Raw genomic sequence first — 72,089 nt, 5'->3', positions numbered from 1 at the left:
ACTCAAAAAATATCAAATAAGGATGCAAATGACAACAGTTCTAGAATGATTAAAAAGCAATGTAGTAATTTAATGCCAAGGGAGTGGAATGGGCTATGTCACAAAAAACCTGAGTTTAGGGAAGGGAGAGATCATTTTAGGTTGGAGTGATTAGGGAAGTCTTTATGGAGGGATCTTAGAGGAAATAATAAAGAAAAAAGCAAAGAGCCTGGCAAAAATTGCATGTTTAAAGGAAAATAGTAAGACTTAAAACTCAAAAGAGAGGTTGGAATGAAATTGGGGTTTGTGTTGAATTGGATAAACTCCATCATGAGACAATGTATGTAAAATATTTAACAAATCTTAAAGCACTATGGAAATCTTTATTATTATTATTATGAAATAATAGGGAGTAAATGAAGGTCATTGAGAAGTTTTAGGAAGATCAGTATCATACCATAGTGGATTAATAAGAGGATGGGAAAGAGAAACTACATATAGAAATATTTTCTTGTGATTAGTTGGAATAACTTAGGTGAAAGCAAATGAGGATTTGAATGAGGTGGTAGCAATGGGACTAGAGAGAAGGATAAGGATATGAGATATTAAGGAGCTAAAAATCAATAGAACTGTGACTATTTTGATCTCGAGTGCAGTGGAGATAGAAAATCCAGGATCAACCAATTTGTTTAATAAAGAAAATACTGTAAGAAATAGAGAAATTAAGAATGAGGATCATTTTAGGAGAAAATTATTGATTTAGACCAGCACATAAGTGAAGAAGTAGAAAACCACACAGGATAGTTTTTGAGGTTTGGGAATAGTAGAGTGGATGGTCAAGGAGGATATGATTATGAACAATGCCAGGGCCTTAGGTAGAACATAAAGGATCTTGGGTTCAAGATTCTTAAGAGGACAAATGAAATCAAAAGGTGGCATCTTTTAGAGAACCCAATTCTGATTTCTCCTTTCCTCATGAATTTTTAGCTCACTTTCATTCATTCATTGACTAATATTCAAGTTTGTTGAAACTGGTTGTGTGATTTGACCCATAAAGGGGTTTTTATTAATGAATCTATATCAACTTGGAATGATGTTTCTAGTGTATCAACTCAGGAATCTCCCCTCAGTCCCTTTCCTATTCACTGTTTCAATTATTGAATTGACTAAAGGAAACACAGACTGGAAGGGACACATTTGATAATATAGGCTTGGTGCAAAAAATGGTTTACCCGGCTAGAATGATGAGATTAATTCAATAAGTGAAGGTCAATAATACTAAATGTAAAGTTCTGGATATCAATTAAACAATAACCTAAGATGCATAATAAATAGTCTGTGTGAAGCAGATTTTGGGTTTTAAGATCAAAATGAGTCAGCATAGTAGATTGGCAGCCAAAGAAATGCTCTCGTAGGTTACCTACAGTAGATATGATGAGTAAAATGAGAGTGATGATATTTCTAGTGTAGGATGAATAGAGAAAACCACATTTACAATATTTGTTCCTTTAAATTCATTTTAGTTCAGTTCAAAAAGGATATTGACAAACTGTAGAGCACTGATAGGAAACTAGAAATTAGGACATGTGAAGAATACTAACACTAATGTGAAGAATTTTAGTTATACAAAAGCGAAATGGGCCATTCAAGAAGATGATCAAATTCCCTTCAATTGGGAGTTTTCAGGAAGTGATACAAAGACTACTTGTGAGAAAATTGTACAACTCTCAAGTGAAATTCAGGTTGGAATAGATTTGTATGTAAGGTCCTTTGTAACTTTGAGATTCTGTGATTTTGTGATAGAAGGGCAAGAATGCTTGATATCATCATTTTCATTAGTTAGTGTAAATAAGAACTATATTTCTTTAAGAGATCTTTAAATTTTAATTCTATTTAAAATACCATTGTAAGATATATTAAAATATTAGTTTAAAATGTATTGTAAATACATTGAAATACAATTGTAATCTAGAATTAAATGTCCCCAAATGGTATTTCTGTATACACCAAACAGAAAAGAAAATTATATATGAAACTGTGAATTTCTATTTCACAACACTTGCTTCTTAATATGTGTATGTGTGTTCATACATGCACATAAACACATATACATACAATTACATGTAACATTTTCAAAATTGTTGTCTGTGATTCCTTTTGAACTTCATTGTATACATTTAAAATGTTTCAACCTTTTTCTTTTAAAAAATATTATTACCTTCTTTCCCTGATCATCCCTTTCTTCCTCCTTCCCAGTGCTAGATCCAATTAAAATCTGACAAAAAGAAAAAAAAAATGTGTCTTTTCTTGTACTTTGAATTCATTATCTTTCTGGCAGAATGTGGGTGACACATTCTCAGGAGACATGATCAGAGTTCTTAAATCTTTCAAAATTTTTAGTCTTTACAATGTTATCCTTGGTCATATTTTTTTCTTGGTTCTGCCCACTTCATACTTCATCAGTTCATATTATCCAGGATTCTTTGAAATAATTTGTTTTGTATTCTCTAATGGCACAATAACATTTTATTTCATTCATATAAAAATTTGTTCAGCTATTCCCTAAATGAGGGGAACATTGTTAAATTCTAATTTTTTCCTTTTTCATTTTCCCTTCTTAATTCTCTCTACAACATCATGAAGTTTATTTTGCATGTGATCAGTGTTTTTTAAGAATTACTCTTACTGTTGTCCTGCCTTCCTCACTATTGCTTCCCTGTTATTTGATGTGTCTCTATATCAATCTGTGAATGTTTGACCATTTTTTGTGCAGTTTATATATGAGTGAGGTTCAATTGATATTTATTTTCTCCTTTTTTCCTCCATGCTTGTATGCTATTTTCATGCATCACAATTTTGAAAAATATTAGGTTCCAGTCCTTTTTCCTCCTTCCATTATGATATCCTTTATTTTTTTAAAAAATCTTCCCCCATTTCCCCTCTTCAAACATTCAGAATTACTATAGCTAATACATTCTCAGACCCTTCATTTTCTTGGTTTAACTGCCTCAGTACTCTGAAGTCATTAAGATTCTGAAGAGAAACATATTTCTTTCCCCTCATGAGGATATGATTGCTATACCATTACATAGTACATTTCAACTCTTCAAATTTGTTTATCTTCCTGGATTTCTCTTGATTCTTGTGTTTATATTTCAAAGAAATATATCCTTCTTGTAGTGTTTTCATCAGGAATGCTTGAATGTTCCCTATTTCACTAAAAATTCAATTTTTCTGTGTGCTATTTAAACTAAGTTATTCTTGTTTGTAAATTTATATAATTTGTCTTATGGTAGAATGTATTCCAAGATCTCTTCTTTATAATATTGGCTTCCACTATGAGATCCTGATTGTGGTACCTTTTTACTGGAACCGCTTGTTTCTGGATGATTGTCTTTGTGTGAGCTTTGGAGTTTGATTATATTTTTCTGGGATTTTTCCTTTTGGGTTTTTTTTTCCCCAGAAGATTATCAATTATGATTTTTTATCTTCATTTTTCTTTTTGGTTCTAAAAGATCTGGACAATTTTCATTTATGATTTCTTAAAATGTAGAATCCAGGCTTTATTTTTTTAATTGTGGTTTTCAAAAAGTCCTAAGATTCTTAAAATTATCTTTCCTTGATCTGTTTTCTAGATAAGTTTCTTTTGATATTATATATCACACACACTCTTTATTTTTTTCAATATTTTTAGCTTATTCTAGAATAGTTATTTTCTCATGGAGGAATTGATATATTTGGTCTATTCTAATTTTGGAGAAGAATGTTAGTTGGATAAGTTTCACTGCTTTTTCTTTTAAGTTATTTATTCTCTTTCCAAATTTTGTCTTCAGGGTTTTTATTTAATTTCTTCTCTTGCTTAATTTCATGCAAATATTAATTTAATCTCAGAGGAAACTAAATTTTTTTTCTTTGAGACATTGTTTGCAGTTGTTACAGAGCTATTTGCTCATTTTCTTTTTCAGAGGTGAGAGAGTCTTTAGATCTAAGATAAATTTAAAAAACTCTCTGGAACTTTCTTTCATTGATTTTTTTTCAGTTATAGTTGGAGCTTTGTCTGAGAGTTATATCTTTGCGCTATGCTTGTGGGTCAAATGACTTAATATACTTTGTCTTATTCTAGATCCCCTGGTACTAACCATTCCCTCTCAAGATTAGCTCTCTCACCTCTTCATCTTTGAATTTTTAGATAGCCAAATCTTAAAGCTCCTCTATGGCAAAGCTTCTTCTTCTTTAAAATAGTATTTTATTTTTCCAAATACATGCAAAGATAGTTTTTAACATTCACCTTTGCAAAACATTGTATTCCTAATTTTTCTCCCTCTCCCCCTCATGCCTTTCCCCAAGACAGAAAACAATCTGATACAGGTAAACCATGTGGAATTCTTCTAAACATATTTCCATATTTCCATGCTATTCAAGAAATATCATATCAAAAAAGAGAAAAATACAAGAAAGAAAAAAAAACACCTAGCAAACAAACAACAGCAAGGTGAAAATAATAGGCTTTGATCTACATTCAATCTCTGTTGTTCTTTTTCTGGCTGTGGATGGCACTTTCCAGAACAAATCTGTTGGAATTATTAGAATTGCCTTGAATCAACTCATTGTTGAAAAAGAGCCAAATTATGGCAAAGCATCTTATACGATGGGTTGTGATCGCATATGAGGTTGTGTAACTGAATGTGGGAGCTGGGAAATTATGATTTATTATCATGTTTTATTTGTGTGTCTATTTTATATACCTATATACTCAAGATTGTATAAAAATTTCTTAGGCAAAAAAAGGGTCACAAGTGGAAAAAGTTTAAGAAGCCCTGCTTTATAGTATGACAGGACAAAATGCTAAGAACCTTGTCCTGGTATAAGCATTGCTGTACAACTCTGGTTACTGCTGATCCCTAGGGCTTCTAAAGTTCCCATTCTAGGACTTTCTGATCCTATTCTAGGACAGTTTTGCTAATCAGGGAAGAGAGGGAAGGGAAAAAGCATTTATGCAATACCTCCTTATGTGCTTGGTACTCGCCAAGTGCTTTTTATTTAATTTGATCCTGGTACCAATTCTGCAAGATACAAGTTATTCCTTCCTCTTTTTACAGTTGAGGAAACTGAGATAAAGATTAAATAACAAGTCTTTCAGACTGCAGGTCCAATACTCTATATAGCTGCCTTGAATCACTAACCATTGTAGGAATTAAACAAGGAACAGAAGAGATTGACTCCTTCTCTGAGAAAAACAGTAAGGCAGTGAAATATATTATTTGGTTGATATGAATGTTGTAATATTAACAAAGTCTCTTTCACTTGGAAGCATTTGCAATAGGAAGCAGTGTGGGGATGATCAGTTTGACTTTGTAAAATTATAAAATGTTTTGTTATACTAAAATTTTACTCAGATTCCTAATTATGGCTTTTTGAAAGTTGGGAGTGCATGACAAAAATTTTATGAGAAATTTGTTATCTAAAGACTAATTTAGTCAAGTACATGGAGGATTATAACATTTCTTTTTTAAATCCATCAATAATTTTGAATTTAATGAATTGAGATATAAGGGTTAAGTACTATTTATGATTGGTCTTATTCAAGGAACTAAACAAAGTATGTCTAAAATATTTTTTACTTTTAAGATAAAACTCATCTAGTACATTATCTATCAATTTAATTCGATTTAATACAATCTAATCTGATATAATTTAACAAGCATATTTTAGGCACTTGTTGCATGTTCTCTAAATAGAAATCCCGGAACCTGTCTTCTAGGGCTCCCATGAATAGAATGATTATTTTATGATTTAGTATAGTGCCTGACATATAGGAAGTACTTAATAATGTTTATTGATTGTTTGACTTCATTTTTAAAAATTCTTAGGCTAAAAAATAAAAGATAGAAGTTTGTACTTAGCTTAGAAGTCAAGATTTTGGAAACAATTTTTAATTTTCATTCAACAATTTGTGTGAAATAATATTCAGAAACTCCAATGATTTATACTGATAGCAAGAAGGTATACAACCATCTAGGTAGGTCTATAAATGTCCCTTATTTTTTTTAAAAAATAAAAAAATCTTTATTAACTACAATCATGGGATTTGTAATATCACCAAATATGAGTAGATGAGTTTACTTGTACAAGTTGTAAATTCTTCCTTGGTGGCACCACATCAAAGTATATATATATATATATATATATATATATATATATTAATATATTTATATATACATACAAATGTATACATAATATTATGTATGATTATATTACATATAATTGTACATGAAATAATTTGTGTCATGATTTGTTATATAAACATATGTATATATTATTCATACAAACATATACATGTATATATGAATATGTTAAAGAATCAAAAGGTCCTTTTCAGAGGAAGTTTGTATACTTCTTCCCTAAGCACTCTTTATTAACAGGATCTTCTTATAGTTATCATGGGAAAAACAACAGAATCCTAGGAGACAATTCTTTTGGCCAAATGATATCAGACTGGCAACCCCATTCTCTGTAGCATCACCTGGCTGCTACCTTAGTGTTGTTAGTAAAGTGCATTTCCACCTATAACAGTATTGTATGAGTTTCTTAGTGCTTTTAGACACAATAAGCAGAAAAGGGTGATATGATGGGAGACCATCCAATTTCTTAATAATTCTCCAAAGTCAGACTGAAGAAAAGAGTTCATGAAGAGATGAAAACTGGTGATATAGAATGAGGATTAATGTGACAGAAGAGGTACGTGAGAGAGATTGAAATATAATCTCCAGAAGGAAGTGTAGATAGTCCAAATGCTAATGTTCCATGAGAGATGATATTAGGGGCAGACTTACCCATTGCACAGAATAAATAAAGAGCTATTGTATATAATAGGGAAGGGAATGGCGTTAATATGATTATATAGAATTAGGAGGGACCTCAGGATTAGTTCAACCCTGTCATTTTACTCATGAGAACATGAAGTCTCAGAGACATTAAGTGCCCTCTCCAGCATCATCCAGAGAGGAGAAGATGAAGAATTTGATCCTAAGTTTTTTGACTCCTGAGGCAATACTCTTTTTGTTATTCTGCATGGAACAGGACAGTCAGGATGAATTCCCTATTATAGAGATTATCCATCAGGAAAATGACTTGATTTTATCTCCTGATTAATACCAGAGAATTGTCAGGGACCCAAGAGTAAGGATTAAAATCAAAAATCAAGGAAGAATTAAAATTATCTCCAATCTCCTAATTTAAGGAATTTTGGCTTTTTTGAAAGAAATCTTTATTATCCCCCATTCTGTCAGTATATTTCCTTTGTGAAGTTTAATTTTTTTTTTCCCTGTGGAGTCTGGTTCATGACTAATCATACCCATGGTAAGTTAAGTGGTCCTCAAAACTTCACTGTTCCCCCATCCCAGCTAGTAATTCCTTATTCTGGGGGCACTACATTATCTGTGTTCTTTTGTGCTTCTCTATTTAGCTTATTATTACTAGAGAAGTCCAAAAGGCCATACTGAATCTCTTGCTAATCTGTTTTCACAAAGTGGTAATTTGAAACCTCTTCCAGGTTCTTCAAGTGAACAACTTTCTTTATTCTTGGGACTGAGGGGAGTGATATTGTATACTATTTTAGTAGAAAATATTGAGATTATTTACTTAGAGCATCCTAATATTCCCTTTTTTCTTGTCTCCTTATTTCCTCACCAATTCAAAATATGCCCTATCTTCATTCATTCTTTTCCATATTAGGAGACCTTATCCATTATTAAGAGACCTTAGATATTAGGAAAGTAGGTAGGTGGTGTAGTGGTTAGAGCACTGGACTTGGAATCAGGAATACTTCTCTTTCTGAATTAAAATCTGAATTCAAAACTTACTAGCTATGTGACCTTGGGCAAGTCACTTAAACCTGTTTACCTCACTTTCCTCATTTGTAAAATGAATTTGAGAAGGAAATGTCCAACTACTCCAAGAAAACCCCAAATGGGGTCATGAAGAATTGAACATGATTGAAAAATGACTTAACAAGAACAAATTATTGCAGGCCCTATAAAGACACAGAGGATACAAATGCTCCCTGTTCTTAAAGAGTTTCCATTTTTATCTGGGGCTACAACATGTATATATATGTGTATATATGTGTGTGTGTATATATATATGTATATATATATACATATATATATGTGTGTGTGTGTATGCACATTTATACACATATATACACACACATACACATATATATATATATATATATACATTTATCTACTATATATGAACAGAACAAACAAAATAAATTTAAAGTAATGTATATGCACATATTTATACACATACACACACACACACATATATATATACACATTTATTTACTATATATGAACAGAACAAACAAAATAAATTTAAAGTAATTAGGGAAGGAGGACAGTAGCAGTTGTAAAGATTAGGAAGGACAGTTGAAAGCAAAGATTGAGTTGTATCTTGAAGGAAAAGGTGTGGTTTTTTTTTTTTTTTTTTGAGCAAGGAAGATGGCCAATGCCAAAGGACAGAGAGAGGTGGTAGAATGCCTTTTGTGAAGAATAGAAAGACCAGTTTGGCTGCATAGCAGGAGAGTAACATACAACAAGACTACAAATTAGATTGTAAATTCCTCAGTATAAATATTATTTTATTTTTATCTTTGTCCCCAGTTCCTAGTTTAGCTGCCATGTAGTAGGCACCCAATAAGTTCTTGTTGATGAATAAAAATTGAATTGATAAAGGTAAATAAATACAAGTAAAAATATCAGGCTATGTTTTAGAGTGTCATTATTTTCTTTTGGTGGCAAGGATTTGGAAAACTTCATGCAGGAACTTTCATTTCATTAGGAAGATATTGAGGATAGATGAAGAAGTAGGGAATAGAGTGTACCATATTATGAATGTTAAATAGTACAGAATATATTTAGGGAGGGTCAGAGGCTTAGTATTTTAGAAGGCATGGTATCAAGAAGCGAGTAGTATAAAATAAACTAGGAAATGTAGGGTAGCTTCAGATTGTAGATAATTTTGAATTTCAGACTAAGAATCCCAGTTGAAATCTTTTGAATAGTTGATTGACATGATTTAATCCATATGTTAAACTGGAAGAGATGTGAAGAAGGGATTGGTGAATTGAGAAAGTGGAGGAAGAAAGATAAATGTAATCAGAGGTTACTATCACAGTTTATATAGGTGAAAATTAAGGCCAATAATCGGAGAATAATGACACTGGAGAAAAAAGAAGAGGGGATATATTTAAGAGGTATTTTGGAAATAGATGTACCAAAGATTTTGATTAGAATGTGATTTACAGATTATTGTCAAGTAGGAGAGAGGTAAGAGACAGAGGGAAAAAAACTGGAGCTCAAAATTTTTCAAAAATGAATGTGGAATGTGGAGTAAGAGAAATTTAAAAAAAAACCCACCATTTTTGGAACGCATATATATGGCTCAATGATGTAAACAGCAGAATTTGTCACTGATGCAGGGCTTCTTCCTTATTTTGTATCCCCAGTGCTTAGAGCCAGACACACACATAATAAAAGTGCTTGTTGGCTGATTGAATGACCCAAGTTCAATGAATTCTTTGTAACCACAGGGAGAAAGAGAGTGTGAATCAGAGGCCCTTAATGTTTTTGACAAGATAGGAGGAGTCCATGATACAAAAAAGAAATAAAAGAGTATTAAATTTTCCATGGAAGTATTCATCAACAAAAATCACCAACCACAGAGGGTTATAGATGAATTTCTTAATTCTTTCTTTTTTCTTTTCAGATTCTGCAGTGCCTAGACCATTCTTCCCCTTATTTCTTCTCCCTCCACTCCTACCCATTTACTATGCAGCCATCACACCTTTCCTTTCAGGAAAGTCTTTCCAGGAAGTAGTTGGAGAAATGCCATTGAAGGTAATGGTGTTAACTTTGGGTAGTGCTCTAAATCAGTCACTTTCCAGTTAAATTTCAGTGATATGAATTGGTTAATTATGCTTTGCAAAATGTAGACCTTTGCCAACTATCTGTTGAGTTGACTTGGATTCTGGAATATTATTTAAATATCTAGTAATTTGATTCTTCCTTCTTTTCTTAATAATTTCAGAGGAGGCTCTGCTGACTGAATCAATGGATAGAGTAAATCGCACTGCAGTGTCTGAGTTTGTGTTCCTGGGACTCTCCAATTCTTGGGATATTCAGCTTCTACTCTTTGTATTTTCTTCTGTATTCTATTTGGCAAGCATGCTGGGAAACTCTCTCATTATGTTCACAGTGTCTTCTGATCCTCACTTACACTCTCCCATGTATTTCCTGCTTGCCAACCTCTCCTTCATTGACTTGGGGATTTCCTCTGCCATATCTCCTAAGATGATATGTGACCTTTTCAGAAAGCACAAAGTCATTTCATTCTCTGGCTGCATTACTCAGATATTCTTTATTCATTTGATTGGTGGTGTGGAGATGGTGCTGCTTATAGCTATGGCCTTTGATAGATATGTTGCTATATGTAAACCTCTCCATTATTTGATTATTATGTGTCCAAGAATGTGCACATTGCTTCTTGCTGCTGCCTGGATCATTGGTTTCATTCATTCAGGGGTCCAAATGGCTTTTATAATTAATCTGCCATTTTGTGGTCCCAATGAGGTGGACAGTTTTTATTGTGATCTCCCTCGGTTCATCCAACTTGCCTGTATTGATGCATATAGACTAAATCTCATGGTAACAGTCAATAGTGGCTTCATGTCCATAGGTGTCTTCCTCATTTTAATTATATCTTACATTTTCATCTTGGTCATTGTTCAAAAACATTCATCAGATGGTTCCTCTAAGGCTCTCTCCACTCTTTCAGCTCACATCATTGTGGTGATTTTGTTCTTTGTTCCATGCTTATCTTTCTATACATGGCCATTCAACCCATCACAACTAGACAAATACCTTGCTATCTTTGATGCAGTTCTGACTCCCTTTCTAAATCCACTCATTTACACACTCAGAAACAAAGAGATGAAGTTGGCAATGAGGAGAGTGTGCAATCAGCTTGTGGGTTTCAGTAATATCTCTTAAATGACTTGATGAGAACACAAAAACCTCTAATGATTAAAAGTGAATACTTAGAAAAGTTCATTTGAAGAAAAGAAGATGGTTTAGGACATAATATTTGAATTCCTGGAGGAACATTAAATGGAATTGTATACAGTTGGAAGCATGGATCTGGAATTGAGCTTGACGCTGTATATTTGGCAGCCATCTACATTAAAACCAATGAAAGCTCAAAAAGGATTAGCATGAGGTCACCAGAAGAAAGCATATAGAGAGCAGAAAAGAATTTAGATTGATTATAAAATTTGAAGAATGGCTCTATTTAAGTGATAGGAGGAAAAAATACTAAAGAAGGAAATATAGAAATAGTGGTCAGAAAGGCAAAAGGGAATACAAAGGATTTAATGCCCCCAGAAAACCAGTGTAAAAAGTTTCAAGAAAGAAGTGATGTTTCACATACTTGAAGGTGAGGAGAGGACTAAGGGTTAATTCCTTATTATTAGCTCCAGTACAACTCCTTTATTATGGGTTTTAAAATTATTTACTCTTGAGAAATAGCCATTTATCCAATGCAAAGCAAACAAACAAATCCCATGCTATCTATTCCTATAAAGAAACTTATTAATCTATTTTTGGGTAATTAAAATATTGCCATCATTCATGTTGTGATATTTTAAAAGATTTTATTATTGTTTGCTTTAAAGCTCATTTCTAAAGTTGTTTGATTTAGGTTGGATTTGCTTAACATTTATTTTGTACCTAACAAAGAATTTTGCTATGTAAGGCTTTCCTCTTTTTTTTATTTTTAAAGATAGCCTTTTTTTCTATGAGAATCAGCTTTTTAAGCAATCTGAAACATTGTGCTTTGTGTTAACTTGCTTTCCATTTAGTATTCCTTGTGACTACTACTTTTGTTCTTTTAACATATTATATATATATATATATGTGTATATATATATATATATACAGATATATGTATATATGTAATATGTACTACATATACACATGTACATACACCCTCTGGTTTTTCAATTTTGTAAATTGTATTTTATAAAAATAGTCTCCTGTCTTCCTGTGAATCTTTGAATTTTAATATTTTACTTTCACTGTTTCCTAAACTAAAATTTAAGTTTAGACATTTTTCCCCTTAAAGTTACATAGTTTCATGAGTTTCCTTTGGTTTTGCATTTCCCACTGAAATATTTATTTATTCATTCCTCCTCAGCCACCTTCCCCCAGTAGAATTTAAGCTCCTAGAGATGGTCAGTTTCATTATTGTGTTTGTAATCCCAGAAATAATAGTGTCTTTAACATAACAGGTGCTTAATAACTGCTTATTGGTCAATTGATTCACATGGAAATGATTTTGCCATGATTATTATTTTATTGGTACCCATCCATATTAGTCTCCTGCACTAATTCCTGTTAACTAATGAGGACCAAGGTAAAATGCTTTATCCTTTCCTGTTTATTGGAATGACAATTGGTATACAATGATCTATTTTGTACTTTGTTCCAGGTCCTAAATCTTTGATTTCTGTTTTCATGAGGAATTCTGTCAACCTATTTTTATATAATTAAAATATCTGATTATTAATAATTTAATATTTTAGTTTATTTATTCATTGTTTCTAAATCTATCTAATTATACCAATTTGGTAATACATAGTTTACTTCTATTACACTTAAAAGAGGATGGGGAAAGGAGGATGCCATGCATTTACTCAATGTTTACTACGTGTTGGTTACTGTGCTAAGCACTTTACAAATATCTCATTTGATCCTCATAATACCCCATAAAGTAGGTAATATTATCTTCATTTTGCAATTCAGGAAATTGAAGCAGATAGTGGTTAAATGACCTAGTGTCAGTCACATTGCTAGTAAGTTTCTGAGGCTGGATTTGAATTCAAGTCTTCCTGATTCTAGACTCAGCATTCTGTCCATTTTGTCACCTAACTAGAAATTCAATCGAACAAATGTTTATGAAATGCTTATTCTCTACAAAACATTAGTGTTACGTTCTAGGAACACAAATCCAAAATAAAACAGTCCCTGCCTTCAAGGAATTGTCATTCTTTTGGAATTATATTTAGTAGTTAGGAAGTGGGATAAATCATGGAAAGAGTAAATAAATATAAAATATATTAAAAATACAAATTAATTTTAAGAGTGAGAGAATGTTAGGACCTGGAGTTATCAGGATAGGCCATGCATAGCAACTGAATGAGTTGTGCTTTAAAAGAAGCCAGGAATCCTATTTCATCAGAGATGATGTAGTTTACTTATATTGGGAATGACACAGAACTCCTTCTTAGTCTTATGGTCTTCTTTGGTCTTATGGTTCATCATTTTAAGTCTTATGTTCTTTCCTCATTATTCCTGATTTCTCTCTACCCCAAACATGTAATTGTCACTTTTCTCTTTAGATTTTAACTCATCTACTTATCCATTCATTTGTTCATTCATGATGATATCAAATTTCATCACTTTATTTATTCCACAAAAACCTATTGGTTATAAACTATGTATGTGTGCATTAAAAGGAAATATGTTATATATATATATAGAAAAGGTTGATATTTTGTCAGACCCTCAAGGATTTTATAATTTAATTATAGAGGAAAAGCATGCAACCATAAAAAGTCAAATGATACTAGAAATGTTAAATGACAATTTGTGACAGCAGTACAAGAGCTAATAAAAGGCAGTATATTTATTAAATGCCTGCAGAGTAGAACAGGCCTTAGGACATGTGTCTAATGGTATCAGCACTGATAAGTGAATGTTATTAGTTTAGAGGATGGAGAGATCATTATGAGTTGGGGTGGTGAGGGAAAGCTTCATGTAAGAGGTGGTATCTAATATGGCAAGTATAGCATGGATAGGAAAAAATATGTATGAACAGAACTAAGATATAGGGTATTCTAGGTATGAGAAGTAATATGAGAAGAAGAAAAGGGTGGAAAAATATGAAGTAAGTTTTTGGAATGAGAAAATTAGTCTTGTGGCATGTGGTGTGTGTGTGTGTGTGTGTGTGTGTGTGTGTGTGTGTATGTAAGTAAAGGAATGGTAAGAGATAAAACTGGAAAGGTAAGTTGGAGTGAAATTATGGTGGTTTTGAATGTCATATAAAAGAATTTGGACTTCATTTGGTCAACGACAGGGAGTCACTGAAGTTTGTTGATAATGAGAAAGGTGACAACAGAATTGTGTTTGAGGAAGAGTAATTGGCTAGTAGGCTGATCCTGAGGATAAATAACCAAAAAATCAGAAATGGGAATGGTAGAATGAGATTCAAATTCTGAGGTGAGGGGGAAGATTTCATTGGAAGATAGATGAAGAAGTTGAGAATTATGTAGTGTAGTTTTCTAAGGTTGAAAAGGTCATGTTGAGTGATTTAAGGGATCTAGGGAGAATGTTGATGAAATGGCTTATTATGAAGTTCAATTGGTTAAGAGTTTATTTGTGATTGTTTTGGAATAATTCTTTCTTCTGGTATTTTATCTTGCTGTTATTCTGTTTTTTTAAATATGTAAATCCAATATAGACATACATATTTATACAATTATCTTGCTGCACAATAAGAATCAGATCAAAAAGGAAAAAAATGAGAAAGGAAATAAAATACAAGCAAACAACAACAAAAGAAGTGAAAATGCTATGTTGTGATCCACATTCAGTTCCCATAATCCTCTCTCTGAGTGTAGATGGTTCTCGTTATCACAAGATCATTGGGACTTGCCTGAATTGTCTCATTGTTGAGAAGGGCCACATCCATCAGAATTAATCATTATATAATTCTTGCCATTGCCATGTACAATGCAATTCTGGTTCTGCTAATTTTATTTAGCATCAGTTCATGTAACTCCCTCCAGGCCTGTCTAAAATCATGCTGCTGTTCATTTCTTATAGAACAATAATATTCCATACCATGCATATATCATACCTTATTCAGCCATTATCCAACTGATAGGTTTTCACTCAGTTTCCAGTTTCTTGCTGCTACAAAAAGGGCTGCCACAAACATTTTTGCACATTTAGGTCCCTTTCCCTCCTTTAAGATCTTGTTGGGATATAAGCCCAATACAAACACTGCTGGATCAAAGGGTATGCACAGTTTGACAACCTTTTGAGCATAGTTCCCGAATTGCTCTCCAGAATGGTTGGATTCATTCACAATTCCACCAACAATGTACCAGTGTCCCAGTTTTCCCACATCCCCTCCAACATTCATCATTATCTTTTCAAGCCATCTTAGCCAATTGGACAGGAATATATGGTATCTCAGAGTTGTCTTAATTTGCATTTCTCTGATCAATAGTGATTTATAGCACCTTTTCATATGACTAGAAATGGTTTCAATTTCATCTGAAAATTGTCTGTTCATATCCTTTGACCTTTTATCAACTGGGGCATGGCTTGAATTCTTATAAATTCTCTCTATATTTTAGAAATGAGGCCTTTATCAGAACGCTTAAATGTAAAAATATTTTCCCAATTTATTGCTTCCCTTCTAATATTGTCTGCATTAGTTTTGCTTGTACAAAAACTTTTTAACTTTATATAATCAAGATTATCTATTTGGTGTTCAATAATGAGTTCCAGTTCTTTGGTCACAAATTTTTTCCTTCTCCACACATCTGAGAGGTAAACTATCCTATGTTCTTCTAATTTGCTTATGTCATCTAAATCATGAGTCTATTTTGACCTTATCTTGGTATATACTGGTATATAGGTGTGGGTCAATGCCTAACTTCAGCCATACTAATTTCCAATTTTCCCTTGCTGTTAGATTGTTAAGAGAAAATCTGGGTTCAGTCTCACTTTGGCCAATAAGACAAAGGAGTTTATTAGCATATCAAGGCAGCAAGCAGTTGGATCAGACAGCTCTTTTTATTGATAGGAATAAATAAAGGTAAAATATATTGATTGGTGAATGCCATAAACATCAATGAACAAATGGGATTAGTGCCACCTCATTACAGTGCTGTAGAGAGATAAGATGTTTGTTTGCAGACCCCTGTGTTCTGCAGACTGGCTGAAGATGTATCTAAAGTCTAAACAAGGTTAAAAATGGAATCCCTGGGACTGACTGCAGAGGTAGCTGACTTTGCACAGTATTTATTTATTGTGCTAAGAGTTTTCCATTTGCTAATGTTCTTGGACTAAGAATTTGTGCCAGGACCAGGTTTTTTTTTTACCTGCTAAATTGCTATAAACTCTATTAAAATCTTAGAATAGGTAGGGATTATATCTAAACCAGGTCCTATACCCACTACAATTTGGAAGCCACTATTTTGCCTCATTCTTGATGAGGTGGCTGGGTTTTCATCTTGCCATCGCTTACTATGTAGTATATGGATAGGATAGTCCTTGGAAAGTTTATAATTTATTGATGTAACTAACACAAGAACATTTTCTGGAGCATGTTTTTATAGATATGATTTAGAATGGGTAGAGAGCATGATTACTTGTTGTATGACTGACTCTATGAGGGTTGAGGATAGCACAAACCTTTAGAAAGAAGAAAAATTCTTATTTATTATTTTGTAACTTTCTTTTAAGATTCTTTTTGAACTTTTCCAAGAGAGCCTTTTGAGCTTGAGACTAGTTCATGTCCCACTTTGAGGCTTTACCTGGGGGCTTTTTGTCTTTAGTGTTCTCATCTGGGTTTGGGTTCTGGTCTTACCTGTCTCCATAGTAACTCTCTATGGTTAGAGCTCTTTTTGCTTTTTTTTTTTTTTTTTTTTGCACAGGGGAGATTGTTCCCAGCTTCCTCTACAGGGTGACAGAGGCCAGCTGACTGCCCTGGAGCCAGTGATATTGCAGGCTTCCCCCCAGTGCCAGGAGTGGGCCTGACCAACTCCTACCTCTTATCCTGGGGTTCACAGGCTCACTGTTTGCCTTCTGTAGTTGCATTGTAGGTCTTATAGCTAGTCTGTGTATTCAATGGCTTTCTGAACCAGGACAGAGTAGCCAATGCTGCTGTATTTTGTAGTGAGAGAGTCTGCCACTAGATTCCTAGTTCTGGGATTCTCCTCCCTGGGTCTCCCAGTTCTGTGCCTGTGTTGGGCTACATTTTCCCCACCTTCCTCTCTCTTCCCCTCCCCCCCTGTCTATTTGAGACAGAATTTTCTTGAAATCTTTTCAGGATATCTTACGCTGGAAAATTATCACACTCCAAATATTTATGGGTTCTATCACTCCAATATCCATTTAAAGGCTTGATTTAGTATTGATTCCGAGGGAAGCCAAGAGAAGCTCAGGAAAAGTCCTGTGTACTATCTGCCATATTGGTTCTTCTCCCTTATTTATTGTTTGAAAGAGGATACACAACCTTCCAGACTCTCTTTAGAGCAATATCTGGGGAGAATTAATAGAATCTGGAAATCAGGAACATGATGAGGAACTGACTTTTCCCTATATACATCCTCCTGCAAAGTTTATTCAAATCTTGCAGTAGACCAGTCCAAGATTATTCTGGCTTTAGGCCAGTCTTCTAGGGTGTCCCTAAAATCTCCTATCAGTAAGGCATGCTGATCTTGTCCCAGTTTCCTTACATTTGGATGTCATTCCTTCAAACCTGATTCCTTATTCAATACTTCATAAGATGGGGATAATTCTACGGTTTTTTTCTTCTTTGATTTTGTTATATCTTCATATTTAGTAGTTGGTTCTTTGAGGAGCTGGACTTGTCTAAAAAAGTTTTAAATGTCCATAGAGAAATTCATTTTTGAAAGTCCAATTTAGTTTCTATACTCTTTTGCATTATACTGATGTTGTTTGCCTCAAAGAGGACCATTATGTCAGAGATGTGGGTCGTGAAAAGTTACAACCTTATTTTTAACTCCAGAACCATCCAGATCCAGTGAAAAGATATATAACAGGATGATTGGAGATGGCTTTGGATTCAGTGGGAGAACTTGACCTTACCAGATCTCAGGCAATGGCCAATCAATGACTAAGATGAGATAATAAATGAATCAGAGAAGGGCCTATTTTACCTAATCAAAAATAAAATATGAATCTGGGAGGGAAGAAATAAAAGATATAGAATCTAGCTGTTTTGACCTTTCTACTTGGAATATATTTTATTTTACTGAAATTGTGGTTCAAACATGTAGGAACAATGTAGTATAGAAGATAGATTGTGACTCAGAATCAGAAAGATGATGGGTCAAAAATCTTATTAGCTATGTAATGTTGAGCTAATCATATTATCCTTTTGGGCACTGGACAGCTATCTAGGAGGTAAGAGTTCCCCATGATGGAAAAAGTATGGATCCTTCACCTATTTGAATAGCTCATGCTGTAGACTCTACATTGCAGGATAATTTTTTTATTTTTAATTTCTATATACTTTCCCCTTTTATTTGCATAGTCATTGGTTGTAAGTAGTTTAGAATTTGGAAAAGTAAAGTAAATATTTTAATTTATGATTTTGTGAAATTACGTATTTTTAAAATATTGTGTGGATGCTTCTTAATTGCCCCTTCATAAAGCAATGGTTTGAAAGCTGGTCCAGGAAAGAGCCAAAAGGGACATTCATGCTTTGTTCTAACCATCTTTTATTAACTGCATTTCCTTTAGTTATCATGGGAAAACCAAAAGAGTCCTAGGAGACAATTGTTTTGGCCAAATGATATCAGACTAGCAACCACAGCTTTTGCAGTTTCACTTGGCTACTACCTTTTAATGTTCCTAATGAGTTGCTTTTTCATCTATGATAGCATTTTATAATGCTCTTAGTGCTTTTGGTTCTTATAAGCAGTAGCAGGCTAAGGTTTGAGAGCCCTTCAAACATTACATCAATTCTCCAATGTCAGGTCCTGTAAGAGAAGAGGTAGGTGACAGAAATAGGAATAAAACCTTCATCAGGAAGTGATGTCCTTGTTTTAGCAGACATCAGATGATGATAAGGAAGGAATAGCCATAACATAAGACAACAGAGAGTTGCCTCTTACTAGGATAGGATTCAAAAAAAGGGAAGGAAGAAGAAGCTAAACACAGGAAAGGAGAATCAATTCGAAGATTTCAGATTATGGAGATGGGCAAATACACCTGAAAAGTGCCCTTAATTTCATCTGGAAGTCAGAGACCTCATAGGAAGGATAAAAATTCAAGAGTAAAAGAAGAATCTAGCTTATCCCACTCTGCTCTGCTTACTGGACTTCTATTTTTTTTTTTTTTTTGATGAAAATCTCTCCCATCTCCAAATTGTTTGAATATCTCCTCTTTCCAGTTTTGTGTGGCTCCCTAAACTGCCTAGATCTTATGGTTGACCCTTTCCCTAATCAACTCTCTTCAATGCTAGATTCTCTTGCTTCCTAAACTTCTCTGCTTTCCTTGAATGTCTCTAGCACCAAGAATGTCCCATTTTCTATTTTCTTTCATGGCCATCCATGATGCCTAACATTTTTAGAGGGAATAACAAGCCACAACTGGTGGGGTTAACACAAATTTAAACTATTCATACTCACTTAGGTCCTTGTTGTATACATAGGTTTTTCTGTTTCTTTTTTTATTAATTTATTTTTTCTTCATTTCTTTTTAATCTTACCTATTTGACTAAGCACTGATTCTAAACCTTTTTCCACATTAGTCTTCTGTCCTACTCCCTTCATACTCTCATCAGGACACAAGGTCCTATTTTACTGAAAAAAGTTGATACTACCTACTGAAGGAGAGCTACCTAATCTTTCTTCCCCTTTATCTGTTACCACACTTCCTTATCACCTTTCTTATTTATTGTCTTCTATTGTTCTTTTCTTCTCTTTTGTTTTAGTGGAATAGATTTGGAGAAACTTTAATTTTCAATGTTAATTTTTCCATTTGTTCCTTTGAGACCGTGCTTCTCCTTTTGCCTTTATTGATTACTTAGTCTGCTCTCCTCTTGTATCTTCATTTTTTTCCTTCCCTCTGATTCCTTTACCCCCCAATTTTTCCTCATATTAAAAAAAAACACTCTCAATCCTCATGTACTTTTGACTTGATTCCTTTTCTTTTTTCTAATTACCAAGTCTCTTAAAATTTTTGTACTAATTTTCAGTTTCATCCAGCAAACATTTATTAAGCTTTTACTATAGGTATAAATCAAGATGGGTAATATGGGGGGGCTGAATCATGGAATTCTGAAGATTGCAGTTCAAGTCCTGTATCTGACTAGTCTACTTGCATTTCTGGGTATGGTTTTCAAACCAATTCTTGCATTGATTTAATTATTTTGTCCTTATAATCGCATAGTACAAAAATCATCTAGTCCAACTCCCTTATTTTATAGATAAGGATGTTTAACCCCAGAAAGGTTAAATAGATTCCTTGAGGTTTCATATTCAATAATTTGTAGATTCACAATTGGAAAATAGGTACACTTACTCTTTTCATTAAGCCAGGCATTGTTCTTCCTATTCCTTTCCCTATCTACCTTCCCTCCCACTGAACTCACAGTTGGCTTCATGTCCCCCTGATTTCTACTGAAACAATGTGGTACAGTAGCAAGTATATTATCCTTGAAATCAAATTACTAAGGTTCAGGCTCCAAATTTCTTACTTATCCCCTGTGAAATCTTTCCAGCTCTTAGCTGCTTAATCTATAAAAAAATAAAGATTTGGATTGGAAGGCTCCTATTTCTAACACTTTGGTATTCATTTATCATTTATCATTTATCACATGCTACCCTTATATTAGTTCATTCTTTTAAATCTAAGATAAGAATCTGATAATGTTATATTCCATCTCAAAAATCTTGTGTCTCCCTCTTGCCTCTAGGATTAAAATCATACTCCTCAGTCTGAAATTTTAAGATCTCTCTATTCTGAGCCAAACCCATGTTTCCATTTGTCATTAATTCAAATTATGCATTTCTCTCTTAAACAAACTAGCAGTTCTTGAACTTTAACATTCTACCATCCAAATCCATATCCACAGGCTGTTCCTGTGTTTCTGTCTCCTGTAATTAGTTTTTTTCAAGCCTCAAATGAAGTATTATTATCTACATGAAGCCTCTCCTGGACCTAGAAGATGCCAGTGCTTTCCCTATCTTCAAATTGCATTTTTTCACTTAATCTGTGTACATGTTCTATTGCCCAAGTAGAAATAAGTTCCTTGATCATCTGCATTTCTTAATTTTTCTCTTTAACTTAAATGTGTATATTAGAGCCTTTATGATAGTAGCTGAGTAAGTAAGGAGGATTGAACCAGAGAAATCCACAAACTCCTACCAAGTGAGTTTATTGAAAATTTATCTTATTCAAACTCAGCTGGGTCCTGATTGCTGTGTATTAAGGCTTTACTTTGCTGATCTTATCTATTAGGGGTAGTTAAGTGATTTAATGGATAGAGGGCTGGCCATGGGCTGAAGAAGGCCTGAATTTAAATTTGATCTCAGATACTTACTAAATGTGTGATCCTGGGCAAGTCACCTTACCTTCTTTGCCCCAGTTTCCTCATCTGTAAAATAAGCTGGAGAATGAAATGTCAAATCACCATAGTATCTTTGCCAAAAAAACAAAACAAAACAAAACAAAACCAACCCAAAACAAAATCCATATAGAGTCACAGAGTCCATTGCAGGTGAAATGACTCAATAACATTTTAAAACTATTTACACCCTGTTGTACTTCCAAACATTTTCTAATTAGCTTTTTAATCTTATCCACCTTCTTTCATGTTAAAATGATCTACTGAGAGCTCCCTAATCTTCCCCATACCTCTTTCCCATCTTCATTATTTAGTATCTTCTCTCATTTCCTTTTTCTTCCTTTTGTTTTTAGAGGAAGACAATTCCTTTTCAAGGTCAATCATTCCATCCCTTCCATCCCTATTTTCTTAAAGGGTTATTATCATTTTTCTAATAGGTGGTTGGGAAGGTATCATCAAGGAATCATTATTTAAGTAGATAAATATTTGGTGTGGCATTCAAGGAGCATGGGTCAGTTAGTATGGGCATGTATTGAGTTGGTATGCAAAGCATATGTACAGAGAAGGTGAAAGGTGTAATTTCATAATAAGGTAGTGAAGCTGTAAGCCAGAAGAGTGAAAATAAAGTTGGAATAACTTTAAATTATTAACTTTGGTAAATAACTTTGATTAAATTCCAGGCTAAGCATACTAAAATTGACCAGGGTTTATTTACAAGGGAGCTGTTTCAGGGTTTTGATTAAAGAATTAACATGATCAGATCTTTTTATTAGGAAGATTAGTCTGGAAAAGGTATGAAGGATGGATTGGAGGAGATGGACAGGAATATAGGTTGGGATTCTGCTCCGGCAGTTATGAAAGCCTCCATTAAGGCAGTGGCCATAAGGATAGAGAGAAAGAAATAGATTTAAGATATTTTAGAATTAGTTGGATAAAACCATGTATCTGGTATATGACGGTGGGAGAAGGGAGAGAGAAAAATCAAATTAACACCATGGTTTTGAAAACAAGTGACTCAGTGAAAAATGTTACTATTAATAGAAATGGGTCTGGGGACAGAGATAATTCATTTTGGTATTATTTATATATGAATTGCTTGTGGTAGACCTCTTCTTGGAGATATACCTAATGCATTTCCAGATATGGATATGAAACTCAGGGTAATCACCCACTGCCAAAGGCTTTGGATTTATCTGTAAAGGGATGACAGAAGAAACTATGCCAATAGATGAAATAGCTAGTAGCTAGTTAGTAGAGTTAGTAGTTAGTAGAGTTAGTAGAGAGAATGGATTTTATATGAAATTGAATCTCCATTAGATTACCTCCATTTTAGAGAAGCTAAAAATAAAGTTTTAGAAATATACTTCTGTAACATCATTCCAAATCATATGTTTTTTTAAAATATTTTTTATACTGATCTTAAACACCCAAAAGAACATTTATATAAACAACAGAATAGAAAGATGGATCAGGCTCAGGGGGAATTCTTGTCTTATTGAGTTTAGAAAAAAAGGGAACCATGGAAGGAAACTGAAAAAGAACTCCTACTAAGGTAGGAGGAGACAGTGAAGGATTGCTCACAATATCATTCAGTTCCACTTCATGCTCTGACTTGACTAATATCTACTAGAATGGGTTTCAAGTGCTAAATGCAACTAAGTATTGTTCCTGCCTTTTTTGTTGTTGTTGTTGCATGCATTGTGATGATGATAGTATATCAGCTAGAGTTTATATAGCCCTTTAAGATTTGCAAAGCACTTTTCAGGTCTTCCTGATTCCAAGTCCAATACTTTATCTACTTTATGACTTGATAATATAAAAGTATTATATAAGATAGTACTAATAATAGTAGCACATTTTATAAAACTCTGTCTAGATACCAAGCATCCATTCTATCATTCAATTAACACTAGAGTCCTGTGAAGTAGGTAGGGCAAGTAGTATTGTTTTTATTGTATTTTGGAGAAAACTAAGGCTCAGAGAAATAGGTGATGGCTAAAGTGTTGCAGAAAATAAACACCTGAATATGAACTTGATGTTGCTGAGAGAAAGTGTGTGTGTGAAAGAGAGAGAGAGACAGAGTGAGACAAAGAGAAAGAAAAATCTTATAAATCAATATCTATATATACCTATTTATTTATCTATCTATCTGTTTATCTCTCTCCTATCCCCAGATAAATCCTGGCACCAGTCATTTCAGGGGATGGGGAGGCAATCATCTCATCTAGACAAGAGTTGATTTTGATTTTCATCATTACTTCATTTCCAAAGAAGATTCTAACTCTCATTCTTATACTTTCCTAAAGGGGAAAGTCAAGGAAGAGCTGTAAGTTGAAGAAAGTATATTTGTTGATATTTTTCGAGAAGCTAAAAAGGAAGTTTTAGAAATATACTTCTGTAACATCATTCCAAATAATTTGTTGTTGTTTTTAAAAATTTTATTTTTTATCCTGAACTTAAACACTGAAAAGAACATTTATATAAACAACAAAATAGAAAGATTTTATATGAAATTGAATCTCCATTCCATCCAACTCATTAATAATATCTGCATATGTATATGTACATATGTATGTATCACCTCCATATATATATATATATATATATATATATATATATATATACACACACACACACACACACACACACACACACAGATATAGAGTCAACATGTTATTTTTTTAAACTGTCCTACTTTGACTTCTTTCTGAAATTATGTTTTCTTCTGTGAATTTGAAATGTTTAAATAGCCCTCTTTTTCCTTTTTTAGACATTACTGTTTCTAACTCTAAAAATCTCTTGGATTTTTCTTTTTTATAGGTAACATAAGAGATGATCCTGCTGAGTCGATGGATAAAGAGAATTATTCTGTGGTGTCTGAATTTGTATTCCTGGGACTTTCCAATTCTTGGAATATTCAACTTTTTCTCTTTGTATTCTCCTCTGTGTTCTACTTGGCAAGCATGCTGGGAAATTCCCTCATTGTGTTCACAGTGACCTCTGAGTCTCACTTGCACTCTCCCATGTATTTCCTGCTGGCCAATCTCTCCTTTATTGACTTGGGGATGTCCTCTGTCATTTCCCCTAAGATGATGAGCGATCTTTTCCGAAAGCACAAAGTTATCTCATTCTCTGGTTGCATCACTCAGATGTTCTTTATTCATCTGATTGGAGGTGTTGAGATGTTGTTACTCATAGCCATGGCCTTTGATAGATACGTAGCCATATGCAAGCCTCTCCACTACCTAATTATTATGTGTCCAAGAATGTGCATTTTGCTTTTGGCTGCTGCCTGGATCATTGGTCTCATTCATTCAGTGGCCCAACTGGCTTTTGTAGTCCACTTGCCTTTGTGTGGCCCTAATGAATTAGATAGTTTTTATTGTGACTTCCCTCGATTTATCAAACTCGCTTGCACAGACACATATAGATTACAGTTCATAGTCACTGCTAACAGTGGTTTCATGTCCCTGTGTGTGTTTTTCATCTTGATCATCTCCTATATCTTCATCCTAGTCACTGTTCAGAAGCGTTCATCAGGTGGTGTTTCTAAGGCCCTTTCCACTCTGTCAGCTCATATCACTGTTGTGGTTTTATTCTTTGGTCCACTGATCTTTGTTTATACAAGGCCACATACTACATCACGCCTTGATAACTTCCTTGCTGTCTTCGATGTAGTTCTTACTCCCTCCCTGAATCCAATCATCTATACCTTAAGGAACAAAGAGATGAAGGTAGCAATGAAGAAAATGTGCAGCCAGTTTGTGAGTTTCAAGAAAATCTCTTGAGTAATTTGATGAAGATATGAAAACTCCCTGTTAGAAGAATTAGCTAAGTCTGGAGGAGAACTTATTTATAGAAGAAGATAAGAGTTACATTTTGAAAACATTCAATTGGAGGTTTATATTATAGAAGCTGAAACAAGGGTATGTAACCAAAAATGAATAAGGGGCATGTTCCTATAAGAATGGTTCTAAGAATGTGTGTGTGTGTGTGTGTAGTGTGTGTGTGTGTGTGTGTGTGTGTGTGTGTGTGAAAGAGATAGACACAGTGAGAAAAAGAGACAGAAAAACTTTATAAATCTATATCTACATCTATCTGTCTGTCTGTCTGTCTGCCTGTCTATCTATCTATCTGTCTATCTATCTTTCTGTTTCTCTGTCTGTTTATTTCTCTCCCCAGGTAAATCATGGTACCAGTCATTTCAGGGGATGGGGAGGCAATCATCTCATCTAGATAAGAGTTGATTTTGGTTTTCGCCACTACTTCATTTCCAAGGAAGACCCTAACCCTCATTCTTATACTTTCCTAAAGGGAAAAGTCAGGAAAAAGTTGTAAGTTGAAGAAAGACTATTTATTGATATTTTTAGAGAAACTAAAAAGGAAGTTTTAGAAATATACTTCTGTAACATCATTCCAAATAATTTGTTGTATTTAAAAAAAATATTAAGACCCAGAATAAGTTGTCCTTGGCAATGAATGTTCTAGAAAACACAAAAGACTTTAAAAAAGCTATGTTGGGCAAGAAGGACATTCCAAAAACGGGATGGGATGACTGAAAAAAGGCAGAACTACTTAATCCTTATTTTGTTTTTACCAAGGAGAATGATCTTTGGACTGAGAAATACAGAGCAGTCACAATTATTAGGGATCTGAAATGAACACAAGTGATGATGATAAGAAAGTTGTCCTTAATGATTTAAGTTCCCAGGCCTAGATCTCATAGTCCTGAAAAAATTGATAAATGTGATTTATGAGATACTATAAGTAATCTTTAAAAGGTAATGGAGTAAGAAATAGAAATGACCTTTTAGATATGATGAAATGGATGTTTTCAGAGAACTCTGGGAAGACTTGCATGAACTAATGCAGATCAAGATGATAGGTTATGCTATGACAATAACATTATAAACATGAATAAGTATGAATTACTTAAGAACTGTTTCAATGCAATGACTGATTATGATTTCAGAGAATCAGTGATGAAGAATCACTATTGACCTCTTGGCTGAGAAGTAATGCAGAATGAGTCACACATCTTTGTACATGGTCAGTGTGGAAATATCTTGATTTTCAGAAAAAACAAAAGATACTGAAACCTTAAAATTATAACTAACTCAACTGATTACTAGCAAATTCCAGGCTAAATCATTAATGTGATAACTTGTGGTTTAGAAAAGACAGTTATGATCACTCTGGGTCAACATGCTTATCAAAAGAACCACTGCTTTTTAGGTGAAATAATTTAGTAGCTCTGGCCCAAAGTTTCCTGAATCTTAAAGTAAAAATAGATACTGAATGGTTTTTAAAATCCTTCCAACTTTAAGTCTATGATTCTAAACTGATTGTGAGAATTATGATATTTCCTTTTCTGCTAGGATTATTATATTGATTATACTAATAAATATTGAATTTCAGAAAAGCATTTGACAACTTGTTAATAATCTCTTTTTGGCAAAGATAGATGTGGGCTAGATGACAATGTTTAGATATAGTAGATAGTAGAGATACAAAAGATAGTACAGTTTGGTCCATCTATTGAAAATGATTCATAAATAATAAAGGCAAGTCACTTAACCTCTCTCAGCCTCAATTTCTTCATCTGTAAAATTGGTATAATAATAGCACCTACTGTCCAGGGTTGTTATAAGAATAAAATAAAATGATATTTCTAAAGTGTTTTGTAAACTTTAAAGCTCTATGAAAATTCTATTATTAGTATTAATAGTGTTCTAATTGAGTTTTTTTTTTAAATCAGCTTCATAAATACAGGGTAAAGGATGCCTAGTTAGATAAGAATTTGTTTACAAAATGCTCTGAGAGTTTTAGTGGCAAATTCAATTAAAGTCAATAGTGTGACATATCATTCAAAAATCTAGTATGACTCTAATACTGCATTAATAGAGACAAGGAATGTGTCAGTCCTTCTGTTGCATCATATCTTCAGCATTAAGTTCTGTTTTGGAAAGCCATATTTTGGTAAGAGTATGCCAAACTGGAGTATATTCAGAGAGGGATGAATAGAAAGGTAAAAGACAGAGAATTCGAAATATTAAGGTTTGTTGAAGTATCTGAGGTTAATTAGGTTGCAGAAAAGAAGACTGTAGGAAGGTCATTATAGCTAGTATCAAGTATTTGAAGGATTACCATACCGAAGAGGGGTTAAAGATATTATATTTGGACCCAATAGATCTCTGTAGAAGTTTTTGTTCAATTATTCAGTTATATATGACTCTATATGACCATCATAAATCAGGGAGGTTTTCTTGGCAAAGTTACTGAAGTAGCTTGTCATCTCCTTCTTCAGTATGTCCCTGGTTTACAGATGAGGAATCAAGGCAAATAGGAATAAAATGACTTGCCCAAGATTACACATATGTGTCTGAGGCAGGATATGAACTTATATCTTTCTGACTCCAGGTCCAGTGTTCTATCCATGGTACCACCTAGCTGTCCTTCTGTAGAAGTTGCAGAGAAGCAGATTTCAACTTAATGTAAGGAAGAAATTCCTAATAACATGCAAACATGGCATGGATTGCCTTGGGAGACAGTGGGTTGCTTTCTCATCACTGAAGGCTTTCTTTTTTTGGATTAAATTATTTTATTTTCAATGAACAATCATTTATTTTCAATACCTCTCCTTCTCTCCTGACCCCCAACACTGGGAAAAAAAAATAAGCAAAATACTTACGACAAATGCACACTTATCATGTCCAAAAATATGTGACTCATTGTGTGTATTTAGTCGGTTAGCTTTTTGCCAGGAGGAGGGTGGTAATTTTTCATCATAAGTTCTTTGGAATCATAATTTTTTTATGATTGGTCATTATATTGACATAGTTCTTAAGTAATTAAGTTTTTTTCATGTTTATAATGTCATTGTTATAATAGAAATTGTTCTCTCTCTCTTTTTTCACTTAAATCTGCATTAGTTCATACAAATCTTCCCAAGATTCTATGAAACTATCCATTTCATAATTTCTTACACAAATTGTATTCCATTTCATTCATGCACCATACTTCAGCACTGGAAATTTTTCAGTAGGAACAAGTCGTGTACTTCTTGGAAACATTTAAGATGGTAATATGTCTTAAAGAGGCATATGAGTAGATGATTCCTGAGTTTTTTTTTTAAATTCTGAAAATTTTAAATTGTCTCATGCAGGTGAAAATGCACAATAGGGAGTTGGAAGCCTAAGTTTAGAGCTGGGAGAAATATTAAAGCCACAGATATAAATTTGTCAGTCACTTTCATAATTAAGATAGTTGGAACATGGAAGTAATGAAATCATCAAGAGAGAATGCAGATAAATAAGCGTTTTGGAGATGAGATTTGAGAAATTCCTGTACTTAAATTGCAAAAAGAGGGCAAAAATTCTTGGAGACAATGCTATAATGATCAGAAAGAGAAAAGGAAACTTAGACAATCATGAGCAAAGAAGTCCAGGATAGAATTTTATTAAAAAAAATTGGGGTGGTTGACAGATACAAATGTCACAGAATGAGAATTAGAAAAGTTGGAGTTAACTGCTAAGCACCAAGTATGATTCATTGCACATTCTAGAACTACTTATCCTAGAAATAGCCATAAAAAATTAAAAAGAACAAAAACAACCAACCAAATGTTTAAAAAAAATCCCTCTTCACTCTTTTTATAAAGAATGCTATAATTTACTCAAATAAAGTATTATTATCATTCTAGTATTATAGTTTCCTCATATTAAGATATTTTGCTGGGGCAGCTAAATGATGCAATGGATAGAGCACCAGCCCTGAAGTCAGGAGGACCTGATTTCAAATCTGACCTTAGACACTTAACACATCCTGTCTGTGTGACTCTGGGCAAGTCACTTAACCCTAAACAGCAAAAATAAAATAAAATATCTTGCTGCATTTTATTGTTTTGCAGACTAAATCATATTCTGTAAAGAATCTTACAATAAAATTTGAGTTCTGACTATACACTTTATTAGTTGTTTGATACTGAATTTTAGTGTCCTCCTTGGGAAAATGGAGATAATAATACCACACTTTTTACCTCACAGGACTATTGTGAGAGTAAAATAGGATAATGGATGTGAAAATGCTTTAAATGTAAAGGGTTATACAAATGGAAGCCATTACTGCATATTCTTATTATTACATTCTTATTATGTGTAAACATTTACTCATATACACATATTCTGTAGTACTTTTTTTTTCAGCGAAATTTTTACCCGTTATGATTTATGTTTCCCTCACATGCAATGCTATATCTTCTTACTTCAGTTATAGTGAAGATTTCTTCAGAATTATACCTTCTGTGGCTTTTAACATATTTGTCAATGAATTTATTCTCTTTTTCTGATAGAAATTCAATTTATTTCAACTTGATTTGATTTAATACGATCCAGTTTCGCTAATAGGTCATCTCAGTTTTGTATTTGCATTTTCATTGTCTAGCACAGTTTCTAGCATATAATAAACACTTTATAAATGTTTGTTGATAGATGAAATTTGATTCAATCCAACAAGCATTTATTAAACACCATCTCATTTAAAGCATTGTGCTTGGTATTGGAGCTACAGCAAACAAACAAAAAAAAACAAATAAAATCCACCAATCCCCCAAACTTCACAAATAGCCCCTGTCTTCAAGGAGCTTACATTCTACTGGGGAAGGGGGACACCAAATGTATATTGATAATAAATACCCATTGTTTAATAAGATGTAAATATAACATAAAGCCAAAGTACTTTTAAGATTAGGAGTGGAGATGGGATGGAGGAAGGGAAGGGCTAAAAATGGAATAGTGATAGTCGTAAGATTAGGCACCAGAACTAAATTTTGAGGAGTTTAAGAGACAAGAAATATAGCTGAAGTCTTGGTGTTCTTTGAACCTTAATTCTCAGGTTTTTCCTTAGTTTAATAAGAATTCTTTTTTTCTGTCTCCTTAACATTTTGCTTAAATATAAATATTTCTTAATGGTACTTTTATTCTTAGCCACCTCATTGTTACTGGGCTAAATGTGTACTGGTCAGTGTCATATCCTAAAATTTGTTTTTTAAATTAACTGTTTTATTCTGCATGAATTGTAAATGAACAAGAAATGGTCACTCAGTATTTGCTATTTATTGAGCTATTTCTCTTGATCCTCAGTCTTTAATCAGAGAACAGAAGAATTCTAAATGGAATCTTTTTGAAGTTGATTACTTTGTCTACAATCCTTATAACCAGCACACAATTCCATACACTTAATATATAATCTAAGCAGTATAGATAGCATAGTATAGCCACAGTATTTGATATATGCTATTTTGGTTGATAGAATGTAAGCTCCTGAAAGGAAGGCACTATTTGATTTTTGCCTTTGGAAAATATCACCTTGTATCTACTGTATGGTACATATTTAGTAAATGCTTGTTGGATTGATTGGGATATTGCATTAATTATTAAATTAAATTAATTTATTGAATTAAAATCATCATGATCAATATTTTTAATAATGTGACACAAATTTTGTAAACATATCTCAATAGGTACAAGCCATTAAAATGTTTCTATTTTGCTGAAATTTCCATATTCTCATTGGACCATGATGTTATACATATGATCTCATATGTATGATACTGATAATTCAGCTACTAGATAGTTATCTAGCTTAAAAGGAAGGAATGCTGCTAGCTTTCCCTGGCTAAAGATTTACATCAAAGTGTTTTCTTGCCACTCAAGTCTTTTTATAAGCCTGCAGAAGAGAAGTTATTCCTAATAAGCCCATCATAGCATCAGATTTAATGATAAGAATTGATAGTCATTAAGCTATTGTCTTGCTTCATTGTTGCTGGACTAAATTGGTCTAGGTCATACCCTGAAATTTGATTTTTTAAGATTAACTGCTTATTATCAGATTTTTATTCTTGTGCCTTGTCTGCTTAACACAAATGGCGAATAAGAAAAAAAATCTGACTTTTTGAGTCTCATGATTATTTGATATCTAATTATTGGATATATTTTATTCTGTATGAATTTTAAATGAACATGAAGTGGTCACAGTATTTGCTATTTCAACAAAGTTTTTTCCCCCATAATTTAAGCCAGTAATTATCAATTTACCATATAATGCCATCAGCATTAATACCAATAGCATCAGGACCAACAACACCACTAAGATCTATACCATCAGCATTATTAGCATCAGTACCACCAGAAACAATACTACCAATTACACCAGCATCAGTACTACCAACACCAGCATCACCAGAACCAGAACAATCAGTACCCCAAACATTATGGTCATTTGTTCTCCATTCTAGGAGAGAACCATGATATCTGGTTTCAGAAAAATGATGTCATGACTTGCAAGTGAATTGGATTTAAGTGAAGCAAGTCTGTACAAAGTCACGAGGCACACTATCTCCTCCAGAGTATCTGAATCCAGTGACAAGATATTGATCAGGACAACTGTAAATGGCCCTGGTTGCAGGGGAAGGCCTTGACCTTTTTAAGCTTAAAGTCTTTACCAGGTCTCAGTTTGTCTGAGACAATGGTCATTTAATGATTAAGGCTAGGTAAGAAATCGGATAAAGAGAGGCCTTTTTGACCTAAATTAATCTAGGAAGAGTTTGAGTTTGAAGAGAAACAATTGCTATTTACACTCCCTCTGAGATATCAGAACCCAAACAATGATGAATGGGTTGAGACCTTATTGATGGTTAATCAATGAAAGCTAGAGTGATTTGGGTTTAAGGCATGGTCCTTAAAAACGAAATCTAGTTAGCAAACCTCAAGATATTCTGTGAAGTTTCAGTGACCAAAATTTATATTCCTTTGGGTAGAGCTCTCACAGGTAAGGGTGTGATTCCTTTTTTAAAAAGAAATATTTATTTAATATTTTTCTCCCAGTTATATTTAAAACAAAAAAATTACATTTGTTTAAAAATTTTGAATTTTATCCCTACCTACAATTAAGAAACCATTTGTGAAATTATACAAAACATTTTCATAAAAGTCAAGCTGTTGGGGAAAAACCATAGATCTCCCATTCTAATAAAAATAAAACTTCTTAAGAAAAATTAAGTTTTAAAAAGAGAGAGAGAGAGAAAGAGAGAATGCTTCAATCTGTATTCTAACACAATTAATTCATTCTCTGGGTATGGATAGGATTTTTCATCATAAGTCCTTCAGAGTAATTGTGAATGATTGTACTATGGAGAATAGCAGCATCGAATTCACAGCTGCTCATCCCAGAACATTACATTACTATTATACAGTTCATTTCACTTTGCTTGAGTTCCTGAAGGAATTTCCAAGCTTTTTTTCCCCTGAGAGTATCCTGCTCATCATTTCCTGTAGAACAATAATATACCATTATGAATGCACACCATAGTTTATTGAGCTATTCCTCAATTGATGGGCATCCCCTCAATTTCCATTATTTTTTGCCCTGATAAGAGAGTTGATATGAATATTTTTTGACCATTAGAGTTTTTTTTTTTGTTTTTTTCTGAAACTTTTTTGTATCTATGACAAGTAGTGGTGTTGTTAGGTCAATGGATATGCATGAATTTATAGCCCTTTGGACACAAATCATATTTTTTGATTCATTTATCAACTGGGATATGGCTCTTTTTTTTTTTTTTTTTTTTAAATTTGACTCAGTTCCCTCTGTGTTTAAGAAATGAAGCCTTATCAGAGAAACTTGCTTTGAAATTCTTTTTATAATTTCTATTGCTAGTTATATTTCCCCCCATTCATTCTCTTTCCTTTCACCCTGTCTCTCCTCAAAAGTATTTTGGTACTGACCACTCCTTCCCCCAATATGCCCTCTCTTTTATCACTCTTCTCACTTTCCATATCCTGTTTTCCTCCTACTTTCTTGCAATGTAAGATAGATGTCTATTGAGTATATATGTTATATATGTTTTTTCCTCTTTGAGTCAATTCTGATGAGGGTAAGGTTCATCCTCTCAAAGGGTGTGATTCCTTATGTAGACAGGGAGAAGAGAGAAGGAAAAAAAAAAGAAGAAATGAAAAAGAAAAAGAAAGAAGGGAGGAAAGAAGGAAAAAGGAAAGGAGGAGGGAGGAAGGAAGGAAGGGAAGGAGGGATGTAAGAAGGAAGGAAGGAACTGGTTTGTCCAACTGAAACTGGTAAGGTGGTCCTCAGTGGGGCAGTTCTTACTATTTACAGATTGTTGTTTGTCCTTTGTTCTCAAAGAGGACTATGATGTCAGGCATTCAGGAAGATGATGGCATGACTTGTAAGGAACTGGATTAAGTGAGCCAGGGCTCTGCAAAGTCATCAGTCTCACTTTCTCCTCTGAAATTATGTGGATTCAGTGGCAGGATATAGGTCAAGATGATTGGAGATAGCCCCCACCGCAAACACAAATACCTCTGGTACTATCATGGTCTAATGTAGAATTGTGGCCTCAAAGTCAGAAAAATCAGGCTTCCAACCCTGTCTCTGAAATATTCTGACACAGACTCTGAACCTAAAGAAAGTCATTTAACCTCTCAGTGAAGCTTGGACTTTTCTAAGCTTATAACTTAAGATCAAGGTGCAATGATAGAAGTTTTCTCATTGGGAATTCTTTACGCCAGTGAAATTGCAGATGCTACCAAATCCCAACAGTAGTAATATTTGAAATTTTTGCAATGCCATGAGGCATTAAAGTGGTTTAATGTGATTTGTTTTCTCATTTGAACCACCTTGGAAGCTAACATTAGAATTCTTCCCATTTCTAAGTTGTGGGGCCTACATACATTGGTACTCATTCACTTGACTTGACCCAAATCATTTTACTCACCTTTCAATATCAACAAATTATTTTGCTTCTAATTTATTTAGGGTGAATTTTTTTAGATTAAATTGGGATTTGGGTGAACTCCACATTTTGGTCTTTTTTTAAAAAGCTGAACCATCCATGTAATTCTCCCCCCCCCCCCCCAATTTTCCAAATTAAATGGTATAAAGCATACACCAGAATTCTGAAAATTACTTTTCTGAAATTGCATTTTTAAATGTTCTCTAGGGATTATTCCTTATTCATATCACTGAATAAAAATCACTACATTGGTGAAGAAAATTATGAAAGACTTCCAAAAAAGATTCTCTTCTCTTTATTAATGACTTCTTTCCTTTGTTCTCCTGGAAAAACTAACCATTTTAGAACTTAATTTATTTATTATGTGAGTTAAGGTTGACAATTTTTAATCTTGACAGCATCACTTGGTCAATGCCATTCAGAACTACAAATTATCTGCCTTTCTTATTATTATGATCTTTTATATGGCTCTTTGTGCTAAAAGGAAATGATACTACAAGGAAGCAAGTTAAAATATTTGAGGTCTTTGAGAATACTATTTGTTGGAAATATTTTAAAAGGAATATTTGGTCATGTATGGTGAGTTGGATTGGATGTCCTCTTTAATTTCTTTCAAATCTTATATTGTGTGATTTATGCCTTTCATACCAATGCTTATCTCAATTAGTCAACTCCCACATATTGAGGCTTATTTAGTATCAAATGAATTTCTTCTCATTTCACTAAATCACCCAACTCTTCTGAGTCACTTCTCTTCAGTCTCTCTCCTTCCCTTTCATTACTTGGAACCTTCCTAACATTTTTACCCTTGGGAAAAACCACCATTATTTTATGGCATGATTCCCAGGTCAAGTAAATTCCACAATGGTTATTCCCAGATCTCAGCATTATCACTTGATCACTAACATGGTTTGGCTAATTACCCACTTTTACATAGGAAAAGTTACACAGAATTCTTTCTCTCAAAAAATATTCTTCTGTGAGAGAGATTTTAATCTTGCTGATATCATTAAATCACTGAAAATATTGCTGACTTACTCTTTATAAACCAGGTAAAATAGTTACCATTAACATATTTGCAAACCTTTTCTCATTTACTTGGCTCTTTGTTCTTTCCTATAACCTGTATTGTATTTACTATTCTATTGATTTTCCCCCTTTCTCCTCATTTGTTTGTCTCTACTTCCATTCATCTATTCAGTTCATCAAGTAAAAAATGTTTATTGTTTAGTAAAAAAAAGTTGTCTGCTAGACTAAAACATTATCCAAACTTTAAAGAATTTATAATCTGGTTGTGGTCACAAGATACATGGTGAGGCAATGTTAAGCTTAATTTTTATCTTCCTGAGTTTGATGTTTGACATTTATATATGGAATATAAATGAATAGGACCTTAGATTTGAAGACCTGGGACCTGTATTCAAACATCTCCTACTATAGAGTTTAAATTTTCATCCTGTTTTAATTGTGTGACTAACATTAGGGAGTTGTATTAACTGACCTCAAAAAATCATTTCCACATCTAAATTCTGTAATCATTCCCCATAATATAATATTTCTTTCCCCATTATGTCAATTTTCTCCTCTACCTCCCTCTGATGTTCTTTTTCTCCTTTTCTCTTTCTTCCTTTTCCTCTTAATTTTTATTTTTTCTTCTTTCTTATCTTGGTACTCACTATTCCACTCAATGCCTTTTGTTTCTCTAAGTCTCTGTAGGCAAATGCATCAGTTCCATAGCTTCTATCCTGTAGTTTTCATTCTTTCTGAATTCCTAAATCAGATCTTTAGCTTTTGCTTTTGTTGAACTCTCATGTTTCACTTTGTCTAGCCCATTTCCCCCCCTAATGATTGTACTTGACTCCATGATCAATAGCCACTCCTGCTCCATCCAAGTTTTGAAAAGGTTTAGGAAGAAGTAAGACATAGTAAATTCTTGCATTTATCTGTTTAGCTCAGAAATTAATCCCACAAATAGTTTATATCAAACAAGTGCCTATAAAATTGGATTCTCTAAATGGAAAAACGGGACTGTTTTTAGCAACAGAAGATTAGAGAGGGATAGTCAAATGGAAAGAAAAAATTATGAATTGAGGAATATGGGCTGAATTTGATGTTATCCTAGTAGATGGCAAATGGAATAAATGACTAAGCATTCTTCCTTATCTGTAGGTCTTAGTATTGTTGTAATAAACAAATAAGGTCATATTCAGTGCCTCTATTTGTTAAGTATATGAAAAAGATAGTTTCCGTCATATAGTATAGGATCTTAGATACAAAACTGATAATATTAAAATGGGTAGATAGGACAAGACTTGACTTGGATTCAAGGGACCTAAAATGGAAATCTACTTGGAATATATATGTCATCATGGGCAGGTCTCCTTAGTTTTTCTTATGTGTAAAATGGGATAAATAATACTTGTATTTCTTTTTTTCACAGGGTCATTATGAGTAAGGCATTTCAAAAACCTTAAAGTACTATAAAAATGTGAGTACTTATAGTTATAATAATAAAATTTAGAATAGAATTTTATGTAATTTATAAAACATTTATTATAAATCATCTGCTAATGGATGGAACAGAGAATATTTTCTTGATTTTGTTTATTAAAAATGGAGGAAAAGAGAAGTTAATTTACTTACCTAACACCTCATAGCTATGACTGAATTAAAAATTGAACATAGATTTTCTGATACCAAATCTACCATATTTCCCCCTTCACTACAACTATCCTAATACATGCTGCACAATGATACACATTTAAAGAGTAAATGGTGGAAATCCTTTGTAGTGTCTGTTTAAGAACCTGCACATATCATGAGCCATATAGATTAAATCATATTTTGGCTAATAACCTCTGTGAAACTGTTTTCATTGATTTAAGATAAAAGCATTGAACTAGATTTAATTTCTAATTTTTTGCAACTCTGAAATCTCGTGAATTCTATAAACATATGAAATTAAATTTGGATAATATATATCTAAATCATGAATTAGCCATTCTAAAATAATTGTAAGAATGGCATACATAAATATAAGGATAAATTTCTATTTTCTATGGCAGTGTGCTTGCTGAGAACTACTGGCAGGATATATTAGGTATAGCAATACCTAATATTGAGAACAAGTTCTGTTATTGGCAATCAGTCTTGTTGTAAGGCATTAATTATAAAAGCCCATGAACATTTCTTAAACTCTCCCAATAATTCCTTTTTTTCTGATTCTTTTTTTTTTTTTTTTCACTCTTTTCCCTTTTAGGCTACTTCAGAACTAGTCATTGTGATTTAGATAATGGATGCTGCAAATGAATCTATGGTTTCTGAGTTTGTGTTACTGGGACTCACCAATTCTTGGGTGATGCAACTTATTCTCTTTGTATTTTCCTCTGTATTCTGTTTTGCAAGTATATTGGGGAATGCTCTGATTGTGCTCACAGTGGCCTCTGACTCTCAATTACAATCCCCCATGTACTTCCTACTGGCTCACCTCTCCTTTATTGACATAATTGATTCATGCATTGGAACTCCCAGGATGATTAACGATCTTTTCAGGAAGCAGAAACTCATTTCATTTGAAGGTTGCATTTCTCAGATCTTCTTTATCCATGCTGTTGGGGCTACTGAAATGGTGCTTCTCATAGCTATGGCCTTTGACCGCTACATTGCAATATGTAAGCCTCTCCATTATCTGACTATTATGAACCTAAAAGTGTGCATTTCTATTCTAGTAACTTGTTGGACAATTGGAATCTCTCACTCCTTCTTCCAATTGGCCTTTGTGATAAAGTTGCCCTTCTGTGGCCCTAACAAAATAGACAGCTTCTATTGTGATCTCCCTAGGTTCATCAGACTTGCCTGCACAGACACTTACAGACTGCAGTTCCTGATTACTGCCAATAGTGGCTTCATCTCTCTGGGAGCCTTCTTCATTTTAATCATTTCCTACATTGTCATCCTGGTCACTGTTCGACAGCATTCTTCTGGGGGGTCATCCAAGGCCCTCTCTACACTGTCGGCTCACATTTCTGTGGTGATCTTGTTCTTTGGTCCATGCATCTTTGTCTATGTGTGGCCATTTCCCACATTTCCAGTGGATAAATATCTTGCCCTTTTTGATGCAATTATCACTCCTTTTCTGAATCCCACTATCTATACATTAAGGAACAAAGAGATGAAGACAGCTATGGGGAAACTATGGAATCTTATGAAATCAAGGCTTATGACACTGATGAGTTCTCAAGGAATCTCTTAAAAGCCTTTTTTTTTCTGTTTTTAGGCTGAGTACAGTGAGGTATGGAATCTGGCTGCAGTATTTAATCTTAATTAATTTTATTTATTTATTTAATTTTTATTTGTTAATTTTATTAATTATTATTTATTAATTAATTTAATTTTAATGTATACAACACACTAATTTTTTTTTTTTGGTCTATGGAATATGTGCACCAAGACAATATAAGACATTTCCTAATTTCTTTGTGGTGTGATTAGCATTGGCACTGAACTATGTACTTTGCCAGTATCTGAGGAATAAATGAAATCCCTTTCTGTAAAGCCAATATGTAAATAGCTAAGAAAGCTGCTGTCCTACCCACTCTTTGACTTCCCATCTATAGTGCCAAATAGAGACTTCTGATTGACATTGGATATTTGTTTGTTGTGTACAATTCATAATTAAGTCTTAGTGTAATAAGCTACACATGAAGATGATTTTTCTGACCTGAGAAATTGAATAATATTCCTCATTATATTTTATCAGAACTATTTCATAAGATTATAGAATTTTAGATTTAAATCTAGAAGGGATCTTCAATCAATTAGTCTTATGCTTTCATTCTACAGATGAGGAAAATATAGCCTAGAGAGATTAAAATATTCATCCAACATCACACAAGGCTTGAATAGCAAAGCCAGGACTGGATTTAGGTCTTCTTATTCCAAATCCAGTGTTGCTGTTTGTTGATTGTTTTCACAATTTTATTCCTAAGACTATCTGTCCCTTTGGATCAATATCCCTCAAAAATAATATGTCTTTGGATACTATCCAGTCTTTTCATTATTTCTTTGAAATCTGGACTGGGCAAGTGTTTGTGTTCTTTTTCTCATGACTCCATGACACTGATGCTGCTTGCCATTAAGGTTTCCCACTCATTTGTACTTTAATACCTACTTTCTCCCTTACTCAATCTTCCTATTTGGTGGGAATTTTTGAATCCTTAGTGAGGATACTTGAATCTTTTCCATTTCCTGTGACACTTTTTCTTCTTTTTCTTATGCCTTAAATAATCTGTTCATCTCTGAATAGAAGTCTTTTTTTGGGGGGGAAATAATTACTTAAGAGAAAAGACCAGAGTATTTTTCTTCTTAGCAAAAACAGTGAAAAAAAATTCCGCTTTGGAGGCCAAGGGAGATTTTTAAAAAGAACTGTAAGGAATTTAATTCATACAAGTCTTGTTGGTTAAACTGTATGTTGAAAAATCAGAGAAGGTAAATAGAAATCAATTAATGTAGGATGTGAAGTAATAACTTCAAATTAAAATGAAAAATTTAATGTTAATAGTTTTTAGAAAGCAGAAGTAAAAAACAATAGATCACCATAAGACACTAGAGGGTGCAAGTTGGAAGAAATAAGACTTTATTTTTGTTTTATTAAATTGAAGGAGTTCATTATAACAGGGATGGGAATAAAAAAAACATTAAAAAAGAACGAGTGTAGAATTATTGAACTGATGGAGAATCCTATGATGAAATCTTGCATTTCAGGCTCTGAACAAAGATTGGGAAGGAGTAATGTGCAGGGATTTAAAAAAATAACTTGAAGCTTCCTAGGCAATTCAATTTAAGGTGATTACAAAAAAAACTGAAAGAGTTAGACCCTTGTTAAGTTCCTTAAAAATATGGTAGTAGAGGGAAAGGAGACATGAAATTCAGTATTAAGAAGAAAAGGATGGAAAAATTATGAATTGTCTTAATTCCAAACCTTTTTCAATATATCAAATGTGCTAATGTTACACATAAACAAGGAGTTGAGTCCACTAGAATTTATCTTATACAAAATGGAGAAAAATGGAATCAGTGAAAGAACAGTGAGCAATGGAGAGGATAGTTCATTTGTAGAGAAGCTGATTACCCACATGCATCCACAGAATAATTAAGTTCTTTTAAATTCAGCCCATTTCCAAAGGGGTGGGGGAGGAAACATCCCACGTTGAAAGAAAAGTTTGAGCTAATTCCTTGTTAATGGACAATTGAAAAGAAATATATCTCTTGTTGCCTTATGATCTCATCACTTGTCTCATCAGTTTTTATCAGTGGAGCAGAAGGAAGTAACCTCTATTATGGAGCTTCTGATACCAATTAGGTCATGGAGGAAGGGACAGGGAAGCTGGCACTCAGGGACAGAGTACCCATTTGCCTTTCTCTCATGTTGTTGGCCACAGGAGTGGCTAGCTCATTTAGGCTTGAAGTTATTTTTCCCAGGAACCTCCAAATGTATTGTGTGGTGAACTCTAGGATAGTATCAGTTCAAATCAGTTCAAATCAGTTTCAAATCAGTTCAAATCAGTTCAAATCAGTCCATATCAGTTTCAAATCAGTTCAAACCATAAGAAATGGTTTTGACTTTATTTGGACAGTCCTCCCATTTCTTATTGGCTGAGTGCTATCCTATCTGAAGAGTCTAATTCATCTATATAAATCTGTCTCCTCCTCTGATTAGATTATTATCTCCCTGCTTCCCATGAATAAGTAATTCTTTACTTTTAATTACAGTCATTTGCAAATCTGAGTTCCCCATCCCTGATTATATTTTCCTTTTTTAATATTTATTTCCTCATTCCATCTTAGCATTCTAAGATTTCATAACTGTGGAAACCAAATCTTCCTAGCCCTGTGTATCAAATCAGTTCTGAAGTATCCTAAAAGGGAAAAGAGAAAAAAAAAAAGAATCAGAAAAAAAGGAATTATTGACAGAGTTTAAGAAATGTTCATGGGCTTTTATAATTACTGCCTTACACAAGATTGACTGCCAATAACAGAACTTCTCAATATTAGGTATTGCTATACCTAATATATCCTGCCAGTAGTTCTCACCAGAAAGTAGGTATTAAAGTACAAAGTACAGTTGCTTACTTACAACACAAATGCTACAGACTTTTTACTGATACATGTTGTTTCCTTGATGGAATGTAAGCTCCTTGTTTTGTTTTTGTATTTGTATCCCCAGTATTTCAAATATTAGGTGCTTAATAAGTGCTAGTTGATTTGATTGCTCTCATATTCTAAGTACAAAGTGATTGATTAATCCTGCTACTTGATCCCCAATCTTTAAGGGTCTATTCAAACTGGGCTGCTATGAATTTCCTTCTCTTTTGTGGGTGTTTTGAATAATCAAAAGCTTGCATTACTTACTATTTTTTCTTTATTTGTTTCCATTTTTATTGATATCTTTTGTTTTGATATCTCCTATCTTCCTTTTTCCCTAGTAGCAAGTGGAATACTAAACTGAAATTCAGGAAGACCTGAGTTACAATACTGCCTCAGATACTTTCTAGCTATATAATCCTGGGCAATTTACTAACCAATGTCAACTTCAGTTGTCTGATCTGTAAATTGTTAAAAAAAAAAAAAAATGTAATAGCACCCATCTTCCACTAATGTTATGAAGATATAATAAAATATGTAAAGTTATTTGTAAACTTTAAAAATATGTAGTAACTTTTATTGTTATCATTATTAAATATCATTACCTAGCTAACTATCTTATAAAAAGAAACGTAGAAAGAAAAAAAGAACATTTTAACAATGCTAATCAGCAATGTATGATATATGTAATGTTTCAAGCTCTGTGAACCTGCACAAGCTACTTCTCTCTTTTGAGTTTGTTTCCCTATCTATGAAATGGGATAATGTTAGTAGTTTCTATTTCACAGGATTGTTTTAAGAATCAAATGATATTAATATGTAAAACTATTTTTAAACCTTAACTACCAGATATAAAGTTTCAATTATTATTTGATTACTCTCAGACCAAAGGAAGATGAATGTCAAAACTATCTCCTACCTACTGTGAGGGCTTTCTCACCTGCTTTTGGCAGGCCTCCTCCTGTAACCAATCCCCACATAGTTGGTGTCTATATCACTGGACAAGATGATGTTGCACACAATATAGAAAGTACTTAGGTTTTTCTCTGGTCCCTGTGTATCTGATGTCAAGGCTTTCCTGCTCTTCACAAAGCTGCTAAAGTAATTTTTCTAAGATATGTGTCTGTGTCCCTGCCCTGCTCAAAACTCTAAGATGTTTTCCTATGGTTTTTTTATATGAAAGACAAACTCTTATCAGTCTTAATATCATATTGTTTCTTTCCTTCTCTGTTCAAGTCACTTTAGAATAATAGCCATTCAAAGAACTCATAATTTTACTCACTGTATATTCTAGAATATGCTCTTTATATGGTAGAATACATACTCTTCTCAATTCCATCTTTTTAAATTGTTTTCTGGCTATTCTTTCTTCATCTCATTTGATAGATCATCATTCATTTCCTGCCCCAGAAAGACTCCATTCTCTTTCTACGTTGGATATCCTATATCATTCCAGCATCAAGCATACTCAGTAGTGACAGACCAAGATGGTCAGGGATATTACAAAAAATCTGGTATTGCCAATTTTTACAGGATTGTAGTCTCCATTATCAGAATTTTAAATTCACAAGCTTTTTGGTTAGCCCAGCCATATTATGAACTGTTACCATTCTGAAATCATTCTCACTTGCCAATCAAAAAGCTATTGACCTATTTTATTATCTTTTTTAGGCTCAATAATTACCTAGAATAGGGTGTCTCATAGATGGATTTCTCACTCAAAGTACTCTTTCACATTTCGATTAACTGCCTCTTCCTAGCCCTGAATACTTATTTATCAGAAGTTATTGCTTTACAATGTCTCCAGCTTAATAATCCCATAGTAGAGGTATCATAGAAAGAAAACCAATATTATAATGTAGGAAGCATGTCAATCTCCACACTATGGTGTTGGGAGAAATTATTACATTGGACTTGGGAAGGGTGAAGTTAAAAGTTTTTAATTATACAGCTGCAGAGATGGGTGTCCTATCCAATATAAATTCTTGGAATCAATATTTGTCCTTTATTATACCAAGATGCAAGTCCCTCCCTTGAAGGGTGAGGCTGAGTACTAGAGGTCACAACTTATCAGATGTAAGTAATCCCCTCAAGTGGATTTCCACCCCTGATTACATCATTATTCTTCCCTTGGTTTTCACCTTATTTGGACAGTTCTCCCATTTCTTATTGGCTGAGTGCTATCCTATCTGAAGAGTCTAATTCATCTACATAAATCTGTCTCCTCCTCTGATTAGATTATTATCTCCCTGCTTCCCATGAATAAGTAATTCTTTACTTTTAATTACAATCATTTGCAAATCTGAGTTCCCCATCCCTGATTATATTTTCCCTTTTTAATTTTTATTTCCTTGTTTCATCTTAGCCTTCTAATTTCCATTTCATAACTGTGGAAACCAAACTTGCATCCAATTCTCACAGTGCTTTGTGCTTTAAGGCAAAGCTTCTTAAACTTTTCCCACTCACAACCCAAGAAATTTTTAAGTGACGTTGTATATATAAAATAAGTATACATATCAAACATTTACAGATAATAAATCATAACTTTGTGACCCCTATATTCAATTATGTTATCCATAGTTTAAGAAGTTTTACTTTAAGGTTATCTGTAGGCTTATGCATCATTGTTACCCTGGCCACTATGACTCCCAAGAGTTCTTTCACCTTGATACACTACTCCCCACCTTCTCTTCATTCCTTTAACTGTTCAACCTTCAAAGTGAAATAGGTCTATGGGTTTTTAGAAGAACTGCCTCCTCTACTGCTGTGGCTGTACTTGCAGAATTTTGGCAAGCCTGTGTCCACTTTGAAAATGCCCTTGCTATTGCATGCCAACCCATCATACTACTGGTATGCTAGTATCAACACCCTCTGCCCACCAAAGAGAACTGCTTTAGCTATGGATGAAAGTATTCTCGATTAAGGCTTTCTAGAAGCATTCTATTCCACATATAGACTGTACATATAGTAAACAGGTTGGTGTATTTCATAAATATATCGACTAGAACAACTATCTTCCTACCTCAGTAAGTTAGCTATACTGCCTTCCAAACTATGCTAATGATTAGAGATATAAAGTTCCTTAGAGATCATGTAGAGAAAAAACAGACCTAGTGTAGAATAGTGAATAAAATTCTGAATGTGGAGTCAGCTTCAAATCCTACCTCACATAATTTGGGATCATGAATAAGTCTGTTCTTTTCAGGAGGGGTTTCACAAAGCAAATAGGTCTTGAGTTTAGTGCTGGAAAATGAGTAAGATTCTGATAAAGTTGAAAGAGAAGGTAGTACAAGTGTAGAAATTTTCTAAGGAAAGTATAGAGGTAAAAAAGCACAGAAACATTTTATGGGACTTTGGAGTTTTATGAAATGCCCAATTTAAAATCATCTTTTCAACCTAAGTTGGTCTTCATATACGAATGTTGACTTTCACCATATCTATTCTGCAGGGTTGCTTTAAACTGTTTAAAGTGAAAGATCTTATTTACTTTCATTGATATTAAAAACTTAATTTCTTTAGCCTTTTCTTCTAAGCACCAAAATTCTTGACTTGACTTCCACCACAAAAATGCTCATTCATTTGACAAATGATCCTTGTCTTTTTTTTTTTTTCATTTTAGAGAATCTCTTGAAATTGAACTTCCTGTGGGATCCCAAGATCCCAAAACAATCCTTGATTATTTTCCTATTGTTTATTGTTAACTCAATTGATATACAGTATCTAAATTGTAAAATTATTATTTTGTATTTCAGGTAGTTAGGTGGTAGAGTAGATAGAGTAATGGGCTTAGACTCATCTTAATGAGGTCAAATCTGATCTCAGACACTAAATCTCAGACAGTGAAACAAGTCACTTAATTCTGTTTGACTCAGTTTCTTCATCTGTAAAATGAGTCAGAGAAGGAAATGGCAAACCACTCCAGTATTTTTGCCACAAAGAACTCAAAATGAGGTCACAAAGAGTTGGACATGACTGAAATGGCTGAACAATAATTCTCCATCTTCATTCAACAATTTTTGATTAGTACTCCTTTTGGAAAAAACTGACTTCTCCCTGCTCTCTATTTTAGTATCACCTGAATAAACAAACTTGTTCTGTGTTAAACCACAATGTTGGCACTCTTTTCCTTTCTCCTTGTTTCACTATTGCTTATCCTTACTTTCCAAATGTCTTAACACTGAGACTTTCTTAGTTGTTGTATTCTCATATGAATATATGAAAGATGAAAAAAGAATCTATTGCTAAGTGCTAGGGATATAAACACAAAAACAAAGATTGTCCTTGCCCTTAAAGAGTTGACATTCTAATAAGGGGAGGCAATACAGATATGAGGTGATGGACAAGAAAGAGTATTTTGATTTAGTTGGTGAGCAGAGCCATAGAAAAACATAATGACCTTATCTTTTCTGCAGCAGAAGCAGTATTGATTTGATCATGGCTCCTTAACTGTATTGATGGTCAGGGAAAATGTGAAAAACACATGTCAGAGTGATATGAAGAGAAGATAGATGGGGCATAAAGTGAAATATGGTTGGGGTCTCTTAGATATAGTGAGCTTCATGGTAAAATCAGGATGATGGGAGCCACAGTATAGAAATTCTGAAACTGAAAGGGTTAAATCGTCTAGACAATAATTTTTGCTTCAGGTTGCAAGACAGCTAGTCTGAGGAACATGGCTGGGGTTTCCTAGATTTGCTGAACCATGCCAAAATAAGAGGAAACCCAATGAAGGAGTTTTGGGGTTCAAAGAGTTATTTCCTTCAGGGTATAGCTCTGGCATAATGAGAAAAGTGGTCGGATAATTGACAAGATGATGACTGAGGAACGAAATTAAGTATAACTGGGGCCTTCTAGACATAATAAGCTACCACATTCCATGTTAGTACACTTCTACTGCCTTAAGTGAATGTGATACTTCTTCTTTGGTTTAAATAAAAAGAAGTCATGCTAGTGATAAGGTAACAGAGAGAGAAAAAACCCAACCTTTCTAATTAATTAGGCTGCATAATATGGCAGAAACCAACTTGAGTGAGGAATATTGCCTAATATCTTAGGTCAAAAGTATCATCTTCATGTCTAAATTGTAGTTTTTACATTAGGATTTAATTATGTACAGTGAAGAGTAAGCAACATGCCCATATTCAGTATCAATCAGAAGCATCTATTTGGCACAAAAGAGGGAGAGGGATAGGTGGGGCAGCATCTTTGAAAGCTCCTTTCATACTGGCATTACAGAAAAACAAACCAATACAAAACAGTATATCTGCTCCACAGACACTGTCAAAGAAAGACACACAAGAGAGATATTAAAAACTATCTAAAACTGGTGCATGGCTTTCATGGTCTCAGAAAGCTTGATATTTTCTGTGCATTTAAATGTTAACACTGCAAGGAAGGATCTTATGACTTAATTGTTTCAGTCTAAGACTGAAATCTTCATTCTTTTCATCTAAAGAATTTAAGACATTCTTGGGAATCTCCCAAGTGTGAATTGATTCCACAGTCTGTTCATTGACACTTTCATTTCTTTGTTTCTTAATGTATAAATAGTGGGATTCAGAAAAGGAATAATAACTGAGTCAAAAAGGGCAAGATATTTGTCCACTGGAAATGTGGGAAATGGCCACACATAGACAAAGATACATGGACCAAAGAACAAGATCACCACAGAGATGTGAGCTGACAGTGTAGAGAGGGCCTTGGATGACCCCCCAGAAGAGTTCTGCCAAACAGTGACCAGGATGACAATGTAGGAAATGATTAAAATGAAGAAGGCTCCCAGAGAGATGAAGCCACTGTTGGCAGTAATCAGGAATTGCAGTTTATAAGTATCTGTGCAGGCAAGTCTGATGAACCTAGGGAGATCACAATAGAAGCTGTCTATTTTGTTAGGGCCACAGAAGGGCAACTTTATCACAAAGGCCAATTGGAAGAAGGAGTGAGAGATTCCAATTGTCCAACAAGTTACTAGAATAGAAATGCACACTTTTAGGTTCATAATAGTCAGATAATGGAGAGGCTTACATATTGCAATGTAGCGGTCAAAGGCCATAGCTATGAGAAGCACCATTTCAGTAGCTCCAACAGCATGGATAAAGAAGATCTGAGCAACGCAGCCTCCAAAGGAAATGAATTTGTGCTTCCTAAAAAGGTCACTAATCATTTTGGGGTTCACCATCAAGGAATCTATCATGTCAATGAAAGAGAGGTGGGCCAGTAGGAAGTACATGGGGGATTGTAAGTGAGAGTTAGAGGCCACTGCTAGCATAATCAGAGCATTCCCCAGTATACTTGCCAAACAGAACCCAGAGGCAAATACAAAGAGAATAAATTGCATCATCCAAGAATTGGTGAGTCCCATCAGTACAAACTCAGAAACGACAGATTGATTTGTTCCATCCATTAGATCAACATAGCCAGCTCTGAAGTTACCTAAGGCAATCAGAAAAAAATAGGCAATGAGTGGAAATTTTGAATGGAAAGCTTCTCATACTTTGAAAAGCATGTATTTGTTTACACCTGAGGATTACCAATAGAGTATGTATTATAGATCACTTATGACAATAACTCAATAGTACATATTACTATACCTACCACCATTTAACCATGCTCCTCACCTGACAATAGAAACTTATTCCTGTTTATTAGCATTACTTTGACAATTTACATAGAAATTCATGTTGATAATACAACTTGATTAATTGCTTAGATATATAGATGTATCTTAATTCAGGGAGATCTGGGGCTAAATCTGATTTCAGCAACTTCTTAGTTGTGTAACTCTGGGCAAGTCACTTAACTGTCTATATATCTTAATTTTATCAACTGAAAATGGACATTATAATAATATCTACATCATAAGACTGTTGTGAGGATCAAATGAGATATTTGTGAGGTATTCAACACAGTATTTGGCATGTAATAAGCACTTAGTAAAGGCTTATTTCCTTTCCCGCTTTCTCTTTAATGTTACCAAAACATTGCCATATACCAAAAGTTTTTTTATTTCTTCACAGAATTTTAGAGTTGAAAGAGATCTAATATCCTCATTTTATAGCTGAGGTGACAACTAAGATTCACACAAGTTACCAAGCAAAAACTTTATATAATATGCTTAGCCTGTAATATACTTAATCCTTCTCTCAAATGTACTTTACAAAGGAGTTCCACTACAATTTCTTATTAAATTTGTCATCACTGGAGTTTAAGTAAAGGTCAAAGCATACTATTTTTGACTTTTAGTATTTTTTCATGTTTTTTCTTTTGGTCTGTTTCTTTTTTCACAATGTGACAAATATAAGAATGTGTTTTATACAATTGCACACATACACACACACACACACACACATAAAACCTATGTAAAATTGTTTACTGTTTTGGGGGGGGAGCTGAGAGGAGGGAGAAAACGTATAAGTATAATTAAAAAAATGAATGTCAAAAATTTTCTTTATTTATAATTGAAAAAATAAAATATTAAAAAATTTGAGTTCATGATTAACAGTTGTTAAAACATTTGCAGTAGAGGGGAAGAAATCACATTTGGAGTGGTTCAAATACTGTTATTACCATTTATTTGTTCTTAAACCTCAGGGAAATCATTACTTATATGCCATGATTTCTTTTTCTTTGAAATTAGGATGATAAAATATAAAAATAGAAAACCATGAAAATCAGCATTATAAAATAATAAAATATACTCATGATGACCTGGTCAGCTAAGCCATCTACCCATTTCCAATTCAGCTCATCCCAAATTAAGAGCTTCCAAGCCCATTAGGAATGTTTTCCTCTAGTTTTAATATTTCCTGTCTAATATGCTGTAAATAAAATAAAACAATTAAATTTTTTTACCTTAGAAAATGGCCCCAATTTCTGGGCACTTGCTTTTGGTGTAAATTATTTATGGATGTCAATTTCCAAGCTAAAGAGTAAATGCCAGTATTTCCTGGATCTCTAGCTTTCCAAAAACTGTGTAAGTTGGATGGGGAAGGAGCAGGGAATACACCATTACTTCATGTGCACTCTCAATATTAGGTGCTATCAGAAGAAATAATGGATCTGAAAACTGAATTCAGCAAAGGCAAAAATGAAACTCTGGAAACGCATAAGAAATCAGTACAGGAATCATAGATCATGGATGTAAGAACTAAGAGAAATATTGAATGAGAAAGGAAAGGGAAACAATGTAAATACATTGATGAAAATTGGCCTGAAGATTTAGAATGAGGAAAAAATGAAAGGAAAATAAAGGAGAAGGGCAGGAGAAAAAGGTTCTTAGTGACCTAGGAGACCCAATATCACAGGATTAAGGGATGGAAGGGACATTGCAATCAATCAATAACCATTTATTAAGTTCCTATTATGTGCCAGACAATGTGCTAAGAGGTGCTTAACACACAGTAAGTGCTTAATTCTTGTGTATTTCAATATCACATTTTATAGATGAAGAAATTGAGACCCATAGAGATAAAGTAATTTGTCTGAAGTCTCGATGGGTAAGTACCAGAGTTAAGATTTAAATTCAGCTTCCCTATCTTCAAACTTAGGAATCTTTTCACTATATCCCAAAGATCAGGAAGATGGAAATGAGGAAGATGGCAATCTTGTTTCAATGGAAGCATTTGAAGAACTGATTCTCAAGGACAAATTCTAGTTTAATGGCAAAACAATTTTTAGACAAGTCAGTGAAACTCAGGTGGCTTTTTTCTAGCTTTTCACCATTCCATGGGTAAATGAATTATAAACCAAAAGGGCAAGAGAGAGATTATGGAATTTTCTAAATTTTTGTAAAACATACTATCTGTGCCACTTTAATTTGACACTAACCACATCTCATTTCATCATATGCTAGATGCATATAGCTTGTTACCAGTTATTTGAGGAGTTAGATCCTGCTAATCACCCACTGTGTCTAGTATAATGGTCAAGGGTTGGTTAAGGGTACTCAAATGACATTTACTGACTGATGATTTAAATGGCTAAATGGAAATGGAGACAGACATGAAGAAAAGGGGAAAACTATAGAATTTTAAACAAAGAAATTGTAGATAGGCAGAAAAACACATCCAGGTGGAAAGGATTCACAGAGATAATAATGCTCTATCTCACCTGTTCTGTGATAAAACTTAAAGCAGGAACATATTCATGGGTTTGAGTAAGTCACAAAATTTAACCTTCTAGTCTTGTGTAGTTTTTTTTTTTGCTATTAGGAGAGGCAGAAAATAAGTAAAATAATTTTAGTGACCATGTGATCTTGCTGAAATTTGGAAATAGCCAGTCTGGGATTGGTTTTACCTGGTAATTGTGTTATAGAGTAATGGCAGTTTTCCCAAAGGTCAAAATGTTGAGGGTTGCTAAGTAATGAAAGAAAACAGAGACAGGATGGAGAGAAGTGATCCATGAGGCCTGGAAGCTTTAGTACCCTGGTTAAAATGAGAGATAGCTAATTTGTTTTAAAATATCTCTTCCCCCAACCCCAATGCAAGATCTAGGGATTTTTTTGATTGACTGAGATAAGGGTTGTATAACAGAACATGCAAATTTAAATGGATCTCAGAGTGTCTGAAGATCATAAATTTAGAGCTGTATTGTATCATTTTATAGATGAGAAAACTGAGGCCCAGAGAAGTGAGATGACATGTTCAACATCACACAAGTATTAAGGAATAGAGTTTGGAACAGTTCTGCTGAATCCAAATCTACCACTGTTGGTACTGTAATATAATCTTTAAAAAAAAAATTTTAGGGGCAGCTAAGTGGCACAGTGGATAAAGCACCATCTCTGAAGTCAGCAGGACCTGTGTTCAAATCTGTCCTCAGACACTTAACACTTCCTACCTGTGTCACTTAACCCCAATTGCCTCAGGGGAAAAATATTTTATTTGAAAAAAAAAAGAAAAACAGAAAAGAAATACAAAACAAAATAAAGCAAAACAAAAGAGAACATTGTCATGTGCCCAGGAGTACATCAGGGAGAATTCAAAATATATAAAAACAAATTACCAGATCAAGAAAGTATATACATTAGTAGAAGAAATATTCACAAATGTAAATTAGTTACTTTTAAATTGTTCTTTGATTCTCTGTTGTGTACCTTGTTTATTTTATTCTTTTTTTCTCTTTCATCTGCCCCTACAACCGTCAAGCAAGCTATAGTTAAGAAAAGATATATTTATGTAAACATAATAAATAAACATAAATAAAATAAATAAACATATGTAGATATACACATACATACACACACTCATACAACACATATCCATATATACACATATCTATCCTATCCCTGTTGACTCTTTCATTAAATTCTGCTCCATAACTTAGCTTATTATTACTTAATTTCCCCCCATCCAGGGATCTATCACCCATCTTCTTCCCTCACCCTTTGCTTCCCCATCCACCTATTCTTCCCCACTTATTTCTTTATAAATTTTGGAGGGTGCTACTTTGAATGTACTTCATTGAACCCATTCCTGATATTAGGAGATTTTCAGTACTATGAGCCCTTCCCCCCCCCCCCACTCCCAATATCTCTGTCTATTCTTCCTCTGCACCTCATTTGTATAACATGATTACTATTTTTATCTTTACTCTGCCAATCTTTCTAGTTTATCTTATTATTGATGTAAATCTTAAACACGAAGTATACATTTCCCACGTTAAAAAAACATAAACAATTTGTCCATGTTTAAACAGTTTATATTGAGTTCCTTAAAATTGCTCTTTGACATTGGCTCTTATATGTTAAATTTTCTGTTAAGTTTGTGTTTGATTGGGAAAGTCTGAAAATCTAGAAGTTCACTGTAGGTCGATTTTTTTCTCATCCAAAATTATAGATAATTTTGCTGGATATTGTATTTTGGGCCACAGGCCTAGTTCTTTTGATTGTGGTAAATATGATTCCAGGTCCTGTGGTCTTTTATTGTAGCTACTGATAAGTCATATACAATTCTAATTGTAGCTCCAGCATATTTGAATTTTTTTTCTTGTTTCTTGCAAATTTTTTTCTTTGATCTGGGTTTTTTGAAATTTGTCAATAATATATTCCTTTGTGTTTTCTACAAAGGACACCTTTGAGGTAGTGACAAATGGATTTTTTTCTATTTCTACTTTCCCCTCATATTCTATATCACTCCAGGACAATTTTCTTGGACTATTCCTGAATTATTGTGTCAAGGTTCTCTTTTGTTCATAATTTTCTGGCAGTCCAATTATTTTTATGTTTTCTCTTCTTGATCTGTTCTCTAGGTCTGTTGTTTTTCTTATGTTTCACATTCTGTTCTATTTTTTTCATTCTTTTAAATCTGTTTTGTTATTTCTTGGTTTCACATAGCTTTACTAGTTTCCTCTTGCCCAATTCTAATTGTCAAAGAACTATTTTCATCTTTCAGACTTCCTCCTTTTCTAGTTGATTAACTTTTTTTTTTTCATAAGCTTCTTATTTTTCTTGGGTGGTTTTTATTTTTCTTTTAGTTTTTCCTCAATATCTCTCATTTGATTTTTGAATTCTTTTTTGAGTTCTTTAAATTCTCTCTGGGCAGGGAGCCATTTCATGTTACTCTTTGGGGTAGAAGCTTCTTTTTACTAAAGTGTCCTCCTCTGAGGATGAATCCCTGTCTCCCCTGTTCCCGTAAAATACTTCAATGATATGCTTTCTTCTTTGCCAGTTCATTTTTTTAAAAAATGAGTAATTAGTATAAGCACCTCTAATTGGGGTGGGATATGCCTCAAGCTTCTCTTTAGCTCTCCACTTTGACCAGGAATCCCAGACCAAGAACTTCATGTTCCTGCAAATGCCCACAGCTAGCAGCATCCCTGCCCCACTGCCTCTGTATTCACCGGGTGCTGTTTCCTTCCTGCCCAGGGACACAGGGCTGCCTCTCAGCAGCACAGCTGGGCCTGGTGTTCTCAATCAGCTGAGGTTCACTCATTCTTCCCAGACTCAAATCAAGACTCAAACAGTCTAAGAGATGAAAGTCTCTGTGTTTTTTGTTGAGGCTCCAGTCACACAGCTAGCCCTGGAGGTGTCTGCACTTCACCAGATTAATACCCAGCTTGGGGTCTTTCTTCAGATCTTCTTGGATTGTAACAGAAGGACCCCTGTTCTGCCCCAGATCTTCTTGATTTTTTACCAGACTATGTTTGCCCCAGAGTGCAAATTTGTTCTATTTGTGAGCGAAATCTTAAGAGCTTGAAGTTTACCAACCTACTCTGTCATCTTCCCAGAATCCTTCCCCTGTACTATAATCTGATCCATACAGATCCAAACATCTCCTTGGCAATATCTCAAACAAGTAGTCATCTGATCTCAGTTTAAAAATCTCTAATAATGATTGAAAACCCATTCGTTGCTAAGGTAGCCTTATCCACTTTTGGATTTATTTGCTGTCAAAATGAATTTTCTTATATTGAGATTAAAATTTCCATTCAACATTACTACTTGTTATTTCTAAACATGTTCTCTGGGAAATAAAACCCATGACAGCTTTTAAAATACTTAAAGACTATTAGTTTAAAAGAAAAAAATTAAGGAGAGATATCTCCTTATATTTTCTTTTAAATTAAACACTACAATTGAACCATAATATTTTTTACCTTTATTTTTCTTGTCTGTTTTGTTTTTTCTTTTCTTGTGGTTTTTTTCTCTTTTGGTCTTATTTTTTTCCCCACAAGACAAATATGGAAATATGTTTAAAAGGATTTTACATATTTTAATTTAGATTGCTTGTCGTTTGGGGGAGGGGAGAGGTAAGGGAGGGAGGGAGAAAAATATGGAAAACAAAAAAATATGGTTACAAAAATGAATGTTAAAAACTATCTTTACATGTATTTGAAAAAATAAAATGTTATTAAAAACATTAAATACCACACACATTGTCCTCCATCTTTTGCATTAGCCATAGGTTGCCTAGATCTTCTCTGAAATGTGGAGCTCCAACCTGAAAATGTTATTGTGGATGTATGGTCAGGTCAGCACAAAGCTTTGTTCAGTTGTTCTAGTCATATCTGACTCTTTGTAACCTTATTTGGTGTTTTATTTTGGGAAGAGATATTAGAGTGGTTTGTCACTTCCTTCTCCAGATTTTATACATAAGGAAATAGAGGCAAATAGTGTTAATGACTTGCCCAGGATTAAAACAACTAGTGAGTGTCTGAGGACAGAGTTGAATTCAGGAAGATGCATCTTCCTAACTTCAGGCCATACACTCTCCACTTTGCCATTTGACCACCCAGAATAGAGTATAGAACTCATGCCACAGACTATGCCTTTAGGAATTTGGCTAGGCTACTATCACATATCTTTCTTCATTTCATCATTAGTCATATTAAACTTTTATTTATATATATATTAGGAGGCACCCTTTTTTCTCTGGTATTAAATTTGGGAAATGCTATTCCAATTTCTGGAAGGTATAATCAACTTCTTTGTGTCTGACCTTGAAAGCAAACTATTAAATGATGATAACATCAAACTGCCAAAGGGCAATTTTAACATAAAACTAACTTGGAAAAAGCTTGGAAAACACCAGTGACTCATGTTTACATTTGAGTGCTTCAGTTCTTCCTGAAAAATGAAGAATAATAGCCGACAATTATAATGGCTGGCATACACCAGTTACTGTTTGTCCTAAGCACTTTATAAATATTGCCTCATTTTATTCTCACACCAACCCTGGGAAACAGGTGCTTTTATTATCCCTATTTAACAGGTGAGAAAACTTTAAGTAAGTTGCTCTGGATCATATAGCTAATAAGTGTTGGACACTGGAGTTGACCTCAATTTTTTTTTTTTAAATTCCAAGACAAACTCTTTAACAACTGTCCTGCCTAGCTGCCTCTAGCTTGATTAAAAGATTGGATTAGAGATTATTTGAATATTCTTTATGGTGCCATGAAAAGTCCACCAGATCTGACGTTAGAGGATATTGGTTCAAATGCTGTTCTGTCACTTAATACCTATATTTTCTTGAACAAAGAATTTGAACTACTCTGAGCCTCAGTTTCTTCATCTGTAAAATGAGATGATACAAGTAGATGCCCTTTAATATCCCTCCTGCCTTCTACTCTGTGATCTCTGATCTTGGGATACTTCCAGCTACAAATCCTATGGTTTTATTTCACTTACATTGACTATTTTTGAAGATTATTATTATTATTATTTTTTTAACTTTTTTTATAATAACTTTTTATTGACAGAACCCATGCCAGGGTAATTTTTTTACATTATCCCTTGCACTCACTTCTGTTCCGATTTTTTCCTCCCACCCTCCACCCCCTCCCCTACATGGCAAGCAATCCTATATATGTTGAATATGTTGTAGTATATCCTAGATATAATGTATGTGTGCAGAACCAAACAGTTCTCTTGTTGCACAGAGAGAATTGGATTCAGAAAGTAAAAATAACCCGGGAAGAGAAACAAAAATGCAAACAGTTTACATTCATTTCCCAGTGTTTTTTTTCTTTGGGTGTAGCTGCTTCTGTCCATCATTGACCAATTGAAACTGAATTAGGTCTCTTTGTCAAAGAAATCCACTTCCATCAGATTACACCTTCACACAGTATCGTTGTTGACATATATAGTGATCTCCTGGTTCTGCTCATTTCACTTAGCATCAGTTCATGTAAGTCTCTCCAAGCCTCTCTGTATTCATCCTGCTGGTCATTTCTTACAGAACAATAATATTCCATAACATTCATATACCACAGTTTACCCAACCATTCTCCAATTGATGGGCATCCATTCATTTTCCAGCTTCTAGCTACTACAAACAGGGCTAACACAAACATTTTGGCACATACAGGTCCCTTTCCCTTCTTTAGTATCTCCTTGGAGTATAAGCCAAGTAGTAGCTCTGCTGGGTCAAAGGATATGCACAGTTTAATAACTTTTTGGGCATAATTCCAGATTGCTCTCCAGAATGAAGATTATTTGTTTAGTGAGTTAGGGTGCTAGATTTGAGATCAGGAAGACTTTAGTTAACATTTGGCCATGGTTAAGGCACTTAATCTCTCTGACTCTTGGTTTTCTGGTCTGTACAAGGAAGATAATAAGAACACCTCCATCACTATGGTATTGTGAAAATCTAATGAGATAAAATACTTTGAAAAGTGTTATATAATGTATAATATAAAGTGCTGCATAAATATAGAGTGAGTTTTTTCACTGGGAGTTCCATATGAACTAAGAGATCCAGTCTCTTGTTCCCACCAAAGTGAGCTATTATTATTATTTCAAAATTTCCTCTCCTTTTATATTTGGAGAGGCCCTTTGGAAATCTCTAAAACAAGAATACTCATTGATGACATTATTCCAATTGTAAATTAATCTTTCAGTAAAGTTGTTTTGATTTAGGTTAATATTTCTACTAATTTAAGCCTACTATTATTTTATAAGTGGTGCATATTTGCCTCATCTTTAAATATTGCTTCTAAGGAAAAATGGGCCTACAACATTTTTTTCTTTGCTTTTCTCATGGGAATTTTGGGGCCAGCTCTCTCAAATACCTGTTTTTTTTTTTTTTTTTATTACTTTTCTTTTCTTCTTCTTATTCTATGTTGATAAAGACAAAACCCCCAATTGTCTTGGTGGACTACTACTTATTTGGGTATCTTTGGTAGTCTTTGAAGCCATATTGCAGTTTTACAATAGACACTTTTTTTCAAATCTGAAACTTCATTTTTTTTTTTTCTACCTAGATTGGCTGTTGTTAATCGGCATTACAAAAGAATTTCAAGGCAGTACCTGTGTCGAGAACATGGTGGTATTTCCTCCCCCTACATTACTTTAAGGCTCAAATAGATAATTCTAAGAAGGTAAAGAGAATGACAAATGAGTAATTTAGTAAGGATGTCATTCCCAAGTGACCTATTAACATTTTCTCCCTTGGTTATCCTGTGAAAATCAACACAATGCTCTGAGACAAATCCCACCACATACTGATATCCCATTGGCAACTGCTGTTCTTAGTAGCATCATTTGGTCACCACTACTCTCCAGTGCTACTAATTAACTGCCTTTGCATCTATGGAAGTTTTTCCTATATTTTTTTTTAAACTTTTAGGTAATTATGCTGCTTGGGAGAAAATTGAGCTCTCTGAGGTTCTCTGACTCCCTCAGGATGATATTGCCTCATGTCCTGAGAGGCAAATTGCTGTTTTAGAATGTTCCCATTCCCCTCCTGGTTACTTTCTCCTTTCTAGCTTTTTTGAGGAAATAAACTTTTATAGTTCTCTTCTTACTTGTCTTACCACTCTTTTTCAGTTTTCAAGTTGAATCTCCAAATATATCACTAACAGTTTAAGGTAGCTAGGTGGCTCAGGAGATAGAAGGCTAGCCATGGAGTCAGGAAAATTTGAGTTCAGATCTAGCCTGAAACACTTGTGTTCAAGGCAGAGCAATTCACTTAACCTCCGTTTTGGTTTATTTATCTGTAAAAGGGGAGAATAATAGCATCTACCTGGATGTAGTTGTGAGTTGTAAGGATAAAATGAGGTAATATTTAAAAAATAATTTGCAAATCTTAAAGTAATACCTAAATGCTTTTTACTATTATTGCTGCTGCAACTGCAGTGGGATTACAGATTTGATTGGTAGGAATTTCGAAAGAGGCCAGATCTGTTTCTAAAAGAAAGGGGTTTTATTGGCATAAAATCAGATGGAACTAACCAGCATCAGGGAACTGGTTGGTCAGAGGAGGTAGCTTGTGATGGGTATTTATACAATAAGGCAATGGTTATCTCCTTCCAGTGGAGGTTACTCCCTAACCATTGGTTGGAATTTATCAAAACTTTGAAACTAAGAAAGCTTTGCTGGGTCCCCAGAATTTGAAACATTTAACACAACTCAAACTTCTTGCACATGTTTGGTTGGGCAACTGCATTCTATTTTTCTGTTCCCTGTGGTCAACTGCCCATGAAGGAACTACCAAAGTCCCTTCTGAGTCCTATTCCAGGGTCTTTTCTCTCTCTGCATTCTTTCAGTGAATTCATCCTGTGGGTTCAATTTTTATCTCTAAACAGATGATTCCAGTTTTATCCATTCCTAAACTACAGTCCCACATCACTAATTGCTTCCTGAATTTTTCAAACTGGATGTTTACAGGCATGTCAAAATCAAAGTGTCTAAAACAGGAACTCATTAGCTCTCCCCCCCTCCCCAATCCATGCCTCTTTTCAAGTTTCCCACTTCTGTAGAAAGTGCCATTATCTAACAACTCAGATTTTTCAACATTGGTGTTATTCTCAAATCCTCTCACTAGTTTACCCTCTATATAAAATTGGTTGTAAATCTTATATTTTCTATCATCATGATACTGATCATATCTACCCCTTTCTTACTACTACAGAGCTCCAACTCTATTTCAGACCATTATCAACTCTTACCTGGATTATTGAAATAGCTTCCTAAGTGGTCTCCCTGCTTCATTCAAATCTATTCCCTTTGTGATTTATTCTTCATAAAACTGCCAACATTATTTCCCAGAAGTTCAGATTTGAACATGTCAGACTTCCACTTAATAAATCTTAATGTCTTGCTATTACTTCTAGGATTGTCACCTTTGAAAAAAATGACGAAAGAGTAACAAAGGTTATGCAATGACTCCCCCCAAAAAATCAGAGAACTCACACAAGTTTTATTAAAGAAATAAAAATAAAATAAAACCAAAGAGCTAATAGTGGTCATATGCAAATTTCTTTATTTCTTTGGAGGAGGGAAACTAGCTACATGTGCTGGGGCTACCTCTGGCACTAATAGACCCATTGTAATATGGTCAAATTTCAATACCAAATGCTATGCAATGAGCTGTAGCCTTGACAATGAATGCAACAGCAACAATAAGAGAAGTTTGATTCATAGCAGGGTTTCATGACTGGAACATTGTTTCTGCAGTTGATTGCCAGAGCTTAGAGAACACCTGGTGCTGATGTGAAACAATTTCTTTCTTTCTTTTTTTTTTTTTTTAAATTGTGCTTGAGTTTATTTAGATGGTGACCACCAAGGATTGCTTTTATGCCTAGGTCAGGGCATAGCTTATTTATTGGGGCTTAGCTCTGGAAAACAGAGTGTTTCTTAGTAATAAAAAGAGGGGTGATTTGGACATGGGGAGTTTGACAGAATCAAATGTTATCTCTGTTGTCATTTAAAAAAATTTTTTTTTAAATTTTATTTATTTTTGCTGAGACAATTGAGGTTAAGTGACTTGCCTAGGGTCACACAGGTAGGAAGTGTTAAGTGTCTGAGACCAGATTTGAACTCAGGTCCTCCTGACTTCAGGGCTGGTACTCTACCCACTGTGCCATTTAGCTGCCCCTATGTCATTTAAAGCCCTTTATTTCCTGACCCAAACTTACTTTTCTGGTCTTATTATTTATGTGTTCTGTGGTCCAGCCAATCTTGGTTTCTTACCATTTCTCATATATAATACTCCATTTCCCTCTGTATCTTTTGATATTCTTTCCCTCCCTTACTTCTACCTCCTAGTAATTTCTGATTTCTTTTAACACTTGACTCAAAACACATAGAAAGTAGATGAAAGGGAAGGGATATTATCCCTTCCCTTTCATCTACTTTCTATTTGTTTTTATATACTTATCTATTACATGTTCTCTTCCCCTAAAGAATATAAGTTCCTTGAAGACAGGGGCTGTTTTATTTTTTTGACTTTGAATTCTCAGTATTTAGAATAGCTCTTGATACATGCTGTTGTTGTTAAGTTGTGTCCTAGTCTTTATGACCTGAAAACCCCCCATGGTATTTTCTTAGGAAAGATACAGGAGTGGTTTGCCATTTTTTTCTCCAGTACATTAAACAAACAAAAGGTGAATGACTTGTATAGGATCACACTGCAAGTGACTGTCTGAGATTGGATTTAAACTCTCATCTTTTCTGATTCTAGGCCCAGCTCTCTGTCCACTTAGTCGTCTAGTTGCTTGCTTGATACATAGTAATCACTTAATAAATGCTTACTTGTAGGTTTATTGACTTGACTTCTAAAATCAATATTGGCTATTAAATTTTATTTACAATTTATTGCCTTCATGTTGTGTTTTCATATATTCTCATACTTTTTATGGATATTGTCCTTTTTCTTCTGCATTTTTCACTCTGCAATAATTCATATATATTACTGTTTCTTTTAATTTTCCATATTAATTGTTTCTTATAGAACAATTATATTCCATCATATTTACATATAATAATTTATTCATATATTTCCTAATCAAATGTGAAAGTGGATAGTTGGCAGCTCAGAGTGAGGAATACCTGTGTTGATGTCAGATATTCACTTCAAATATTTTACTTCATGTGTGGTCCTGGGAAAATCATTTAACCCCTCTGGATCTTACTTTTCTATTTTGAAAGATGAATAGCTGAACTTGACCTTTAAAGTCCCTTTCAAGTCTAAATTTATAGGCTTATGATCCAATGTGCTACAACTTTACATAGTGATTTTTTTTTTTTTACAACAAAGTAATGTTATGAGTACTTTGAAATATATGGGAAACTTTCTTTCTGTCTTTGACCATCTTAAAGTATACTAATTGTTAATATTCTTTGTCCACATATCTATTGGGAAATGGAATGATCTCATAGATTTGTGTCTATTTTCTATATTTTTTGGAGAAAAGGCTTTATCAGAATATATCTGACTATATGTTCATTTAGGGTGTATTATAATTTTTATTATATATTGTCAATGCCTTGCCATGGACAATGAATATTCTTCCAATTATTTACCTTTTTATTTCTGTCAAGAGGGCATCCCATACATTTTGAATATTTTCTTATTTTTGTAATTTTATTTAATATGTTTTACTTCTATGGTTTGTTTTTTGCCCTACTCATTCTTTAAAATCACATTATTTAATCTCCATTTAAATGAGTCCTTTATTTATATTTTCATTATTTATTTTAATTTTTATGGTGTAAAAATTTGTGGAAAGATGGAAGTATCCATAGACATATACAAGTGGCCTGTTTTTGAATCCTACCTTTGATACTTACTGGTAATGTAATTCTGGACAAATTGCCTGCATCCCAGCTTTTTAAGCTGTGAGTCAATACTCCATATAGGGTCATGTAACTGACTGTGGGGTTCATGAAATTATGGTTTATTATCAGTAAATGTTTGATTTGTATACCTATTTTATATACCCATGTACCTAGGTAAAAAGAGAAAAGGGGTAGCAAGTGCAAATGCAAAAATTAAACTCTCAATGATAGCTGGAATAACCTTCCAGAGTTACTGGTGATCCTGTTCTCCTTTGTGGCTGATTCCAAATTTCTAATGATTGCAAAAGCCATAGTTGTTCCATAGCTTTGCATGGTAGTGAGGATAGGAAGACATTAGTTTCAAAACTCTTGATGGTACTCTGTGATTAATGCCACCTGTTGCTGATTCTAGATTTTTTTTCCCCCAGTTCTAAAGTTGCTGGTGATAGTTTGTTTTTTAGTCATGTTTGACTCCTCATGACCCTAATTTGGGCTTTTCTTGGCAAAGATAAGAGTGGTTTGTCATTTCCTTCTCTAGCTCATATTAATGAGCAGGAAACTAAGTTAAATGATTTTTCCACATAGCCAGTAAGTGTCTGAAATTAGATTTGAACTCATTAAGATGACTCTTCCTGATTCCAAGCCCAGTGCTCTATCAGTACTACCTGACTACCCTAGTGTCCTAGTGGAAGAGGTAGGAGTGGACTGCAGGGAATTGGACCCAGCATAAGCTGTAGCAAACTGAAGAGGTCCATTTTGACATACATAAACCTTGAATTTCAATGATTTACTAGCTATTTTTTTCTATCTTTTTCAGATCATTCTTCTTGACAGAGAAAATGGATTTAAAATAGAAGTTGAGCAATTCTGCCTTTTTTCTGTTGTCCACAATAATGATCCCATATATATCAAGCAGCAACTTTTCTTTTTTCTTAGTACTCTTTTTCTTCAACATAGTTACTGTGCCCCTTCTCTCCCCTCAGCCCAAGCATTTTTATTGCACTTACCTTTCAGTTCATTTGACATATTATCCTTAACCATGAATATTCCTAATAATATCTGCAGTGTAGGATCTGTTTTAAAAGGTTCTTGAGTTATAATTGGCAGGGATCTTTAAGGACAGAAAATCAAACCCCCTTATTTTATAGATGTAGGAATTGAATCACAGAAAGGTGAAATGACTTGGCTGGATTTTAGGTAGAATTTGAACTTGGATCTTCCCACCTCCAAGTCTGTTGTTTTCTCTACTGTACCAGTGGTACTCAAATATTTTTTTAATATCAGGACCTTTTTACATGCTTAAAAGTTATTGAGGATCTTTCCCCCAATAAACTTTTGTTTATGTGAATTTTAACCAACAGTATTTACTACATTAGAAATAAAGATGACAGTATTATTGTGAAAATAGTTTTAACTTCCTAGATACCTGGAAGGATCTCAGGGATCCTCAAGAGATCCTAGACTCATTTTAAGAACTCCTACACTACATGGGAAAAAAACAAGCATCTTATTTTCCTAAACATCATAGAGAGGGTACCTGCTATCACATTTGATCAGACTGAGAGCTAAGAAACTCTTTAATTCCCATTTAATGCTTCACTATCAAACTTTTCCCCTTCAGAACTATTTTTAGAATCTTCCCTTCCACAAATCACTAAGGAATGTCAGAGGCTCTAATCTCCTTTCCTCTAGTTTTCTCAACACTGAGATTAATTTTGGTCCTCATATAAATTAAGAAGAGCAGAAAGGCATAGAAAAATATCTTTAGGTAGAGCATTTGGAGGCATCATCCTTTACTTAAGAATTTTGCTTCATATTTCTTTTTTTAAATTTTATTGCTCTGACAATAAACTTTCTTCAGGATTTGTACCATGACATTCATGCCATCTTTAAACTGACAGACTTTGTATGGTTATTGTAATATTCTTCTCTAAAATGTAATATTCTCTGTTGAGGTTTTCTTGGGGTCTCTGGAGGCAGCCTTCGTTTCAGTTCAGTAATCACCACACGAGTAGCCAGAGATTAAAATCCAAATCCTTTATTGTCTCTTTCTAGGTCTTGTCTCCTTTCCTGGGGCCTGGTTAGCTTTCTTAAAAGTCTATCTCTCTCCTTGGTTCCAAGAGTTTAAGCTCCTGCTGCCAGTCCTTTGTCTTCTCTGCTTCTGCCAGCTTCTTGAGGCCCTCCTGAAGGTGTCTTGATTTATGTGGGGGAGACAGGAGGATCACCACCATGGTCTTTGTCTTCCAGTTCTGATTCTGGCTGAGTTTGTCCAAGCTTGTATGGTCTCTTATCAAAGATGTAAATCTTGTAGAATTATAGTAAGTACTAAGTACATGTACTGAACTAGAGAACTATTAAGCACCATGCTAAATAACCATTGTCTCTATCAATTCCACTGACTTAGACCTTGTTTCAAGTTCTGACCCATAACAGGTTATAATCATTCCTATGAAGGAAATAATTCTCTGTGATTCCAACTTCCTCTTCAGAAATGCTAAATTTCATTCTACACTCTTCTTTAGCTTTCAGTGTCATGACCCTTCTTCCCATCATTCTTATTGTCATGTTCTTTAGCCTGCCAACCCATTTTATCCCTTTTTGAATCTTTTTTCTTTTTTCCCCATTTCACAAGGCTTCTTGCAAAATTGCATAAAGGATCTTAAAAGAAAGTTAGAAGAAAAATAGGGAAATGAAGTGAGATCATTATAAGAAGGAATGGGAAAAGCATATACTACCCTATAAAAGAGATGTGAAAAAGACACCCAGTTCACTGAAAAACAAAATTTGTGAAATGGAAAAACAATGCAATGAACAAAAATGTTCAATTGGCCAATTACAAAGAAGCTAAAAGAGTAACTGAAAAAAAATACACAAAAAATTAGAATTGAACAAATGGAAGTGAACGACTCAGTAAGACTTCAAGAATCAGTCAAACAAAAACAAAAAAATGAAAAAAAAATAGAAGAAAATATGAAATATTTCCTAGGAAAAACAACTGACCTGGAAAATAGATCTAGGAGAGACAATCTAAGGATTATTGTACTTCCTGAAAGCCATGATGAAAAAAAGAACCTAGACATTATCTTACAGGAAATCATAAAAGTGCCCTGATATTTTAGAATATAATTTAGAATATTTAGAAGGTAAAATAGTCATCAAAAGAATTCATCGATCACCTTCTAAAAGAGACCCCCAAATTAAATTCCCAAGGAATATTGTGACTAACTTTCAGAACTACTGCACCAAGGAAAAGATATTGCAAGCAGCCAGAAACAATTTAAATACTGAGGAGCTACAATTAGGATTACCCAGGACATAGCAGCTTCCACCTTAAAGGATCAAAGAGCCTGGAATCTGATATTATGAAAGGCAAAGGAACTTGGATTACAGCCAACAATAAGCTATCTGCCTAAAATGAACATTATCTTTTAGGGAAGAAGATGGGCATTCAATGATATAGGTGAATTTCGCCTATTTCCAATGAAAAGACCAGAAGTGAACAAAAAATTTGATCTCTAAACACAGAACTCAAGAGAAGCATAAAAAGGTAAAAAGGAAAGAACTCTTGAGAACTATATTTCTGTTGTGGGTATATTTAGAGAATGAGGGTATAATTTGAAACTAGAGATGGAAAGGGGATCACACTGGAAAAAGAGGAAAAAGGAGGTTAAAAAAAGGGAAATTATATCTCTCAAAGAGGCAAAGAAAACCTATTATAATTGAGGGAAAGAAGGCAGGGAGATGAGTACTGTATGAATCTTACTTTTATCATATTTGACTCTATGAGAGAATATCAGACATATTTGGTTTCACAGAGAAAGTTATCTCACCTTACAGGGAAGTGGGAGGGAAGAGGGGAAAAGAGAGGGAAAACAAGTATTAGTGGAAAGGTGTGAAAAGGGAGAGGGGCTCTAAAGGGGGAGGACTATTTGAGGGAGGTGGTTATCAAAAGGAAAATACTAGGGAGGAGGGAAGGGGGAAAGGAAAGAGAAAAGCATAACTTATGGTAAATAAGATGACAGGAGACACAGATTAGTTATTTTAATTGTGAATGTGAATAGGATGAACTCTCCCATAAAACAAAAGTGGATAGAAGACTGGATTAAAAGCCAGAATCCTACAATATGTTGTTTATCAAAACACATTTAAAGCAGAGTGATACATACAGAGTGAAGGTAAAGGGCTGGAGCAGAATTTATTATGCTTCAGGTGAAATTAAAAAAAAAAAAAAGCAGGGGTAGCAATCCTGATCTCAGATCAAGTAAACGTAAAGATAGGTCCAATTAGAAGAGATAAGGAAGAAACTATATTTTACTAAAGGATACAATAGATAATGAAGCAATATCAATACTAAGCATATGTGCATCGAGTGGTATAGCATCCAAATTCCTAGAGAAGTTAAGAGAGATGCAAGAAGAAATAGAGAGCAAAACTATACTAGTGGGGGATCGCAACCTTGCTCTCTCAGAAGTAGATAAGTCAAACCACAAAATAAATAAGAAAGAAGTTAAGGAGGTAAAGAAAATATTAGAAAAGTTAGGTATGATAGATCTTTGGAGAAAATTGAATAGAGATAGAAAGGAGTTTACTTTTTTCTCAGTGGTTCATGGAACTTATGCAAAAATTGACCATGTGTTAAGGCATAAAAACTTCAAAATCAAATGCAGAAAGGCAGAAATAGTAAATGAATTTTTTTCAGATTATGATGCAATAAAAATCACATACAATATAAAGCCAGGAGAAAATAGACCAAAAGTTAAATGAAAATTAAATAATCTAATCCTAAAGAATGAATGGATGAAACAGCAAATTATAGACACAAGCAATAATTTCATTCAAGAGAATGACAATAATGAGACAACATAACAAAATTTGTGGGATACAGCCAAAGCAGTCATAAGTGGAAATTTTAAATCTCTAGATGCTTACTTGCATAAAATAAAGAGAAGATCAATGAACTGGGCTTTTAACTTAAAAAAACTAGAAAAAGAACAAATTTTAAAAACCCTCAATTAAATACCAAATTTGAAATTCTGAAAATAAAAGGGGAGATTAATAAAATGAAAATAAGAAAACTATTGAATTAAAAAAATAAAACTAAGAGTTCATTTTATGAAAAAACCAACAAAATAGATAAACTTTTAGTTAATTTGATTAGAAAAAGGAAAGAAGAAAATGAAATTGTTCATCTCAAAAATGAAAGGGAGAATTGTCCAATAATGAAGAGGAAATTAGAGCAATAATTAGGAGTTATTTTGCCCAACTATATGTGAATAAATTTGATAATCTAAATGCAATGGAGGAATATGTACAAAAATATAGATTGCCCAGAAAAGGAAATAAATTATTTAAATAACCCCATTTTAGAAAAAGAAACAGAACAAACTATTAACCAACTTCCTAAGAAAAAAATCTTTAGAGCCATATGGATTTATATGTGTATTCTACCAAACATTCAAAGAACAATTAATTCCAATTCTATATAAACTATTTGAAAAAATAGGAAACAAAGGAATCCTACCAAATTCCTTTTATAACACAGATATAATGCTGATAACCAAACGAGGCAGGGTGAAAACAAAGAAAGAAAATTATAGATCATTTTTCCTAATGAATATTGAAGCAAAAATCATAAATAAAATATCAGCAACAAGATTAAAGAAAGTCATCCCCAGGATAATTACACTATGATCAAGTAGAATTTATACCAGGAATGCAGGGCAGGTTCAATATTAGGAAAACTATCAGCATAGTCAACTATATCAGTAACCAAACTAACAAAAATCATGATTATCTCAATAGATGCAGAATAAGCATTTGATAAAATCCAACACCCATTCCTATTAAAAACACTAGAGAGTATAGGAATAAATGGACTTTTCCTTAAAACAATCAGTAGTATCTATTTAAAACCATCCACAAGCATCATATGTAATGGGGATAAAGTAGAACCATTCCCAATAAGATCAGGAATGAAACAAGGCTGCCCACTATCACCATTACTATTCAATATTGTATTAGAAATATTAGCTTTGGCAATAAGAGAAGAAAAAAAAGATTAAAGGAATTAGAGTATGTCATGAGAAAACCAAATTATCACTCTTTTTCAGATGATGGTATACTTAGAGAACCCTAGAAAATCAACTAAAAAACTACTAGAAATAATTCACTACGTTAGCAAAGTTGCAGGATACAAAATAATCCCACATAAATTATCAACAATTTTATATATTACCAACAAAGTCCAGCAGCAAAAGATACAAAAAGAAATCCCATTAAAAAAACCTGTTGATAGTTTAAAATATTTGGGAATCTATCCCAGCTTTTGGTATAAGAACTCATTATTTGATAAAAACTGCTGGGAAAACTGGAAACTAGTATGGAAGAAATTAGTGCCCAACCCACACCTAACACCACATACCAAGATAAGATCTAAAAGGATTCATGATTTAGACATAAAGAATGAGATTATAAATAAATTAGAAGAACATAGGATAGTTTACCTCTCAGATCTTTGGAGAAGGAAGGAATTTGTGACCAAAGAAGATCTGGAACTCATAACTGAACACCAGACAGACAATTTTGATTATATTAAGTTAAAAAGTTTTTGTACAAACAAAACTAACACAGGTAATTATCTGGTATAAATGCAGACAATGCTCCAGAAGGGAAGCAATAAATTGGAAAATCGTTTTCACATTTAAAAATTCTGATAAAGGCCTCATTTCTAAAATATATAGAGAATTGACTCAAATTTATAAGAATGCAAGCCATTCCCCAGTTGATAAATGGTCAAAGGATATGAATAATTTTCAGATGAAGAAATTAAAACTATTTCTAATCATATGAGAAGGTGCTCTAAATCACTATTGATCAGAGAATTAAGACAAGTCTGAGATACTACTACACACCTTTCAGATTGGCTAAAATGACAGGAAAAGACAAAGACAAATGTTGGAGGGGATGTGGGAAAACTGGGACACTGATGTGTTGGTGGAACTGTGAATGGATCCAACCATTCTGGAGAACAATTTGGAACTATGCTCAAAAAGTTATCAAACTGTGCATACCCTTTGATCCAGCAGTGTTTCTATGGGCTTATATCCCAAAGAGATCTTAAAGGAGGGAAAGAGACCCACATGTGCAAAAATGTTTGTGGCAGCTCTTTTCATAGTGGCAAGAAACTGGAAGCTGAGTGGATGCCCATCAGTTGAAGAATGGATGAATAAGCTATGCTATATGAATGTTATGGAATATTATTGTTCTATAAGAAACTATCAGGAGGATGATTTTAGAGAGACCTGGAGAGACTTACATGGACTGATGCTAAGTGAAATGAGCAGAACTAGGAGATCATTGTACACAACAACATCAATATTGTACAATGATCAATTCTCTTTCCAACAATGAGATGATTCAGACCAGTTCCAATGATCTTGTAATGAAGAGAGCCTTCTACACCCAGAGAGAGGAATATAGAAACTGAATGTGGATTACAACATAACATTCTCACTCTTTTTGTTGTTCATTTGCATTTTGTTTTCCTACTCACTTTCTTTTTTTGATCTGATTTTTCTTGTGCAGAAGAGAATATGTTTATACATATTGGATTTAATATATTTTTAAATGTTTAACATATATTGAATGTTTGCCATCTAGAGGAGGGAGTTGGGGGAAGGAGGAGAAAATCTGAAACAGAAGGCTATGCAAGGGTCAATGTTGTCAAATTATCCATGCATATGTTTGAAAATAAAAAAGCTTAAAAAAAGAGAAATCTAAGTCTGTACTCAGACAATTGTAATAAAGTTGGTTGATTTGATAACACTTCTAAATGAAAGATATTCCTAAGTTATAAAGATAAAATTGTGTTTATAGGTTTTCTCCCACATGTTAAATTTCTATCTCCAGTTTTAATGACATACTTGAAAGCTGAAGCATGATTTTTAAAAATAAATTTTTATTTTTAATCTTTGTTTTTATATGACTTAAATCCCCTCATGTCTTCTTCCTATTCAAGAGAACCACTTTTCATGAACAATTTTCTAAAAGCAAAAGAAAATAAAAAAAAAAAAACACAAAATGATCAACACATTAAAAAGCTGACAATAAAGGCAATGTTCCATATTCATTAAACTTTCCCTCTTCCCCACTTAACCTTTTGCAAAAGATTTGGGTAGATTTCTTCTTATATTTCCTCTTTGGAGGAAAACTTATTCTTTATAATTTTGCAATATTTATTCTTGATTATTTTATGGTTGTACTTTTTACTTACATAGTTATAATCATTGCGTTTTTTTTCCCCCTCTGCTTACTTTACTTTGTACCAGAAACTTGAAATGAGGGCATACTTTATACAAAGAGCAGGATAGAAATAGTAGTAGTGTATTTTACTTAGCTCCTGGCTATGTTTCTGATTCTTCTTACCATGGCTTAGCTGCCTTTTCACCTACAAGATCCCTCTATTCATGTCTCCTTCCTTCCACAAGAGAATTCCTTTTAAAATTTCCATTTTGATAAAGTGTCCAGGCCAGAAATCCTATACGCCTCTTTAGACTCTGCTTCTGGTGTTTATTTATGGATATATACTCTCCTCTTTTCCCTTTTACTAATGTCTTATGTGTTATCTTACCCCCAGTAGAATAGAAATTTCTTCAGGGCATGGGCTATCTTTTTTTGTTTGTTTGTTTGTCTTAGCATTCCTAGAGATTAATACAGTGCCTGACAGGTGCATAATAAATGTTTTTGACTTTATGTGATGGTGGGAAGACACATATAAAAATGTACAAGCAGAAACCTGGAGAGCTTAATAGCAATGTGTCCATGATAGGGTAGCAAAATCATGGTGATCTGTGGTTCTTAGGCATCTGACTTCTAGTCTTCCAAGGGTACAAGCCCTTTTTGTTTTCCTTGGGTCATCTGTTTTAGTCTGTGATGTTATGGCTACATTGCAAAAGGCAAAATCAATTATTTTGATGCTGTGTTCCAAATTCACACTAAGACGATCTATGTGATTTTTGTTAGTCAAGTTTTCTAACAAGGATACCAGAATATAGCTCCTATCTAGAGCTAATAATTGCATTGAGCTAGTAAAATTGTTAGATATAGTTGAAAACCGAGAAATATAATCTGTGTCCACTAACCCAACAGTCTGTAATCCCAATTTTGATTGTGGGATTTTAGATCAGAGTTGAATAGAGTCTTAGACTTGGAATCAAGAAGACATAGGTTTAAGTTCCATTTAGGATAATTGCTAAATAGTCATCATTCAAACTCTTTGTGTCTCAGTTTCCTCATACATAAAATGAGGGATTTGGACTCAATGGCTTTTAACTTCCTTTCTATCTCTAAATCCTATGATCTATGGCTAAAAGTGACCACAAAAGCCATTTAATTCAACTTTCTTGTTTTGCAAATCAGGAAACTGAGGCCCAGAAAGATTGAGTGACTTGCCTAAAGTCATGAAGTCATAGATATCAGACACAATGCTTGAATGTATGCCCTCTGTCCCACAGCCTTTGTTTGCTCTTTCCATGATACCATGGAACTTCTTTTTACTCTTAGATAGGGAAATACAGGTAGGTTGACCCGCGGTTTTAGGTACAGAGCTAGAAAGTTACTTAAACTGAAATAAGAGAATGTTATGAGGAACAATTAGAAACAAAGTCAAGTAAGGTCCAGAGATCCACTATGCAAAACCCAGTAGAAGTAGGTAGAAGAGGAAATTTAACTATCAGGTTTGGAACAATCAGAAATGATCTCAGTAAGATAATGGACACTAGAAGCACAAATTTACATTCACTTATCTCAAGTTCATCTCAAGCCCTATATGGAAATGCCCAAATCTATAAAAATGTTCATTGTAGAGACCAAAACAGCCAGTATTGCTGTTTGGGTTATCTCTTCTTTGTCAGGCCATATTGCTCTTTTCTTTGTTCCAGGACTTTGTGTACTTTTTCCATAAGTTTATCATTGCAGAAAAGAGCCATACTCTTTTGAACAAGAACTAGCTATAGTTAAAGCTTTTGAAGGCCCATATTGCTAGCATTTGGTACCTCATTAATTTTCACATCACGGGTATCTTAAATAATAACATGTCCATTGGCCACTGTTTTCCTTTTCTTTTTTTTTTATAATTAAAAATTAGGTGTCAAATTCTGAACTTAAACACCAAATTAAATAAGCATTTTCTTATATTTCATAGAACAGGAGGGGATTATATATAAAGCTATAAAACTGCTATATAAAGTTGCTTAAAAAAAAGTATAACAAATTTAATCTTTAGCTTTTAAAACTGTTATGTTTTAAAACTTATATGTTATTCCTTCCTGGCTTCCTTCTGTCCTTTTTTTTTTTTTTTTTTTTTTTTTTTTTTTTTTTTTTTTTTTTTTTTTTTTTTTTTGTTTATTTATTTTTGGTAATCCTTTCTCTACTCTTTTGCCCTCATTTTTAGATCTCCTACTAGGAGGGGAAAAAAAAGAAAATCAAAAATTCTGAAAAAATAAACTTAATCAAGCAAAACGAATTCCCATATTGTTCATGTTAAAAAGTTATGTCTCATTCAGCAACATGAGTTCATCATATTTCTGTCAATCTTCATTATTGGTCCTCTGGAATTCTGGATGGTCATTTAATGAAGCAGAATTCTTAAGTGTTTCAAAGTTTGTTTCCCCAACGTTGTAAATATACACAAATGATTCTAGTTCTGTTCTCTTC

At 33.7% G+C, this 72,089-nt stretch overlaps 4 protein-coding genes across 4 annotated transcripts; 3 read left to right on the top strand and 1 right to left on the bottom strand.

Moving 5' to 3' along the window:
- The first annotated feature begins 10,085 nt into the window (after positions 1-10,085).
- LOC100922271 (olfactory receptor 4F3/4F16/4F29-like) lies at positions 10,086-11,033 on the top strand. Its single transcript, XM_003758973.4, has one exon. It carries the CDS (start codon positions 10,095-10,097, stop codon positions 11,031-11,033), a length of 939 nt encoding a protein of 312 aa, XP_003759021.3. The 5' UTR covers positions 10,086-10,094.
- A 13,248-nt stretch (positions 11,034-24,281) lies between these two features.
- On the top strand, positions 24,282-25,220 carry LOC100922010 (olfactory receptor 4F3/4F16/4F29-like). The gene has a single exon (XM_003758972.2). The coding sequence runs from the start codon at positions 24,282-24,284 to the stop codon at positions 25,218-25,220; it is 939 nt and encodes a 312-aa protein (XP_003759020.2).
- A 12,297-nt stretch (positions 25,221-37,517) lies between these two features.
- LOC100919103 (olfactory receptor 4F3/4F16/4F29-like) lies at positions 37,518-38,489 on the top strand. The gene has a single exon (XM_003755741.2). The coding sequence runs from the start codon at positions 37,530-37,532 to the stop codon at positions 38,487-38,489; it is 960 nt and encodes a 319-aa protein (XP_003755789.2). The 5' UTR covers positions 37,518-37,529.
- Positions 38,490-46,838: 8,349 nt separating this feature from the next.
- Positions 46,839-47,783, bottom strand: LOC100919364 (olfactory receptor 4F3/4F16/4F29-like). Its single transcript, XM_003755742.1, has one exon. The coding sequence runs from the start codon at positions 47,781-47,783 to the stop codon at positions 46,839-46,841; it is 945 nt and encodes a 314-aa protein (XP_003755790.1).
- Between the last annotated feature and the right edge of the window lie 24,306 nt (positions 47,784-72,089).

Source organism: Sarcophilus harrisii, chromosome 2 (assembly GCF_902635505.1).
Source record: "Sarcophilus harrisii chromosome 2, mSarHar1.11, whole genome shotgun sequence".
In the NCBI taxonomy this organism is placed as follows: domain Eukaryota; kingdom Metazoa; phylum Chordata; class Mammalia; order Dasyuromorphia; family Dasyuridae; genus Sarcophilus; species Sarcophilus harrisii.
This window is presented reverse-complemented; position numbering and strand designations above follow the sequence as displayed.

What these genes read in the sequence shown, in the direction of transcription:
- LOC100922271 (XM_003758973.4), top strand. Translation starts at nt 10,095, where the DNA reads ATGGATAGAGTAAATCGCACTGCAGTGTCTGAGTTTGTGTTCCTGGGA.
- LOC100922010 (XM_003758972.2), top strand. Translation starts at nt 24,282, where the DNA reads ATGGATAAAGAGAATTATTCTGTGGTGTCTGAATTTGTATTCCTGGGA.
- LOC100919103 (XM_003755741.2), top strand. Translation starts at nt 37,530, where the DNA reads ATGGATGCTGCAAATGAATCTATGGTTTCTGAGTTTGTGTTACTGGGA.
- LOC100919364 (XM_003755742.1), bottom strand. Translation starts at nt 47,783, where the DNA reads ATGGATGGAACAAATCAATCTGTCGTTTCTGAGTTTGTACTGATGGGA.